Raw genomic sequence first — 72,089 nt, 5'->3', positions numbered from 1 at the left:
AAACATAACAATCTGTAATGATCTGAAGAAACGCCATACTTATGTAACCCCAAATTTTTTGAAAACTTAGGATAGCGTGGGAAATTTGTATATCAATAATGTGTAAAAAATTCAGAATTTTATCATACAGTGAATTATGAAAATTGCAGTACTGGGCACAAAAGTTTCTGTTTTTTCACAAAATCAAGTCAACTATCAACCAAATCCTCCCAAAGGCTTTACATTTCACAAACACTAATTAAAACATAAAAACACAATCATAACAGTAGCATAATTGTGTCAACACACCGAAAAGAGAAAATAAAAAGTCAAATTAAAGATAACTATTGGGTTGCCTCCCAACAAGCACTATTATTTTACGCCCCTAGCTAGGCGTAATGCATTGTTTCAAGTATTGTCATTCTTCAAATTAATTCCATAGGTGGACCTCATAATAGATTCATATGGTGGTTTAATTCTCTTCCTAGGGAAGTGTTCCATCCCTTTATTCAGTAAAATTAGAACCTTATATTTCCTTCTTCCATATCAATAATAGCACCTATGGTTCGTAGGAAAGGACTACCAAGTATTATAGGACAAGACAAATTGTATTCAATATCAAGCACAATGAAACCCATGGGCACATAATTTCTATTAGAAAGAATAAGCACATCATTTATTCTACCCAATGGTTTCTTAATAGTGGAATCCGCTAAATGCAAATTAAGGGAACATTCATCCATATCGGTGAGGTCTAGCACATCACATAAAGATTTTGGTATAATGGAAATGCTAGCACCTAGATCACATAAAGCATTACATTCATAATCTTTAATTTTTACTTTAATAGTAGGTTCCCGTTCATCATGCAATTTTCTAGGTATTGAAACCTCCAACTCTAGCTTTTCTTCATGAGCTTTTATCATAGCTTCTACAATATGTTTAGTGAAAGTTTTATTTCGTTAAGCATTTGGTGAATGTATCATGGATTGAAACAAGGAAGTACATTCAACTAAAGAGCAGTTATCATAACTAAAGTCCTTGTAATCCAAAGTAGTGGGCACATCACTATTTAAAGTCTTCACCTCTCCAAACCCACTTTTGTCATTTTTATCATTAAGATCATCACCCTACGAACAATTGGAACACCTTCTACCTAAAGTTAACTCATCTCCAGTACCTTTTTCATTAAGTTTTATATTACTAAATAAAGATTCAACAGGTGAAACACCAATCATTTTAATATCTTCATCATGATTATGATGAAACCGTGTGGAATAGCTTTTTATAGGAATTCTTGCTTAGCTCTCAACCTAGTGGTTCTTTCTTTACTTTCATTAATGGAGACATGAATAGCTTTAGTAGACTCATTAATATCATGCGTAGTTGGAATTTTTTATTTTTAAGAGTATCTACATCATGAGCAATTCTATCCATGTTCCTAGCCATATCATCAACTTTATTCAATTTTTCTTCTACATGGCATTAAAAATCTTTTGAGAACTAATAAATTATTTAATGTTGTTCCCAAGATCAGAAGGTATCCTATTATTATTATTATTATTATTTATTATTATTATTATTATAAGAATTTCTATAGGAATTACCATAATTATTAGAGGAATTTCTGGGATATGATCTAGGATTAAAATTACCTCTATAAACATTGTCGTTGAAATTATTTCTAGAGACAAAATTCACATCAATATAATCCTTATTTTGCTCAATCAAAGTAGATACTGACACACATTTGGATGAGCATGAGAATTTTACTAGCAACCATTTTCATAAAAGCATCCATTTGATCACTCAAAGTATTAAATTCTTCGATAGAATTTACCTTCTTACTTGTTGGAGCTCATTAGGTGTGCCATTGAGAGTAATTTGCCATGATATTATCAAGGAGTTTTGTAGCTTTTCCTAATGTAATTTCCATAAAAGTACCACCTGCAGCAGAGTATAGAAGATTTCTAGAAACAAAGTTTAGTCCCGCATAGAATTTTTTTATAATCATCCATAAGCTTAAACCATGAGTGGGACATCTAATCATTAATGTCATTCTCTCCCAAGATTTTGCAACATGTTCATGCTCATGTTGCTTAAAATACATAATTTTATTTCTAAGAGAAATAATTTTAGCGGGAGGAAAATACTTGGCAATAAAAGCATCCTTACACTTATCCCTAGAATTAATACTGTTTCGAGGCAAGGATGAAAACCAAGTTTTAGCACGATCTCTTAGCGAGAACGGAAATAATTTCAACTTAACAATATCGTTATCCACATCTTTTTTCTTTTGCATATCACATAATTCAACGAAAGTATTAAGATGGAATGCAACATCTTCATTAGGACTTCCATAAAATTGTTCTATCATAACAAGATTTAGCAAAGCGGCATTAATAACACATGACTCCGCACTAGTGGCGGGAGGAGCAATTGGATTACTAATAAAATCATTAGTTTAGTATTGGAAAAGTCACACAACTTGGTGTTTTCTTGAAAAATAGCGACAAAGCAAGCAAACGAGGAAACAATTTTTTTGTGTTTTTTTATTTTTTATGAGATGTGGGGGAGAAGAAAATGAGAGGCAAAGTCAAATAAAAAGTAGACCAAGTAGATGATAGTTTGTGCGAAGGTACTTGATAGGTTTTAATGATGTCTCCCTGGCAACGGTGCCAAAAATTCTTCCTACTACTTGTGAGCTGCGTTGGGATTTTCCTCAAAGAGGAGGGAAGATGTAGTATAGTAGAGATAAGTATTTACCTCAGTGAGAACCAAGGTTTATCAAACCAATAGGAGAATCATGCAAAGCCTCATGACTAGCACCTGCACACACAAAAGCAAATACTTGCACCCAACACGGGCAAGAGGGTTGTTAATCCCCTTGAACTCGTTAATTGCATGGATCAAATCTCTTAGTGGTAGATAAATAAATTACGAAAGAAAAAATTGCAGCAAAGGAATTTTAGTTTTTGTAATATGATAAAGGTAGACCCGGGGGGGCATAGTTTTCACTAGAGGATTCTCTCTCGAACACATAGCATATGGCCGGTGAACAAATTACTATTGGGCAATTGATAGAAAAGCGCATAGTTATGAAGATATTCAAGGGAATGATCATGTATATAGGCATCATGTCTGAGACAAGTTGATCGACTCCTGCCTGCATCTACTACTATTACTCTACCAATCAACCGCTATCCAGCATGCTTCTATGGTATTAAGTATGAAAACAGAGTAATGCCTTAAGCAAGATGACATGATGTAGACAAAGTAAACTCAGTCAATATAAATAAACCCCATCATTTTACCCTTAATGGCAACAATACAAATACATGTCTTGTCCCTTTCTGTCACTGGGATATAGAGCACCGCAAGATTGAACCCATCACAAAGCACCTCTCCTACTCTAGTTGGCCAAACCAAACGGATAGATCGAAGAGAAAAACAGAGCTATAACAATCATGCATAATAAAGGTCAGAAAAGTCTCAATTACTTCTCATGAATATTTAGATCATAAACCCACAATTCATCGGATTCCAACAAACACACAGCAAAAGAAGATTACATCGGATAGAACTCCAAGAACACCGAGGAGGACATTGTATTGAAGATCAAAGAGAGAGAAGAAGCCATCTATAGCTACTAGCTATGTACCCGTAGGTCTGTAGTGAACTACTCATGCATCATCCAAAGGTAGCAACGATGATTTAGAAGCCCTCCGTGATCGATTCGTCCTCTGGCAGAGTACCGAAAAAGGCCTCCAGATGGGATCGCGGAAGAACAGAAGCTTGCGGCGGCGGAAAAAGTGTTTCGGATGGCTCTCTCTTGGTTTGGGAATATTTTTGAATTTATAAAGTGGAATTAGGTTAAACGGAGTTGCGTGGGGCCCAGAAGCTCGGGGGCGCGCCCCTCAAGCTTGTGGCTCTCCCATATCTCGTCTGGTCTTCTCCCGAAGCTTCTAGGGTCCCTTCTAGTCTAGAAAAAAAATCCATTTTTTCGTTTGGACTTCGTTTGATATTGATTTTCTGAAAAGCCAAAAACAAGCAAAAACAGCAATTGGCACTGGGCACTAGGTTAATAGGTTAGTCCCAAAAATTGATATAAAATAGCATATAAAACATCCAAGATTGGTAATATAATAGCATTGAACAACCGAAAATTATAGATACGTTGGAGACGTAGCACGCCTCCACCATCAGCTAGAGTGAGAAATACTCCTGTAGCGTTGACGCGTTGATGTGCACCCCAACATCAGAAGCCCATGCCCTGTTTATCACTTCCTAACGGGCCATTCTTTCCTTGCGCAGCCAACCCAGTACTCTGTCATACGGAAGGGGTGCAATCTCCTGGATTTGTAACCATGGAGCCACCGATCTTCCCAAAATAAGGTTGATTGGCCGTCCCCAATATCTATATGTACAGTAGCTCTGAAGGTAGACATGGAAGCCTCCGGCACATTGATATGGAACTCATGCCAAGTTCGATTCGGATATGTCCTTTATAGCCATGCTCCCTCTACCTATATATTTGTGCCCCTCCCCGAAATTTCGCACAGTCCAAACCCTAGCCTTGCTCCTCTCGCCGCCGGACATGTCCATCCCGAGCCGGACGTGTTCGCGCCGCCGCGCCCGGCGAATCACGCGCCGCCACGTCGCCTGCCCCACTCCCTCTGCCGCGCGGCCCGTTGCGGCCCATCGCGGGCCCTCCCCGACCCGGGACGCCGCCGCCGCTCCCCGTGGGTGCCCGGCCCCCGCGCCCGAAGCGCCTACCGCCGCGTCGCCCCGCGCCGGTCACCGCGCGCCTCCCGCTGGCGCCGACCTCCGTCGCCGCCGAGCACGCCGTCGTTCGCCCCCGCGCCGCTGGCCTCCGGATCCGGCAAGCCCGCGGCTGGATCCCGCCGTCTCGTCCTCGTCCATCGCCGGACCCGCCCCCGCACCTCGCCGGCGAGCTCTTCCGCGACTCCGGCCGCCGTCTCCTCCAACTCCGGTGTGCACTCCGGCAAGATCCCGGAGGGTGGACGAGATCCACCACTCCCTCCATCCAAACGCCACCCCTCCGTCTTGGAACGCTCCGTCCAGTTTTCTGGACTGGTATATTTTCTCCAAGTCCCGAAAATCTTGCATTATGTTAGCATGTTCATCATGTCATATTTCTTTGCATACTGCTCCGTTTTGCGTGCATAATATATCAAAATGTTCATAATGAGTTTCTCTTCATTTTGTTCCATCGTGCCATGCTTGTTTGAGTTCATCGTGATGCCCTAATCATTGTTGCAAGAGTGCTATATGATGTTAACTGCTGTCTGCTATCAGAACTTGGTGATTTGTCTTTTTCATTGCATTTTGTGTGTGCATCCTATGAGCATGAGATCTGCATGGGTTTTGATCTACATCATGTCATATTTACAGGGGTGCTTGTCTTGTATTTGTGTGATGTATGTGGTGACTAGCACAAGCATGCAAAGTAGCCTCCGTGATGTTGCTGATTTCTGTGACTTGGTCATTCCTGCTAAGTCTGTAGCTGTAACATTGTGATGCCATGTAAACCTGCTGTCACCATGAGTTCTATGCATAATCTTGAGATGTTCACTAAGGATGTTTTGTTATACGTGTTATGATATATAAAACCATGCCCTTGGGTGTATTTATAACATGTGGTAGCTTGTTGCAAACTTGCTCTCAAATTGCTAAATAATGTTGCTGTCAGCCTGTTAACATGAAGTTCAGTTTTGACATGTGTTTTGCTAGTGATCCATGCACCCTATGAACTTTATCTTGCCATTCTTAACTTCATAATTATGTCATCTTACTGTTGGTCACCTTGTCATGCCATGTATTGGTATGTGGTGAGTTGTACAAGCTCACCAACATGCCTACTTATCGTTATTTCTGCCATGTACTGTTATTTTCACTGTCTGAATCTTTCATATCACTTGCTATGTTTACATGGGTGCCATCATATCTTCTGTACCTTTTTGGCTCGTTATCATTAAAGGACTTTTGTTCTATGCAATTACTATATTCATGCCATGCCTTTGTTTGCTATGATATGTTCCTGTAGCATGTTGTTTGATAGATATAAACTTTGCAACCTGATGTTATTTCTGCCATGCATAGTGATTTCTGCTAAGTCTGTGAAACTGTTATTATTTGCAAACTTGTCATGTCCTTTTGTGCATGTTCTAGTGATTTCTGGAGATATCTCAGTGTTCATGTTTTGTCATGCTTTACCTGTACATCATGTCCATGCCTTTTTTCATGTTGAGGTGCTGTAGCATATTGTTTTGATGCTTGCTAGATGCCTAGTTGCTGTTTTGGACAGATTGTTGCTATATCTTGTTTGGAGTGTATGTGTTGCACCGTTGCTCCGTTTTGAGCATGCTCTAGATGTAACTTGCTTAGAATTGCATGTAGTTTCATATTATCATGTTGCATCCTTATTTTGGAGTGTGTGCTTGATGTTTGCATGTATTTTGCATCAATGCCATATTTAACTTGTTTTGCTCATATCTTCTAGGCCGTAGCTCCGAACTAAATGAACTTTATACGTAACTTGACTAGAATTTCGTGTAGATCATTTTGGTGCATCTTAACTTGCTTTTTAACAACTTGAACATAAGGTTTATTCAGATCTGGGCCAATTTCGAAATTTGCATATGAGGACTTACCGGAATTGTCATATGTTGTTTCCGGCCTCATTTAAACTTGCTTTGATGTGTTGCTCTTGTATGCATCATCTCTTGCCATGAGTAGCTTCATGTAGCTTTGTCATGCATCCGGCTTGGTTGTGCATCATGTCTTGTTATGTGTTGTGTGTTTACCTTGTTGTTTGCTTCTTTCCGGTTGTGCTTCTTCTCGATAGTTCTTGTTTCATTGCGATTGTGAGGATTCGTTCGTCTACGCTTGGTTCATCTTCGTGGCTTCATCTTCTTCATGGACTCGTTCTTCTTCCTAGCGGGATTCCAGGCAAGATGACTGTCACCTTGGATCTCATTACTATCATTGCCATGCTAGTTGCTTCGTTCTATCGCTATGCTACGCTACCTATCACTTGCTCCTCAAGCCTCCCAAAATGCCATGAACCTCTAACCTTTTTCACCCTTCCTAGCAAACCGTTGTTTGGCTATGTTACCGCTTTGCTCAGCCCCTCTTATAGCGTTGGTAGTTGCAGGTGAAGATGAAGATTGCTCCATGTTGGATTGTGTTTATGTTGGGATATCACAATATCTCTTATTTAATTAACGCATCTATATACTTGGTAAAGGGTGGAAGGCTCGGCCTTATGCCTGGTGTTTTGTTCCACTCTTGCCGCCCTAGTTTCCATCATACCGGTGTTATGTTCCTTGATTTTGCGTCCCTTACGCGATTGGGTGATTTATGGGACCCCCTTGACAGTCGCTTTGAATAAAACTCCTCCAGCAAGGCCCAACCTTGGTTTCACATTTGCCTCACCTAGCCTTTTTCCCTTGGGAGTCGCGCATCCCGAGGGTCATCTTTATTTTAACCCCCCGGGCCAGTGCTTCTCCAAGTGCTGGTCCAAACCAAGCGATGTCCGGCGCCCCCTGGGCAACCAGGGTCTATGCCAACCCGACGTCTTGCTCATCCGGTATGCCCTGAGAACGAGATATGTGCAGCTCCTATCGGGATTTGTCGGCACATCGGGCGGCTTTGCTGGTCTTGTTTTACCATTGTCGAAATGTCTTGTAAATCGGGATTCCGAGACTGATCGGGTCTTCCCGGGAGAAGGAATATCCTTCGTTGACCGTGAGAGCTTATAATGGGCTAAGTTGGGATACCCCTGCAGGGTATTATCTTTCAAAAGTCGTGCCCGCGGTTATGTGGCAGATGGGAATTTGTTAATGTCCGGTTGTAGAGAACTTGACACTTGACTTAACTAAAACGCATCAACCGCGTGTGTAGCCGTGATGGTCTCTTCTCGGCGGAGTCCGGGAAGTGAACACGGTTTCTGGGTTATGTTTGACGTAAGTAGGAGTTCAGGATCACTTCTTGATCATTGCTAGCTTCACGACCGTTCCGTTGCTTCTCTTCTCGCTCTTATTTGCGTATGTTAGCAACCATACTTGCTTAGTCGCTGCTGCAACCTCACCACTTTACCCCTTCCTTACCCATTAAGCTTTGCTAGTCTTGATACCCATGGTAATGGGATTGCTGAGTCCTCGTGGCTCATAGATTACTACAACACCAGTTGCAGGTACAGGTTTTGCGATGATCATGACGCGAGAGCGATGTTACTTGTTTTGGAGTTCTTCTTCTTCTGCTTCTTCTTCGATCAGGGGATAGGTTCCAGGTCAGCAGCCTGGGCTAGCAGGGTGGATGTCGTTTGAGCTTCTGTTTGTGTTTCATCTGTAGTCGGATGTTGATCTTATGTATGATGTATTGATGTATTCTTGCGGCATTTGTATGCCTTGTATGTATCCCCATATATTATGTAATGTTGATGTAATGATATCCACCTTGCAAAAGCGTTTCAATATGCGGGTCTATCCTTGGTGGGACCTTCGAGTTCCTCTCGGATAGGGTCGCATATTTGGCGTGACAAGTTGGTATCAGAGCCTCGACCGACCCTAGGAGCCCCCCTTGATTGATCGTGTAGTTTGGCCGTTGTTGAGTCTAGAAGAAAAACTTTTTCGGAGTCTAGTTATATCGGAGAGTAGGAATTCTTTTTACTCCTCAGCCCTTCGTCGCTCTGGTAAGGAATCTTGACGTAGGTGTTTTGAACTACTCCTTTTCCCCTTCAAATTTTTCTTTAGGATCATGCAGTTAGTTTTCGTTCGTTGCCCATCCTCTTTTCAATCCGGCGCATTTTTCTTCGAGTGGTTTTGCTCCTCGCCATCTTTTGCAAGATCAGTCCTCAGTGCTTTCTCAACCGACGTTGTTTCCCCATCCGAAGTTGTCCTTGTTTTTTCCACCCGCCCACCCTTCTTCTTCTCGGAGCCAGATTCCGTAATCGAGTATCCATCCTACTCGTGCGAAGTCTTTGCATTCTTTCCTCAATGATTTCAACCGGCGTTTTCTCTTCAAAGCTGGTCATCAATTTCCCTCGAACTCTTGATCCAGCAGAGGGTCGAGGGAGAGTTCCGTCAGCACGACGGCGTGGTGACGGTGATGACGATGTGATCCGCGCAGGGCTTCGCCTAAGCACTACGACGCTATGACCGGAGGAGTAAACTGTGGAGGGGGCACCACACACGGCTAAGAGACAACTAATGTACTTTGGGGTGCCCCCCTGCCCCCGTATATAAAGGAGGAGAGGGAGGAGGCCGGCCAAGGGGCGCGCCATGGGGGGAGGAAACCGACTTGAACTCCATGTCCAATTCGGCCTCCCCTTTCCTTCTTCCGGAGGGGGAAAGAGGGAAGGAGAGGGAGTAGGAGAAGGAAAGGGGGCGCCGCCCCCTTCCCTAATCCAATTCAGCCTCCTCCCTTGTGGGGGGCGTGCCAGCACCTTGTGGGCTGGTTAGCCTCCCTCCTATGGCCCATATGACCCATATCTTTCCCCGGGGGGTTCCGGTAACCCCTCCGGCACTCCGGTATGTACCAGATACACTTCGGAACCCTTCCGGTGTCCGAATACTACATTCCAATATATCAATATTTACCTCTCGACCATTTTGAGACTCCTCGTCATGTCCGTGATCTCATCCGGGACTCCAACCAATCTTCGGTCACCAAAAACACATAACTCATAATACAAATCATCATCGAACGTTAAGCGTGCGGACCCTACGGGTTCGAGAACTATGTAGACATGACCGAGACACATCTCTGGTCAATAACCAATAGCTAAACCTGGATACTCATATTGGTTCCTACATATTCTACGAAGATCTTTATCGGTTAAACCGTAATAACAACATAAGTTATTCCCTTTGTCATCGATATGTTACTTGCCCGAGATTCGATCGTCGGTATCATCATACCTAGTTCAATCTCGTTACCGGCAAGTCTCTTTACTCGTTCTGTAATGCATCATTCCGCAACTAACTTATTAGTCACATTGCTTGCCAGGCTTATAGTGATGTGCGTTACCGAGAGGGCCCAGAGATACCTCTCCGATACTCGGAGTGACAAATCCTAATCTTGATCTATGCCAACCCAACAAACACCTTCGGAGACACCTGTAGAGCATCTTTATAATCACCCATTTACGTTGTGACGTTTGATAGCACACAAGGTGTTCCTCCAGTATTCGGGAGTTGCATAATCTCATAGTCAGAGGAATATGTATAAGTCATGAAGAAAGCAATGGCAATAAAACTTAACGATCATTATGCTAAGCTAACATATGGGTCTTGTCCATCACATCATTCTCCTAATGATGTGATCCCGTTCATGTAATGACAACACATGTCTATGGTTAGGAAACTTTAACCATCTTTGATTAACGAGCTAGTCTAGTAGAGGCTTATCAGGGACACGGTGTTTTGTCTATGTATCCACACATGTATCAAGTTCCGGTTAATACAATTCTGGCATGAATAATAAACATTTATCATGGTATAAGGAAATATAAAATAACAACTTTATTAGTGCCTCTAGGGTATATTTCCTTCAGTCTCCCACTTGCACTAGAGTCAATAACTAGTTCACATCGCCATGTGATTTAACACCCATAGTTCACATCGTCATGTGACCAACACCCAAATGGTTTACTAGAGTCAATAATCTAGTTCACATCATCAGTACTAAGGTGTGATCATGTTTTGCTTGTGAGAGAAGTTTAGTCAACGGGTGTGCCACATTCAGATCCGTATGTATTTTGCAAATTTCTATGTCTACAATGCTCTGCATGGAGCTACTCTAGCTAATTGCTCTCACTTTCAATATGTATCCAGATTGAGACTCAGAGTCATCTAGATCGGTGTTAAAGCTTGCATCAATGTAACTCTTTAGGATGAACTCTTTATCACCTCCATAACTGAGAAATATTTCCTTAGTCCTCTAAGGATAATTTTGACCGCTATCCGGTGATCCACTCCTGGATCACTATTGTACCCCTTTGCCAAACTCATAGCAAGGTACACAATAGGTCTGGTATACAGCATGGCATACTTTATAGAACCTATGGCTGAGGCATAGGGAATGACTTTCATTCTCTCTCTATCTTCTGTCGTGGTCGGGTTTTGAGTCTTACTCAACTTCATACCTTACAACTCAGGCACGAACTCCTTCTTTGGCTGATCCATTTTGAACTCCTTCAAAATCTTATCACGTTATGTACTCATCGAAAGTCTTATCAAGCGTCTTGTTCTATCTTTATAGATCTTGATCCCCAATATGTAAGTAGCTTCACCAAGGTCTTTCTTTGAAAAACTCCTTTCAAAACACTCCTTTATGCTTTCCAGAAAATTCTACATCATTTCCGAACAATATGTCATTCACATATACTTATCAGAAAGGCTGTAGTGCTCCCACTCACTTTCTTGTAAATACAAGCTTCACCTCAAGTCTGTGTAAAACTATATGCTTTGATCAACTCATCAATGCGTATATTCCAACTCTGAGATGCTTGCACCAGTCCATAGATGGATCGTTGGAGCTTGCACACTTTTTTAGCATCTTTAGGATTGCGAAAACCTTCTGGTTGCATCATATACAACTCTTCTTTAATAAATCCATTAAGGAATGTAGTTTGGACATCCATTTGCCAGATTTCGTAAAATGCAGCAATTGCTAACATGATTCGGACAGACTTTAAGCATCGATACGAGTGAGAAAATCTCATCGTAGTCAACACCTTGAACTTGTCGAAAACCTTTTGCGAAAATTCGAGCTTTGTAGATAGTAACACTACTATCAACGGCTGTCTTCCTCTTGAAGATCCATTTATTCTCAATGGCTCGCCGATCATCGGGCAAGTCAATCAAAGTCCATACTTTGTTCTCATACATAGATCCCATCTCAGATTTCATGGCCTCAAGCCATTTCGCGGAATCTGGGCTCATCATCGCTTCCTCATAGTTTGTAGGTTCTGATAACCCACAAGTATAGGGGATCACAATAGTTTTCGAGGGTAGAGTATTCAACCCAAATTTATTGATTCGACACAAGGGGAGCCAAAGAATATTCTCAAGTATTAGCAGATGAGTTGTCAATTCAACCACACCTGAAAGACTTAATATCTGCAGCAAAATATTTAGTAGCAAAGTAGTATGGAAGTAACGGTAACGGTGGCAAAAGTAACAGTAGCAGTTTTTGTAGTAATCGTAACAGTGGCGATGGAAAAGTAACTAAGCAAAGATCAATATGTGAAAAGCTCGTAGGCAACGGATCGATGATGGATAGTTATGTCGGATGCGATTCCTCATGCAACAGTTATAACATAGGGTGACACAGAACTAGCTCCAGTTCATCAATGTAATGTAGGCATGTATTCCGAATATAGTCATACGTGCTTATGGAAAAGAACTTGCATGACATCTTTTGTCCTACCCTCCCGTGGCAGCGGGGTCCTATTGGAAACTAAGGGATATTAAGGCCTCCTTTTAATAGAGTACCGGACCAAAGCATTAACACTTAGTGAATACATGAACTCCTCAAACTACGGTCATCACCAGGAGTGGTCCCGATTATTGTCACTTCAGGGTTGCCGGATCATAACACATAGTAGGTGACTATTGACTTGCAAGATAGGATCAAGAACTCACATATATTCATGAAAACATAATAGGTTCAGATCTGAAATCATGGCACTCGGGCCCTAGTGACAAGCATTAAGCATAGCAAAGTCATAGCAACATCAATCTTAGATCATAATGGATACTACGGATCAAACCCTAACAAAACTAACTCGATTACATGGTAAATCTCGGCCAACCCATCACCGTCTAGCAAGCCTACGATGGGATTACTCACGCACGGTGGTGAGCATCATGAAATTGGTGATGGAGGAAGGTTGATGATGACGACGGCGACGGATTCCCCTCTCCGGAGCCCTGAACGGACTCCAGATCAGCCCTCCTGAGAGAGATTAGGGCTTGGCGGCGGCTCCGTATCGTAAAACGCAATGAATCCTTCTCTCTGATTTTTTCTCTCCCCGAATGTGAATATGTGGAGTTGGGGTTGAGGTCGGTGGAGTCCCAGGGGGCCCACGAGGCAGGGGCGCGCCCCAGGGGGTGCGCCCTGCACCCTCGTGGACAGGGCGTGGGCCCCCTGATGCTGATTCTTTCGCCAATATTTTCATTAATTCCAAAACGTGTCTCCGTGGATTTTCAGGTCATTCCGAGAACTTTTATTTCTGCACAAAAATAACACCATGGCAGTTCTGCTGAAAACAGCGTCAGTCCGGCTTAGTTCCATTCAAATCATGCAAATTAGAGTCCAACACAAGGGCGAAAGTGTTTGGAAAAGTAGATACGTTGGAAATGTATCAACTCCCCCAAGCTTACACCTTTGCTTGTCCTCAAGCAATTCAGTTGACAAACTTAAAGTGATAAAGAAAAACTTTTACAAACTCTGTTTGATCTTGTTGTTGCAAATATGTAAAGCCAGCATTCCAGTTTTCAGCAAAGATTATGAACTAACATATTCATAATAACATTTAGTTCTCATGTTTACTCATCTCAATGGCATAATCAACTAGCGAGCAATAATAATAAATCTCGGATGACAACACTTTCTCAAAACAATCATAACATAATATAACAAGATGGTATCTCGCTAGCCCTTTCTGAGACCGGAAAACATAAATTCAGAGCACCCCTGAAGATCAAGGACTGACTAGACATTGTAATTCATGGTAAAAGAGATCCAGTCACAGTCATACTCAATGTAAATTAATAGCAATGCATGCGCATGACAGCGGTGCTCTCCAACTGGTGCTTTTTAATAAGAGGATGGTGACTCAACATAAAAGTAAATAGATAGGCCCTTCGTAGTGGGAAGCAGGGATTTGTAGAGGTGCCAGAGCTCGAGTTTTGAAACAGAGATTGAATAATATTTTGAGTGGCATGCTTTCATTGTCAAGATAACAACCAAGAGATCTTGATATCTTCCATGCCACACACATTATAGGCGGTTCCCAAACAGAATGGTAAAGTTTATACTCCCCCACCACTAACAAGCATCAATCCATGGCTTGCCCATAACAACGGGTGCCTCCAACTAGCAACAATCCTGCCGGAGTTTTGCTTGCAATTATTTTGATTTGAGCATGGGACTAGGCATCCCAGTTACCGGCAATTTTCTCGTGAGTGATGATCGGAGTCCACTCATCGTGAGAATAACCCGCCTAGCATGGAAGATATAGACAGCCCTAGTCGATACATGGGCTATTCGAGCATACAAAACAGAATTTCATTTGAAGGTTTAGAGTGTGGCACATACAAATCTACTTGGAACGGCAGGTAAATACCGCATATAGGAAGGTATGATGGACTCATATGGAATAACTTTGGGGTTTATGGAAGTGGATGCACAAGCAGTATTCCCGCTTAGTACAAGTGAAGGCTAGAAAGAGACTGGGAAGCGACCAACTAGAGAGCGACAACAGTCATGAACATGCATTAAGATTAATCAACAATGAGTGCAAGCATGAGTATGATATAAATCACCATGAACATAAATATCGTGGAGGCTATGTCGATTCTGTTTCAACTACATGCGTGAACATGTGCCAGTCAAGCCACTCGAATCGTTCAAAGGAGGATACCACCCTATCATACCACATCACAACCATTTTAATAGCATGTTGGCACGCAAGGTAAACCATTATAAACTCCTAGCTAATTAAGCATGGCATGAGCAACTATAATCTCTAATTGTCATTGCAAACATGTTTCATTCATAATAGGCTAAATCAGGAACGATGAACTAATCATATTTAGAAAAACAAGATAGGTCGAGTTCATACCAGCTTCTCTCATCTCAATCAGTCCATCATATATCCTGGGGACTATGCACACAACCAGGAGCAAGAGAATTAAACCATGTTTTAGCATCACCCTTTAATAAGAACGAAAATAACTTAAGGATATAATACTAACAAATTTTTTCCTCATGAGTGAATAGCGTGGCTATATCATTCAATTTAGTAAGATGCACCACAACAGTTTTAGATTCATAGCCATAGAAAGGATCAAATTCAACCAAAGTAATTAACTCAGGATCGACAGAGAAATCATAATCCTTATCAGAAATACAGATAGGTGAAGTAGCAAAAGCAGGGTCATATTTCATTCTAGCATTCAAAGACTTTTCTTGGAGCTTAGCTAACAGTTTCTTAAGATCATATCTATCTTTGCAAGCAAAAAGTCTCTAGCAGTTTCTTCATCCATAACATAACCCTCAGGAACATCATACAATTCATATCTAGGGGGAGAATCTTCATCATCACTTTCATCAATATTATCAGTTTCAATAGTTTCATTCTCTCTAACCCTAGCAAGTTGTTCATCGAGAAATTCACCTAATGGCACAGTATTAGCAAGCATAGAAGTAGTTTCATCATAAGTATCTTGCAAAGCAGAAGTGGCATCATCAATAACATGCGACATATCAGAATCAATAACAGGAGTAGGTGTCGCAAGTTTACTCAAAATAGAAGGTGAATCAAGTGCAGAGCTAGATGGCAGTTCCTTACCTCCCCTCGTAGTTGAGGGATAAATCTTGGTTCTTTCATCTTTCAAGTTCCTCATAGTGATCAACAGATATAATTCCCAAGTAACTCAAAGAATAGAGCTATGCTCCCCGGCAACGGAGCCAGAAAATAGTCTTGATAACCCACAAGTATAGGGATCGCAATAGTTTTCGAGGGTAGAGTATTCAACCCAAATTTATTGATTCGGCACAAGGGGAGCCAAAGAATATTCTCAAGTATTAGCAGCCGAGTTTTCAATTCAACCACACCTGAAAGACTTAATATCTGCAGCAAAATATTTAGTAGCAAAGTAGTATGGAAGTAACGGTAACGGTGGCAAAAGTAACAGTAGCAGTTTTTGAAGTAATCGTAACAGTGGCGATGGAAAATTAACTAAGCAAAGATCAATATGTGAAAAGCTCGTAGGCAACGGATCGATGATGGATAGTTATGTCGGATGCGATTCCTCATGCAACAGTTATAACATAGGGTGACACAGAACTAGCTCCAGTTCATCAATGTAATGTAGGCATGTATTCCGAATATAGTCATACGTGCTTATGGAAAAGAACTTGCATGACATCTTTTGTCCTACCCTCCCGTGGCAGCGGGGTCCTATTGGAAACTAAGGGATATTAAGGCCTCCTTTTAATAGAGTACCGGACCAAAGCATTAACACTTAGTGAATACATGAACTCCTCAAACTACGGTCATCACCAGGAGTGGTCCCGATTATTGTCACTTCAGGGTTGCCGGATCATAACACATAGTAGGTGACTATTGACTTGCAAGATAGGATCAAGAACTCACATATATTCATGAAAACATAATAGGTTCAGATCTGAAATCATGGCACTCGGGCCCTAGTGACAAGCATTAAGCATAGCAAAGTCATAGCAACATCAATCTTAGATCATAATGGATACTACGGATCAAACCCTAACAAAACTAACTCGATTACATGGTAAATCTCGTCCAACCCATCACCGTCTAGCAAGCCTACGATGGGATTACTCACGCACGGTGGTGAGCATCATGAAATTGGTCATGGAGGAAGGTTGATGATGACCATGGAGACGGATTTCCCTCTCCGGAGCCCTGAACGGACTCCAGATCAGCCCTCCCGAGAGAGATTAGGGCTTGGCAGCGGCTCCGTATCGTAAAACGCGATGAATCCTTCTCTTTGATTTTTTTTCTCCCCGAACGTGAATATATGGAGTTGGGGTTGAGGTCGGTGGAGTCACGGGGGGCCCACGAGGCAGGGGGCGCGCCCTTCACCCTCGTGGACAAGGTGTGGCCCCCCTGATGCTGATTCTTTCGCCAGTATTTTTCATTAATTCCAAAATGTGTCTCCATGGATTTTCATGTCATTCCGAGAACTTTTATTTCTGCACAAAAATCACACCATGGCAGTTCTGCTGAAAATAGCGTCAGTCCGGGTTAGTTCCATTCAAAGCATGCAAGTTAGACTCCAAAACAAGGGCAAAAGTGTTTGGAAAAGTAGATACGTTGGAGACGTATCAACTCCCCCAACCTTAAACCTTTGGTTGTTGTAACATCCCAATTTTCAATGACATAGGTCATCATATGCATATCGTATTTTATTTGCATTCTCGTTTGTGATCCTAGAAATCCTAAGCAACTCAAGGACCCACGGAGAGAGTTGGGGATTTCATTTATTTTCATATTTGAATTTTTCTCAAATTTGAAAAAAGGATCATTTTGGTTTTAATAATTTTCTCTCCGAAATATTTCCAATATAAAATAAAAGAGAGGAGATAAAAGGACTTCTCCAAAATAAAAGAAACATTCGAGCAAAAATGTTAAAATCAAATAAATATTTTATTTGGATTTTATTCGAGATTTTATTTGAATTAGAAAAATATGCATTTTTTTTAAAAAAAATATTCATTTTTAGGCCAGAAAAATGTTCACTTTGTTCTAAATATTTTATTTAGACGGTGATTTTTTTTTGGCATTTTTAGCATTTTTTATTTATTTAGGATTTTCTTCGGCGGAATTTATTAAAAAATCGCGAACCGACCTAGGAGCCGGCTCGGGCCGGGACTCCTAGGCGGCCTCGCCTTCATAAGGCGAGGCCCAAGGCCGCCAGCCCCAAGCCGCCACCAGCCCAAGCCGCGCCACGCGAAACCCTAGCCACCGCTGCCGCTCCGCCGCCACGCCATCGCCGCCCCGCGTCGCGCTGTCGCCGGAACCCGACCCCGCCGTGGCCGAACGGTTTTTTTTGGGTTTTCGTCGGTTTTTCCGGTAAACCCTAGATCTACTCCATTTTTTTAGATCGGTTTTTCTCGTTTTTTTCCGGTTCAGATCTATTTTGCGAACGTTCGTTCGTTTAGTTCTGTTAACGAACGAATTCGTTCGTTTGTCACTATTAGCGGGCGTTCATCCGATAGATTTTTATTTTTCTGTTTTTTTGCCAGGGACCTATCCGTGATTATTTTTATCATAGGTTAGCCCCTGATCTTCAAACCCTCACAACTTTTTAACTGTTCGTCCAAATCCAGTGAAACCAACGCCAAAATTTTTGTCTCGAACCCCTCTTCCAGTTAATCAACTAGAACATGATTTTGACAACTTAAAATTTGGTTTCAATAAGATTTGTTTTCGAACTTCTTTTGATCGTAGTTGGAGTTTCGTAGCTCCGATTTGATTGATTCTTTTTGCAAATCGAAGCTCTTCAGTTGAATTTTCAGTTTGATCTTTCTCATCTGAGTTTTACCCTTGCATATATGCTTGAGTGCTTATGTATGCTATTGTTTGTTTGCGATAGAATTTTCGGAGTGCGAAGCGTGCTACTACGAGTCTCTAGGGTTTGCACATCGTCAGCAAGGCAAATAACACTTTGATCATACCTCTTTATTACCCAGTTTTTATGCATTAGTTCCAATCCTCAAATATTGCATGACTAGGATCTGTTTAACATGTGGGTTTGGGAAGTAGATGATGAGGTAGAACCTATTACCCTTTATATCAAACCATGGGAGTTACTTCTACGTTATGCTTATACTGCTATGCTATGCTCGTAGACGTGGTTTGGTTTGAGTGATCCATGACAGATGTGAGAGATGTTAATTAATGGTTAACTTAAGGTGGCTACTTTAATACACATCTGGGTGGATTGGTTGTCTGGGGACCTGGAGAATCCAGTGTTCTCCTAGGATATCCCGGAGTACCCGTGTGATCATCCTATGGTTCGCCACCTAGGCTCAAAGGGATCATAAGATTATTCATGCTAGAAACTTCCGTGTGCAGCCACAAGCCATTATGGGCTCTGGCATAGTTGAGTATGTTGCGTGACCTCTTTCAGTGGTAGGCTAGCAGATGTAGGGGAAAGTAGGTGTAACTGCCTACCTAGAGTAAAGAGTTAATGCTTCTGAAAGACTGTGTCTCGGTCATCCGTTTCTCAACCACCATGTAGTGCGAGAAATCACACGGAGGAGATCGAGTCTTGTGGGTAAAAGTGCGCAAACCACTGCAGAGTGTACAAACTAATCATGGTTAGCCGTGTCCCCGGTTATGGACATCTTGAGTATCTGGTTCTTGAATTATCATGTTGATCTGATCACTCTTAATCTAATTGGTTGGGTTATTAATACTGTTTAATTGGGATTGAGTTGGAGGAACCTTCTCAATGTTTATCAACTACCATGATAGTTAAATAAAATATATTCCTTTATTGTAGGGAAAATTTGGCTTTTCGCAAAAACATGATAACCGTAGAGCCTCCACCAGCCATATGTGCATGTAGTGTTAGCATTTACCTTGTTCTTTGCTCTACAGTGTTATTTTGCCAGCATATTCCATGTGCTGACCCATTTCGGGCTGCAACGTATTATGTTGCAGACTTTTCAGACAAAGAGTAAGGTGCGCTAGGTCGTTGTCGTGCACTCGGCTATGCCGTTGGAGTTGATGGACTCATTTACCTTCGATGCTTCCGCGGTTATCTTATTTAGATGGCCTTAAGCCATATTATTGTAATAAGTTCTATTTTGAGACATTCGATGTAATAAGTGTGTTATTGCACTCTGTTATAAATCCTTCAAGTATTGTGTGTGTGAGCATTACCGATCCAGGGATGACACTTATACACAGAGATTTGACCATCTGAGGTCGGATCGCTACACTTGTCCTCAAGCAATTCAGTTGACAAACTGAAAGTGATAAAGAAAAACTTTTACAAACTCTGTTTGATCTTGTTGTTGCAAATATGTAAAGCCAGCATTCAAGTTTTCAGCAAAGATTATGAACTAACCATATTCAATTTAACATTTAGGTCTCATGTTTACTCATATCAATGGCATAATCAACTAGCAAGCAATAACAATAAATCTCGGATGACAACACTTCCTCAAAACAATCATAACATAATATAACAAGATGGTATCTTGCTAGCCCTTTCTGAGACCGCAAAACATAAATGCAGAGCACCCCTGAAGATCAAGGACTGACTAGACATTGTAATTCATGGTAAAAGAGATCCAGTCACAGTCATACTCAATGTAAATTAATAGCAATGCATGCGCATGACAGCGGTGCTCTCCAACTGGTGCTTTTTAATAAGAGGATGGTGACTCAACATAAAAGTAAATAGACAGGCCCTTCGCAGAGGGAAGCAGGGATTTGTAGAGGTGCCAGAGCTCGAGTTTTGAAGAGGTTGAATAATATTTTGAGTGGCATACATTCATTGTCAACATAACAACCAAGAGATCTCGATATCTTCCATGCCACACACATTATAGGCGGTTCCCAAACAGAATGGTAAAGTTTATACCCCCCCCCCACCACCACTAACAAGCATCAATCCATGGCTTGCCCATAACAACGGGTGCCTCCAACTAGCAACAATCCTGCCGGAGTTTTGTTTGCAATTATTTTGATTTGAGAATGGGACTAGGCATCCCAGTTACTGGCCATTTTCTCGTGAGTGATGAGCGGAGTCCACTCATCGTGAGAATAACCCACCTAGCATGGAAGATATAGACATCCCTAGTTGATACATGAGCTATTCGAGCATACAAAAAAGAATTTCATTTGAAGGTTTAGAGTGTGGCACATACAAATCTACTTGGAACGGCAGGTAAATACCGCATATAGGAAGGTATGATGGACTCATATGGAATAACTTTGGGGTTTATGGAAGTGGATGCACAAGCAGTATTCCCGCTTAGCATAAGTGAAGGCTAGAAAGAGACTGGGAAGCGACCAACTAGAGAGCGACAACATTCATGAACATGCATTAAGATTAATCAACAATGAGTGCAAGCATGAGTATGATATAAATCACCATGAACATAAATATCGTGGAGGCTATGTTGATTCTGTTTCAACTACATGCGTCAACATGTGCCAAGTCAAGCCACTCGAATCGTTCAAAGGAGGATACCACCCTATCATACCACATCACAACCATTTTAATAGCATGTTGGCACGCAAGGTAAATGATTATAAACTCCTAGCTAATTAAGCATGACATGAGCAAGTATAATCTCTAATTGTCATTGCAAACATGTTTCATTCATAATAGGCTGAATCAGGAACGATGAACTAATCATATTTACAAAAACAAGATAGGTCAAGTTCATACCAGCTTCTCTCATCTCAATCAGTCCATCATATATCGTCATTATTGCCTTTCACTCGCACGACCGAACAGTGTGGATAATAATAATAGTGCATGTGCATTGGACTAAGCTGGAAAGTGCAAGCATTTAATACAAGGGAGAAGACAAGGTAATATGGGCTCTTGGTTAAATCAACAATAATGCATATGAGAGCCACTCAACATTTTCATGAAGGTCTTCTCCTCTCGACTCCCAAAAAAAGAAAAGAAATAAAACTATTTACACGGGAATGCTCCCAACAAGCAAAATAAGAATGAGAAATCTTTTTGTGTTTTCTTTTAATTACTACTACAGGCATGAAAAGTAAACTAGCTAAAAGCTACAACTAGTTTTTTTCGGTTTTTCTTAAGGTTTTTCAGACACACAAGAAGAAAGCTTAGAAAAGAAAATAAACTAGCATGGATAATACAATGAAAAAGTATGAGCACCGACAACTAGAATGAGTGTGTGAACATGAATGTAATGTCAGTGAGAAATACGTACTCCTGCAAGCTTAGGCTTTTGGCCTAAGTTGGTCTATGCCCACGGATCGAAGCTACTCTCTCCGGTGTACTGAGGAGGGTCCTCAGGGTGCCACTGGTTGGCGATCTCCACCGGATACCACTGATAAACGGACTGTCGATAAGGGTCAAGTGGTGGCTCAGGCTCTGGCTCTGGGACTTGTGTCAGCCTCCAGTATGCATAAATGGCCTCGGGCAAGATGAGGTACGTGCTGTTTGCGCTGGTCGTGGAGGAAGTCGGTGAGGCCTCCGTAGTGTGAGGAAGATTGTATTTGGGCTTTTTATTCTCCTTATTCTGCTTATGCTTTGAGCTTCGGCTCGAGGAGCCCCTCAACAATCTCTTCATCATTTTCTTTCTCTGAAAAATTTCTGAAATTTTTAGTGACTCAAAATAAAAGTGAACCAAACTCAACAAGATTGATAGCAACTACTCCTACAAGTCCCTAGAGGCTATATCATGCATTAGAACTACTTTGGACCATATAAATTTGACATGCAAGCTCAAGAACAGGGTCACCTAAGCAGCAAAAATTTGTAATAAATAAAGCAGAACAAAAACTAATTGGATCAACGGAGGAGTTACATACCGAAGAACAATCTCCCCAAACAGTTTTGTGAATGGAGCTTTGAGCAAAGAGATTGAAAATGGTAGTAGGATGAGCTAGAACACGGGTTTGAGCTATGGGAGGATTTTTTCTGGAGGAAGACGAAGTGAGTGGGTGCTGGAATAAGTGGAGGGGGTCCACGTGGGGCCCACGAGGCAGGGGCGCGCCCTAGGGGGTGGGCGTGTCCTGTTCCCTCGTGGCCAAATGGTGGGCCCCCTGATGTGTTCTCAGTGCCATAAATTCTTAAATATTCTACAAAAAATCACATTTCATTTTCACGACGTTTGTAGAACTTTTATTTTCGGGGTATTTTTTGTTGTAAGGATAATTCAGAAAACAGGTAGAAAATACTATTATCGATTTATTTAATCTAAATAACAGAGAGTAAAAGGAGGGTACAGAGAGTTGTGCTTTCTAACTTCATCCATCTCGTGCTCATCAAAAGGAATCCACTAACAAGGTTGATCAAGTCTTGTTAACAAACTCTTTCCGCATAACATGAAACCGGAGAATTTTCGAATAACACTAGGTTACCTCAACGGGGATATGCATGTCCCCAACAATAAGAAGATCATATTTCTTCTTGACGGTAGGAAGAGGGAATTCAAAACCTCCAATAGTAATCGTTGAAATTTTTCCAGTAGAATTGATACTGTGGACTTGAGGTTGTTTCCTCGGAAAATGTACCGTATGCCCATTACCATTAACATGAAAAGTGGCATTGCCTTTGTTGCAATCAATAACAGCCCCGCAGTATTCAAAAAGGGTCTACCAAGGATAATTGACATAGGATCGTCCTCGGGAATATCAAGAATAACAAAGTCCGTTAAAATAGTAACGTTTGCAACCACAACAGGCACATCCTCACAAATACCGACAGGTATAGCAGTTGATTTCTCGGCCATTTGCAAAGATATTTCAGTAGGTGTCAACTTATTCAAATCAAGTCTACGATATAAAGAGAGAGGCATAACACTAACACCGGCTCCGAGATCACATAAACAGTTTTAAAATAATTTCTTTTAATGGAGCATGGTATAGTTGGTACTCCTGGATCTTCTAGTTTCTTAGGTATTTCACCTTTAAAAGTATAATTGGCAAGCATGGTGGAAATTTCAGCTTCCGGTATCTTTCTTTTATTTGTAACAATATCTTTCATATACTTAGCATAAGGATTCATTTTAAGCATATCAGTCAAACGCATATGCAAAAAGATAGGTCTAATCATTTCAGCAAAGCGCTCAAAATCCTCATCATCCTTTTTCTGGATGGTTTAGGAGGAAAAGGCATGGGTTTCTGAACCCATGGTTCTCTTTCTTTACTGTGCTTCCTAGCAACGAAGTCTCTCTTATCATAACATTGATTCTTCGATTGTGGGTTATCAAGATCAACAGCGGGTTCAATCTCTACATCATTGTTATTGCTAGGTTAAGCATCAACATGAACATCATCATTAACATTATCACTAGGTTCATGTTCATTACTAGATTGTGTTTCAGTATTAGAAATAGAAATATCATTGGGATTCTCAGTCGTATCAACAACAGGTTCACTAGAAGCATGCAAAGTCCTATCATTTTTCTTTTTCTTCTTCTTAGAAGGACTAGGTGTATCAACATTAGTTCTCTGAGAGTCTTGCTCAACTCTCTTAGGGTGGCCCTCAGGATACAAAGGTTCCTGAGTCATTTTACCCCCTCTAGTCATAACTCTAACAGCATTATCATTTTTCTTATTATTTAATTCATTGAGCAAATCATCTTGAGCCTTAAGCAAATCACCTGAGTGGTAACCATAGAAGCATGTTTACTAATAAGTTTAAGGTCAACTTTAACTCTAGGCATATAATCACTCAAGTGTTCAACAATATAAGCATTACATTTCAATTGTCTACCAACATAAGCATTGAAGTTTTCTTGTTTAACAATAAAATTATCAAACTCATCCAAGCATTGGCTAGTAGACTTATTATGAGGAATATCACCTTCATCAAATCTATAGAGAGAATTTACCTTTACTACCTATGTCGGGTTATTAAGACCATGTATTTCTTCAATAGGTGGTAAATTCTTAACATCTTCAGCTTTAATACCCTTTTCTTTCATAGATTTCTTTGCCTCTTGCATATCTTCAGGACTGAGAAATAGAATATCCCTTTTCTTCAGAGTTGGCTTAGGAGTTGGTTCAGGAAGTGTCCAATCATTATCATTACTCAATATATTATTCAATAGCAATTCAGCTTGCTCAACAGTTCTTTCCCTGAAAACACAACCAGCACAACTGTCCAGGTGGTCTCTGGAAGCATCGGTTAGTCCATTATAAAATATACCAAGTATTTCATTTTTCTTGAGAGGATGATCGGGCAAAGCATTACGTAATCTGAGAAGCCTCCCCTAAGCTTGTGGGAGACTCACTTCTTCAATTTGCACAAAATTATATATTTCCCTTAAGGCAGCTTGTTTCTTATGAACGGGGAAATATTTAGCAGAGAAGTAATAAATCATATCCTGGGGACTACGCACACAACCAGGAGCAAGAGAATTAAACCATGTTTTAGCATCACCCTTTAGTGAGAACGGAAATAACTTGAGGATATAGTAGTAATGAATTTTTTTCCTCATGAGTGAGTAGGGTGGCTATATCATTCAATTTATTAAGATGCACCACAACACTTTCAGATTCATAGCCATAGAAAGGATCAGATTCAACCAAAGTAATTAACTCAGGATCGACAGAGAAATCATAATCCTTATCAGAAATACAGATAGGTGAAGTAGCAAAAGCAGGGTCAAATTTTTAATTCTAGCATTCAAAGACTTTTCTTTCAGCTTAGCTAACAGCTACTTAAGATCATATCTATCTTTGCAAGCAAAAAGGTCTCTAGAAGTTTCTTCATCCATAACATAACCCTCAGGCACATCAGGCAATTCATATCTACGGGAGAATCATCATCATCACTTTCATCAATATTATCAGTTTCAATAATTTCATTCTCTCTAACATTTGTTCATCAAGAAATTCACCTAATGGCACAGTATTATCAAGCATAGAAGTAGTTTCATCATAAGTATCATGCAAAGCAGAAGTGGCATCATCAATAACATGCGACATATCAGAATCAATAACAGGAGTAGGTGTCGCAAGTTTACTCAAAACAGAAGGTGAATCAGTGCAGAGCTAGATGGCAGTTCCTTACCTCCCCTCGTAATTGAGGGATAAATCTTGGTTCTTTCATCTTTCAAGTTCCTCATAGTGATCAACAGATATAAATCCCAAGTAACTCAAAGAATAGAGCTATGCTCCCCGGCAACAGCGCCAGAAAATAGTCTTGATAACCCACAAGTATAGGGGATCGCAACGGTTTTGAGGGTAGAGTATTCAACCCAAATTTATTGATTCGACACAAGGGGAGCCAAAGAATATTCTCAAGTATTAGCAGATGAGTTGTCAATTCAACCACACCTGAAAGACTTAATATCTGCAGCAAAATACTTAGTAGCAAAGTAATATGGAAGTAATGGTAACGGTGGCAAAAGTAACAGTAGCAGTTTTTGTAGTAATCGTAACAGCGGCAACGGAAAAGTAACTAAGCAAAGATCAATATGTGAAAGCTCGTAGGCAACGGATCAATGATGGATAATTATGTCGGATGCGATTCCTCATGCAACAGTTATAACATAGGGTGACACAGAACTAGCTCCAGTTCATCAATGTAATGTAGGCATGTATTCCGAATATAGTCATGCGTGCTTATGGAAAAGAACTTGCATGACATCTTTTGTCCTACCCTCCCGTGGCAGCGGGGTCCTATTGGACACTAAGGGATATTAAGGCCTCCTTTTAATAGAGTGCCGGACCAAAGCATTAACACTTAGTGAATACATTAACTCCTCGAACTACGGTGATCACCAGGAGTGGTCCCGATTATTGTCACTTCGGGGTTGCCGGATCATAACACATAGTAGGTGACTATTGACTTGCAAGATAGGATCAAGAACTCACATATATTCATGAAAACATAATAGGTTCAGATCTGAAATCATGGCACTTGGGCCCTAGTGACAAGCATTAAGCATAGCAAAGTCATAGCAACATCAATCTTAGAATATAATGGATACTAGGGATCAAACCCTAACAACACTAACTCGGTTACATGGTAAATCTTATCCAACCCATCACCGTCCAGCAAGCCTATGATGGGATTACTCACGCACAGTGGTGAGCATCATGAAATTGGTGATGGAGGAAGGTTGATGATGATGACGGCGACGGATTCCCCTCTCCGGAGCCCCGAAAGGACTCCGGATCAGCCCTCCCGAGAGAAATTAGGGATTGGCAGCGGCTCCGTATCGTAAAACATGATGAATCCTTCTCTTTGATTTTTTTTTCTCCCCGAACGTGAATATATGGAGTTGGGGTTGAGGTCGGTGGAGTCCCAGGGGCCCACGAGGCAGGGGGCGCGCCCCGGGGGGCTGAAAGTGCGTTAAGTCGACTAGAGGGGGGGAATAGGCGATTTTTATGAATTCTTCTTGAGGTTTCAGGGTGAGGAAATTCCTTAGCGAAGAACTACTTGCAGTGGAATAAGTGCTGCAATCACAACAGAACATAAGCACAGTCGTCACGATGAAATGAAACGAGCACAGAGTACAGAAAGCATAAACAAAGGATAAACAGGATGAAGACAAACAGACTGAAGAAATTGAACTGAGGAAATTGAGAAAGTCTTCAGTCAAAGGCTTCGAACAGATATGAACAAGCACACAACACAGTAATGAGGAAATGGAAGGGTTGAGGAAATAGAACCAATAGGCTTGGTGAAGATAGTGATTTGGTAGACAGTTCCAACTGTTGTGACAGTTGTACGTCTGGTTGGAGTGGTTGTGTATTTAAACCTGAGGACACACAGTCCTCACCGTATTCTCCTTGAGCAAAGGTCACACAGACCTCACCCAATCACTCATGGTAAGTCTTCAGGTGACTTCCAAACCTTCACAAACTCGGTCACTCGGCGATCCACAATTTCCTATTGGATGCTCTAGACCATGACGCCTAACCATCTGGAAGATGCACAGTCTTCAAAGGTAACAAGCGTCGGATCCACACAGGAACAATTTCTTCGGTGATGCTCAATCACTTTGGGTTTGTAGGTGTTTGGGTTTGGGTTTTCCTCACTTGATGATTTTTGCTCAAAGTCCTCGGATGATGGGATGCTCTCAATGACAAGTGTCAGTATCTCTAGAAGCAGCCAACCAGGTAGTGGTTGTACGGGCGGCTATTTATAGCCTAGGGAGCAGCCCGACATGATAAGACATAAATGCCCTTCAATGATATGACCGTTAGGTGGGTAGATATTTTGGGACAGTTGGCACATAGCACAGCAACGGTCCGAAATTTGAGGTTGAAATTCCTCAGGGCTATCATGTTCCTCACTTGTAGGCAATCCGCACTGGCGAATTCCTAACTCCTCAATCAGAACTAATTCCTCAGAGACCAGAAGAACTCCGTCTCTGTCAATGAAGAAATTGATTGAACTGTATGAGATTTCCAATGGCTTCACTCGAAAGGATTGGTAGGTGTAGGATTTTGAGATGAGCATCACTTGGAAACTTTTCCTTAGTTTTTCCTCGACCCCCTTTAACAGTACGGTGTTTCCTATGACTCAAGAAAGAGAATATGAAACTACGAACACAAAAGTCTTCACGCTTCACGTTCCTCGCAAAAATATCAAGTCTTCACGATCACACCAATTTCTTCACTTTCAAAGTCTTCAGAAATCCATAAGTCTTCAGTTGAAGACATTCATTTTTAAGGGTCGAATTTCTCTATAAATATCAAACTCCTCACAGACTTATAGACCTGTGTACACTTACAAATGCATTAGTCCCTTAACCTATAAGTCTTCAATACAACAAAATCACTAAGGGGCACTATATGCACTTACAATCTCCCCCTTTTTGGTGATTGATGACAATATAGGTTAAGTTTTCAACGGGGATAAACATATGAAGTGTAAAAACAGATAATGAGGAAATTGATTGCAAGATATAGAAGAACTCCCCCTGAAGATGTGCATAATGAGGAATTTGCTTTTGAAGCAATGCACATGTGAAGAGTAGAATCATGGAGATCTCCCCCTATATCTTGTAATTCATACATGCATTTATCATATGATATGAAGAATTTGAAATGCATGATGAAATATGGTGACTGATGTAATTCAGCATGCATGCAATAACATATATGAGGAAATAGCATGCAGAAGAACATAGCAAAAGTATCAGACCACCATCGGGTTTAAGTTTACAACTCGATCCAATGAAGTCTTCAGAAGAACGAGAGTTGTAACTTAGAAAAAAACGCCCATATATAAAGACCTGTTTGAAGACTAACTCAAATTTCTCCCCCTTTGTCACCAAATGACCAAAAGGGACGAAAAGTGAGGACTAACGCCCCTGAAAAATATCACGAAGTCGATGGAGGAGCGCCAGTGTTGTTGGGGTCGGTTGTTGAGGTAGGGCATGCCGCATTGTGGTCCAAATCTTCATGCTCATCAGTCTCACGTGATGAAGAATATGAGCTGGATACCAAGGAAGGAACTTTGACTTTCTTCAATTTCTTCGACTGTGGCTGGGACCAGTCAAAGTCCTGCTTTAAGCCCATCTGCTTCAAATCTTCTTCACCATAAAGATGCGACAGAACAGCCCAGGTGCGATTGAATACTTCATGGAGGTAGTAGTGGTTCTTCTTCACTGAATTGTGTGTAGCAGTCATGTTGTGAAGAATTGAACCAAACTGACGCTTAACCCATTTGTGGTTGCGATCGACCTTCTGGTGAAGACTGAGGAGAAGCTCATGATCAGTCATCACCATTGGAGCTGTGCCTTGAGGATTTTGCTTGGTGGCATTGGCGGCAGAGTCATGAGTGGCAGAGTCATCATTGGTGGAGTAAGATGTAGCTTTGCGGAACTGACCATCCAATGGACGAATGCCTTCATCAATAACAGCAGTAGCCTTGCCCTTTTCATCAGCTGAGGAAAATGTCCGCTTGAGGACTTCAATGGGGGGCAAGTAGCTGCCATGGTTGAGAGTGTCAGCCTTGTAATTGATTGAAGACCTTGATCTGAGGAATCTCATAATCCAGGGAGCGTAAGGCTTCAATTCAAAAGGAGACAATGCAACATTGGCCAGAATCCTCATGAAGAAATCATAGTAGTTGACAGGAATGCCATGGATGATATTGAACAGCAGATTCTTCATGATGCCAACGACCTCTTCTTCATTAGAGTCGTGGCCTTTGATTGGACTCAATGTCTTGGTCAGAATGTGATAGACAGTCCGTGGCACATACAACAATTCCTTCATGAGGAATTTGGTCCTTGGGGCTTGACCGGGCTTTAGCGGCTTCATCAACACTTGCATATAGTGATCATTGAGTTCAGGTTCATGATAGATACAATGTGCACCTTCAAGGGGAGGACTGACAGGCAAGGCATGAAGCAATTCAGAGGCTGGTGCTTTGAAGTGAGTGTTTTCTGTCATCCAGTCCAACCCAAGAGTTCACATCATCAGCATTTCCTGTGATGTGCAGCGTCGCATAGAACTGAAGAATTAGCTCTTCATTCCAATCACATATGTCGGTGCAGAAGTTGAGCAGTCTAGCGTCATGAAGAACACTGAGGACTAGTGTCAAGCAAGGCAGTGATTCCATGTCCACATGAGGAATATGCTCATGGTCAAAGACATTGGCCTTATCAAAAAGCAATGAAGAATAGAAGTTTGCTTGGCTGGCGGTCTAGAAATGCTTCCTTCGTAGACGAGCAGAGTCATATGGGTTGAAATATGTTAAGAACACATGCTCGTGGAAGAAGTCATCAGCCTTGAAGTTTTGCTTCTTCGAGAAGGGATTCTTCGGCTTGGGCTGACGAGTATCAATCAAAGTCATCAAAGGCTCAGGAATCACATTCTCAGGCACCACAGGCTGAGGAATTTCAGTTTCTGCTTCAGTTGCAGCCTGGGTCTTCAATTCTTCATCAGCATTTACATCAGCACTAGTGGCTGGAATTTCTTCATGAATGGAAGGAGTGGCTTGATGTTCATCAGAGCCCATTTGAACTTCAGTGTGTACTGAGGACTGAGGAATCTGTTGCAGTGGCGTGAACATGGGGGAGTTGGGGTGCTGACTTTCCCAAAAGTCATCATTCATCACTGGAGTGGTGCTCCCAATGTCCACGTTTTCATCTTCTTCACTCAATTCTTCAACGCATGCCTCTTCAGCTGTGAACTGAGGCATTGGCGATGAGACAACTCGGGTTGAAGGGATATTGTCCACTTCAATTTCTTCGTCCAACTGCTCTGAAGAAGCAGCAGAAGGAACGTCTTCATCAGATCCGCTTGGGATCTCATAATTTTCACCAAAGGAATGATTTCCTTTGATGGCATGCTTGAGACGGGAACAACATCAATGGGATTCTCAAAAGAGCTTGTCAATATCTTCATCTTCTTCGATACTGAAGAATTTGATGAAGCAGAGGCTTTCCTCTTCTTCACTGCCGCTCGCTCCGCAGCCTTTGTTTTCTTCGCTTCTGATGCAGAAGGAAGAACTGGACTTGGTGTTGGTGCGGAAGGAGCAGAGGAAATCGGTTCATTTACCTCAGGCACAACTGATGCAGTTGGCCTGATTTGCTCAGTTTCTTCAGGCTCAGCGGTGGATGCCTTAGCTGGCCTGGCTTGTTCTTCAGGCGCAACACTAGTGGTTGCCGTGGCAATTTCATCAGCGGCTGGAATATCTTCATCAGCCATGGTACTGGCAGTTTCATCAGTTGCCTGATCTTCATCAGCGGTGCTGGCATGTTCTTCAGTTGGTTGAGCAGATGCTTCACTCTGAGGAATTTCAATGTGCGTTGGAGCAACATTTGAAGAAAATCCTTTCGCCAATTTGACAAATCTGACTTTGGCTCCTAGCCAGTCTGCATGGTAGGTGTCAAATTCATCACTGAGGTTTTTAATCTCAGTTTGAGCAGCAATAAGTTCATCAGTGGTCATTTTCACAATGTTCTTTTCCAGAAGTCGCTCCTTCTTGTACTGAGCTTTCTTCAGCTGCCTGGCCTTCTCAAACTTCCATTTTTCTTCGCCAATGAAGGCGGTCGGCATGTGACTTTGGCCAGGAGTCAGCTAGAAGTCAGGCATAGGAGTGTTGGGGTCCTTGTGCCAGAGACCAATGTACTCAAGGATCAACTTTGGATCCAGCAGGAGAGGAACTTCACTTCCTTTGGCACTAGTGGCCCTCTGTTGTCTATCTCTGATGATTTTGGCAAGTTCCTCATCATCAGCTTCGTCTTCATCGGACGGTACATGAAAGGCAACCTGCTTCTTGTGAGGACTTGGTCTAGCGCCTCGTCCAGTAGTGGCCTTGGTCTTCAGCAGAGTGGGGCCTGTTGAGGATTGCAGAGGTGCTGAAGAACTTGCAGAGGCTCCTGGGGCAATTGATTTTCCTGTGGTCCTTTGACACGAGGCGAGATGCACAGGTGCTGAAGACTTTGCCGGAGGAGCTGAGGGAATTGGAGGAGCTGGGGCAGCACGAGGAATTTGCTGTGAGGGCTTTGCTGAGCTGGGCCGTGAGGGCATTGCTGAGGTGCTTGGCCGTGAGGGCATTGCAGTAGAAGCACTGGGCTTGTGTGCGGGCTTCTTGGGCATAGCTTCTTAGGCTGGCTTGCAGATGCCTCAGAAGTGGCAGTAGCGGAATCTTCATTGAATTTCTTCACTGCCTCCTTTGCCATTTTGGCCAGCTTAGCTTGACGCTTGGCCCACTCCTTGGGGAAATCCTCACCTCTTCTGATGCTAGAGGGACCAGCAACTTGGCCAGGTGCCAGTGGAGGTCTTGGGCATGGAGGGTGTACTGCGAATTTCTTCATGTACTTGGGAGTCACATATCTGTACTCCCTCCATTCTCTGGCCCATCTCCTCTCAATCCTCTGAATGCGCACTTTGCGCTCATTCTTCATTTCATGAGGAGGAGTGCAGTACCCTGCATAGATGTCTTCAGGTATCTCAAAAGCATTGTTGACTTCCAACTTCTTCCCTCCCACTACTCGAATCCACTTATTTGCCGTCTGCCACCTCTTTGCCGTCTGCTGACTGACGGCAAAGAAGGTCTTTGCCGTCAGCCACAAGAAAACAAACGGCAAAGATGTGGCTGATGGCAAACGAAGTCTTTGCCATCAGCCAGTTCTTTGCCGTCCGCTGACTGACGGCAAAGAATCTTTGCCGTCCGCTAGCAGACGGCAAAGAGGTGGGTGGGTCCAGTTATTGTTTAACCAACTCAAGCCCACCGGCCCCACCTCTTTGCCGTCCGCAAGCGGACGGCAAAGAAACTTTGTCGACCATTGGCAGACGGCAAAGAGGCGGCTACGTTAACGGTCGTCCCGCCCCGTCTCTTCTCCCCACTCTCTCATTCGTCCCCACCCACACCCGCGCTGCCGCCGCCGACCCCGTCTGCCGCAGCCGGCCGCCCTGCCGCCCCACACCCCTCCCCTGTGGCGCCCCGACCTCCACCGCACCCTCGCCGCCTCTTCCACATCGCCCCGCCCACACCAGCCCGTGCCGCCGCCGCCGACCCCGTCCGGCGTAGCCGGCCTCCCCGCCGCCCCGCACCCCTCCCCAACCTCCATCGCGGCGCGGCCGCTCCTTCCACGTCGGCCAGCCGCGCCGCGGCCGTCCAGGCCCCGTACCGCCGTGCCCGTCCCCGCCCCCGACCCCCGACCAACCGCCGCTGCCGCTGCAGCCGCGGGTCGACCGCCCCCGAGGAGCGCCGCCCATCGCTGCCCCTCCCCTCCCCATCGCTGCGCCGCCTCGCTGCCGCCCCCTCCCCGACCCGTCGCCGCCCCCCACGGTGAGCCCCTGCCGCCCCCTGTGTACTATTTTCTTTTCTGTTTTTTTGTTTTTCTTTTCTGTTTAGATAAGGTTTTTTAGTTTAAGTTTTTTCAGTTTAGAATTTATTAGTTTAGGTTATTTAGTTTAATTAGTTTAGGTTTAATTAGTTTAAATAGTTTAGTTTTAATTAGTTTAGGTTTTTAGTTTAGGTTATATAGTTAGCTAGATTAGATTAATTAGATTGGATTATATTAGACTAGTGTTAGGTTTTAGTTAAATAGTCATAATTAAAGGAAGTGAAAAAAGATGAAAAAAGAAGACGAAAAGTAGAATAAGTAGAAGGGGGAAGAAGAAGAAGAAGAAGAAGAAGAAGAAGAGGAGGAGGAGGAGGAGGAGTTGGAGGAGGAGAAAGAAGAAGAAGAAGAAGAAGAAGAAGAAGAAGAAGAAGAAGAAGAAGAAGAAGAAGAAGACGGGGGATGAGAAGAAGTAGAAGAATGAGAAGAAGTAGAAGTAGTAGAAGAATGAGAAGACCCCCTGACCCCCCAACCCCGACACCACACCCCGACACCCGACCCCAACTCCACCCCGACACCCGACCCCCTAACCCCCTGACCCCGACACGACACCCCGACCCCCCGACCCCGAAACAGCACCCCGACACCGACACAACACCCCGACCCCCGACACAACACCCCGACCCCCGACACGACACCCCCGACACCCCGACCACGACCCCGACCCCGACCCCGACACCCCGACCCCGAGCCTGACCCGACACCCTGACCCCGACACCGACACGGCACCCCGACCCCGACCCGGCACCCCGACCCGACACCCCGACCCCGAGACCCCGACCCCGACACGGCACCCCAACACCGACACGACACCCCGACCCCCGACACCTCCCGAAAAGGTGTTCTTTGGCCTTCCAGAGGCCGATGGGGTCATATATTTGTGAATTATTAGTTAGGTCATATATTTTTCGATTTTGTTATGAAAAACATCATATATAATTGTGTTGATCGGTAGTTTTAAATGTGCAGTTGTTTCATCGCTGCGAGGTTTGGTGTTCGATGACCTCGCCGTGCGTTTGACGAGCTCTGCCCCTTCGTTCGTGGGTGAGCACAAATGACATGTCCTCCTCCCCCATTAATTATTTGATCTATTCCGATGAAACTTGATAGCTAGCTATATATGTGTCTTGAATCATTAGTATGCGTAACCAATATGTGTCTCCCGTTCGAAAGCGTCATAGTTATAAATATGCATGCATTTGCATATTTATAACCTTGATTCTTTCGAATTGTCCAACTCTATCCATGGACAGCCCGAGTATGTTTAGATTGGGTTCGTTTTCCCATATGCTTTGCTCCGGATCCGACGCATAAATTTCGTCAGTGCCTCCCCTGTTGTTCTCCGGGTACACATCCTCTCTGTTTATTGCAGAGACGTGTATCAGGAGAACAGCGGGGAGGCGCTGCCGAAATTTTGCGTAGGATCCGGAGCATAGCATGGGAAAATGAACCCAATCTAAACATACTCGGGTGGGATTAGGACCTATCATTACCTATTAGAGTGTAGGTTGCATGGACGTAATAAAATTGACAAAGTAGATCAACTGATGAATATATACATGGTGAATTTTATATATATATATATATTTGTTGTGTGTCTAGTAGCTCTGAAAGTCAAGATGAGTGATCGTGCGTGGATGTACACCGGTCACACTGGTCAGAACAAATGGAGCACTGAATGGTTCACAAAAACCAAGGGGTTTGTGCGAGCCGCATTTGCAAATGGCCAGAGGAAAACCTGGTGCCCCTGTTTACGGTGCGGCAATTGGGAAAAGAGGACAGAGGCTGAAATGGGCAAACACCTGCAGAAGAGTGGTTTTACGCCTGATTATACGGTGTGGACATTTCATGGTGAGTCTGCCCAACGTGACCGAGCTGAGGTGGATCGTCGTCGCACCGACGAGCATGGTACCGGGATGGAAAACATGGTGCAAGACTTCGATGATGCTCGGGATTCGTACGAGGAGATGGAGGAATCTGCAAAGGCCTTCAATGAAATGTTGGAGTCTTCAAAACGCCCGCTCCATGAGCACACTGAGCTTTGTCAGTTGGATGCCATCTCACAAGTAATGGCTCTGAAGGCTCAGTTCAACTTGGGCAGAGAATGCTACGATGCAATGATGACAGTATTTGGACGCTTTCTACCCAAAGGCCATGTAATGCCTGCAAACCTGTACCAGTCGGACAAAATCCTCCGTGCACTGAAGATGCCCTATGATAAGATACATGCCTGTGAGAAAGGATGTGTCTTGTTTAGGCTTGACTATGCGGACTTGAACTATTGTCCCATTTGCAAGTCTTCCAGGTATGTTGTGGTAGACAACGGTATGGGTGAGAAGACACAGACCAAAATCCCCGTTAGTGTTCTTCGGTATATGCCAATCGTACCAAGACTTCAACGTCTTTTCATGGTCGAAGAGACGGCCAGACAGATGACATGGCACAAAACAGGCAAAAGAACCGAACTAGATGCAGATGGGAATCTGATGATTGTACACACATCGGATGGTGTTGCGTGGAAAAAGTTTGATGAATTACATGGTGACAAAGCGGCAGATCCGAGGCATCCTCGAGTCGGCATCAGCACGGATGGGTTCAGTGTGTTTGGTATGACGGCAGCCCAATACAGTTGTTGGCCCGTATTTGTCTTTCCACTCAATCTCCCCCCCCCCCCCCCCGGACAGATTATGCAAAGAAAGAACATTTTCCTGACGTTGATAATTCCAGGGCCCAACTATCCGGGGAAAAATATGAATGTGTACATGCAACCGCTTAAGGACGAATTGCAAGAAGCCTGGGATAATGGGTTCAAGACATACGACGCCTATAGCAAACGGAACTTCATAATGCGTGTCTGGTACATGTACTCGACGCATGACTTGCCGGCGTATGCGCTACTCGTTGGCTGGTGTGTGCATGGAAGGTTCCCGTGCCCCACATGCAAGGGAGCTCTTGAGTTTCGTTGGCTTCAGGCCGGTCGCAAGTTTTCTTGCTTCGACATGCATAGACAGTTCCTGAATCCTCGCCATAAGTTCAGGAAAGACAAGAACTTCATCAGAGGTAGAGTTGTCAAAAACTCTGCACCACCTGCATTGACAGGCCAACAGACCCTGGATCAGTTAAACGCTCTCGAGCCAGATCCAGAGTGTCCAGGGTACTTCAAGGGGTATAATTCTAAGCACGCCTGGACTCACAAAACATGCTTATGGGATCTGCCTTACTTCAAAGACCTCCTTTGCCCACACAACATCGACGTGATGCACACTGAGAAGAATATCGCCGAGGCACTTTTTGGTACATTGTTTGGCATAGATGGGAAGTCAAAGGATAATACTAAGGCTAGAGTCGATTTGGAGGCGCTATGTGATAGGCCGTTACAAAACATGAAAGAACCGAAAGGAAAGCAGAACTGGACGAAGCCAAAGGCATGGTTCAATCTTGGAAGGCCAGCTATGAGGGAAATTATCTTGTGGGTGAAAATGCAGTTGATGTTCCCCGATGGGTATGCAGCGAATCTACAGAGGGGAGCCAGTCTTGATAAATTGAAGATATTTGGTCTCAAGAGTCATGATTGGCACATATGGATTGAGCGGTGATCCAAAAGGATTCTGTCGAAGAGTATGAGCTTCTCGCAAAGCAAGGAGGCGGCTATCCCGGTTTCATCTCTTGGTTCAAACAAACGGTAATTTCTATTAGACTTGTAGGCTAATTTGTAGGCGGCTATCCCGGTTTCATTCGCTAATTTGTGCGTAATGCAACAATCCTTTCATATTAAACTTGTAGGCTAATTCAGAGTCTATGGACGCCGAATTGAGACAAGTCGCTAATGGTTTTGACTATAAGGTCCGTTCATTTGACAAATACGACATCAACGGGTATCGCTTTCGTACCTATGGCAAAGAGCTATCTATGGCCGACCGAAAGTCTACAAATTGTTGTGTATCTGCTATCGGCGAAGGAGGTACCGAGTATTATGGGAGAGTTGAAGCAATTTATGAACTTCTATTCTATGGTGAAAACCCACCGAATGTCGTAGTCTTCAAATGTTATTGGTTTCAGCCGAAGGAGACTAGAAGGACTCATGAACATATAGGGCTAGTTGAAATCAACCAAAGCACCCATTTAGATGTTCCTGATGTCTATATTACGGCTCAACAGGCGACCCAAGTATTCTATCTACCGTGGGCCTGCCAAACTAATCCAAATCTGAAAGGTTGGGATGTCGTTTATGGAGTGCCGCCACGTGCTAGACTATCTCCCCCAAAGGAAGAGGATTATGAACCTCACATTAACCCAGACACATATGAAGGAGAATTCTTCCAAGAGACACGTCTTTCCAAAAAGCGTTTCAAGAACCGCTATACTTCACCCCAAAACATTGAAGTAGACAGCGACAGTGAATCCGACATCACCCCAGAGGAGGAACAAGAAGAGCCGGAACAAGAAGAGGTTACTGGTGCGGATGACCTGTCATTGCTTGACCGATTATGTCAAGGTGGCCTTGCACATGTTGATGCCACTGAACCCTATGAGCTCGTCATTGATTATAGTGATGATGATGATTATGCATTTATTGATGATACTGATCGAGATTATTAGTAGTGTCAGGTATTAAATTTTTTAATGTTGTACTTGATGATGATACACTTAAGTGATACACATATTATTATTCATGTCGGTCTTTTTTTTATGTTGTACTAATTTCGTTTACTGTTTGTCATGGCAGGTGTTGAAAGATGGTGGGCGCTGGTCGGGAGCGCGCCAAGGCCCCTTCTTCGTCGGCGCGTGGTCTGAGGTCTTCCATTCCAGACGCACCTCTCCGCCGAGCGTTGCTGGACAGTATGGCCACACCGCCGGGCCCTTCTTCGTCGACCGCGGTGCCCAGCAGGGGACGAGGTAGGAAGAGAGGAGGTGGGGCACGTGGTCGCGGGAGAGGAGGTAGGGTGACTGCTACGGCGCCTTCCTCGCCGCCACCCCCAGCTGTTTCACCCGAGCACGTGACTGCTAGGGTGGACTCGTCCGAGGAGGAGGCTACACGGACTCCGGTCCACGAGCCTCCGGTCCACGGGTCTTGGGCCCACGAGCCTCGGGTCGACTGGCCTTCGGCTCACGAGAGTTCGGCCCACGAGACCCCGGAGGAGCACACGTCCGGATGGGGTACCTGGCCGGATCAGCCCGAGGAGCCGAGTGGCCATGCTGATGATGGCGGGGAGCCGACTGATCTTGAGGAGGAGGGGGGCATCGTCTACCAGCGTGGTGCTACACGGCTCCCGTCCGTGCCGGCGACCCGCGAGCAGAGGTGGTTGATTTTCCCTGATGGGGAGAGGTACGTAAGTGCATTTAATATTTTTGTACCTTCTGCATTCACGTTTCTTCAAATAACTAATGCGTTGGCCTTGTCATGCTGCAGGGGTTGGGACCACCATCATAGTGTCCGCCGGCCCAACTCCGTCCTTGGAGTTCTTTGCCGGCAAAACTTCCCGGGGTTTGTCACGTTGCCTGGTGAGGGTAGGCTTCCAGAGCTTGGATTGAGCTGGGAGCACTACGTGGCTGCCCCAGCCCCGCCGGATGAGATTATCGACGGTGTCGTGTGCGACACGAGGGCAGACATGGTGATCAGAAAGTTCTGGGTAATTTCTCCTTTACACATTTAAAAATCTTCAACTAGCTAGTTATTAATTGTACTAATCAATATTGTCTCATTTGATTGCAGACATTCTACAGGTGTGAGGAGGGATACGAGGAGGACGCGGCACATGTTATCGAGAACGTCTGCAAGCGCCTACTCCAGAACTTACGGCACGAGGCTCGGGTGCAGGCTGTTCGAGACTACTACGCCTTGCGTGGTATCAAGAAGACCAAGCCGGCGTGCCGCGATAAGTGCCTAAGTAAGGAGCAGTACATGAAGGTAATTCTTAAGGCCTTCTACTTAAGTTCCTTCATTTAGTAATTCTTAGCTAACTTAGGTTTCTATTTGCTAACTTAGGCGCCTCCGAGATGGTGTGCGGATCGGATGGATTGTTGGGAGGTTTTGGTCGATGAGTGGTGCTCAAAAGAATGGCTAGCCCTCCACAACGAGGCCAAGGACAAACGTGCCCAAATGGAAGGTGTGCCACACCATCAAGGCAGCTCCAACTTATATCAGTTCGGGCGCAACTGTGTATGTGGTTTGCTTCATGATTCATGCAATTCATTCATCATGCTAGCTTGAGCCCTTTAATTACTAATTTTCATTGTTTCTCTCTTTTAGGCACGCCACAATAAGGTGGATAAGATGCCAGAGGTGTACGACCTGTATGCCATGGCCGACACTGCCTCTTTCAAGAAAGTCAAGGCTTTCTCTCAGTCTGACCTCGATGATGCAAACAACTTCACCAACATCTCCTCCCACAACAAGCTCGTGAGATATAGAGATGAGGGGAAGGCGAGGAAAGGGGAGGACTTTAACCCGAGCCAGGGTCCCATTGATCCAGAGCTGGTGATGATATCTGGTGGCGGGAGGTCCCATGGCTCCATAGCCATTGGAGATGGACTTATCCGTTGTCCTAGCACTCTCCCGGAGATCAAGGCGCGCCAGTCGAGCTCCGCTCCTGAGATAAGGCCTCGTGAACGGCCAGTGCAACTCGCCATCAAGGTTAGTGATACGTACTCAGTTATCTTTCTCCATTACATTGTGTGCGCTTCCATCAATGATTACAAATGGTCATGTGAGTGGTGTTGTAGGCTGCTATACAGAGTGAGAGAGATAGAACGGAGAAACTTCTGGCGGAGGCGGCGGAGAGGCAGCGGGAGTTGGAGGAGAGGACGACAAAGATGATGGAGGAGGAGAGGGCACGGAATGACATGCAGGCAAGGGCCATGTACGAGCTCCTTGTGATAAGTTTCTTCTGCAGATTAGCCAAAACATTCATGTAGTGTTTGTCTCATTACTAACTAGTATGACTGAGTCGTCAAAACCAAATGTGCAGTCTGTGTGCGAGAAGACAGGTCAGACCGCTCCGCCGATGCTAGTGATTGCTCCTGGGACCACGGTGAGTTTTATTTGAATGGACATTACTTGCTAGTCTTAACATTTGAGTGTCATCATGCTAACAAGACATTGGAAATGATCTTTGGTGCAGCGTAACTCCAGACAAGCATCGCACGATCCTTCTCCAGCTACCGACACGAGCCACCCCGCTCCTACACCTCCTGGATCTTGGTAAGTTTATCTAGTGTTTTGCTTAACACATGCATAAAGACCTAGACTTAGCTTTATTTCCTCCAATGCTTACCATAATGACCTAGACTTAGCTTCTTCTCCTCCAAAATGACTTAATAAGCTTACTGACCTCCAAAACCATCCATTTTACCTAAGTTAGCTCTAAAACGATCTGTACTTAGCTTACTTATGTCAAAAATTGCATAATTAGCTTAGTTAGCTCATAGACGATCCATTTTACCTAAGTTAGCTCTAAAATGACCCATTTTACCTAGGTTAGCTTATAAATGATCCAGTTCATCCAAGTTAGCTCAAAAATGACCCATTTTACCTAGATTAGCTCCTAATTGATCCATTTTACCTACATTAGCTTTAAAATGACCCATTTCACCTAGGTTAACTCCAAAATGACCCATCTTACCTAGGTTATCTCATAAACGATCCATTTCAACTAATTTAGCTCATAAACGATCCATTTCACCTAGTTAGCTAAAAAACGATCCATTTCACCTAAATTAGCTCTTAAATGATCCATTTCACCTAAGTTAGCTCAAAAAGATCCATTTCAACTAAATTAGCTCATAAATGATCCATTTCACCTAAGTTAGCTCAAAAACGATCCATTTCAACTAAGTTAGCTCATAAATGATCCATTTCACCTAAGTTAGCTAAAAAACGATCCATTTCACCTTAGTTACCTCAAAAACGATCCATTTGACCTTAGTTAGCTCATAAACGACCCATTTCAACTAAGTTAGCTGATAAATGATCCATTTCACCTTAGCTAGCTCATAAAGGACCCATTTCAACTTAGTTAGCTCATATATGGTCCATTTCACGTAAGTTAGCTCATAAATGACATACTCTTCTTGTTCTAGTCTTCTTCTTGTTCTACTCTTCTTGTTATAGTCTTCTTCTTGTTCTACTCTTCTTCTTGTTCTACTCTTCTTGTTCTAACTTTCTTATTTTTCATTTTGCAGATTTCATTCACTTGACGAAAGCTTGCATAGATGGAGTGCTCCTTATCCCTTTCTCTGTTTCTTTTGTATCGTTGAACTATGCATGTATCGTTGGATGAAACTATTGTAATATATATGGTTGGATGCCTCTATGTTGAACTTGTTATGTATGATGGAACTATGCATGTATATATATGGTTGGATGATGAAGTTATGTGTTGGATATCTTATATGTTTGCTCTGTAATGGCCTTTTGAAATATATCTATATATGTCATATATATTTGTGATGAAAATTGTTGGATTTAATAAAAAACAGATAAAAGAGCCAATATGCAGGCTCTTTGCCGTCTGCCGCGGACGGCAAAGAAGACACGTGGCATCCAGCTGTGCTTCCTGGGAGCTGACCCATTTGGTCAGTTTGCCTACAGTGGCAGACGGCAAAGACTTTGCCATCAGTGGCAGACGGCAAAGAACCTGCACTTTGCCATCAGTGGCAGACGGCAAAGAACCTGCCATGTAGTGACGTGTAGATGACATCATACGGCGGACGGCAAAGACACTAGAAATTTTGCCGTCGGCGGCGGACGGCAAAGGCCTGCCGTTAGGCACTTAACGGACTGACAGCGCAATTATTGCCATCCGCTCTCTTTGCCGTCCGCTGCAGACGGCAAAGGGCCTTTGCCGTCAGCCGCCAGGAAGCAGACGGCAAAGTAGCTGTTTACCGTAGCCTACTTTGCCGGAGCCTTTTGCCGTCCGCCGTGGCAGACGGCAAAATAGCTGATTCCTGTAGTGTCCCTTCTGAGGTTTCTTGCCGCCAGCCATATTCTTCAGCTGAGGATTTTGAACGATTGAGTTCTCTGACAAGGTATGCAACTTTTCTTCGAGGAACGCTGCAAATGAGTTAAGTTGATGAGAACCTAGTGATTCAGTAGCGGACATGTTTACCTGTGAACAGAGTATAGGTGCAAAGAATTTGGAGAGGTCATATGCGTTCTCAAAAGTTTTTGCAAAAAGAACAAGTTTGAGGAATTTGACCAGATGTGTCTTGAGGAATTTCACTAGGCGTTCCTTGACTTAGGTTCCACAGTTGTATAGATTGGTAATCCACACAATTTAGGAATCTTGAAGAAAAATGTTGCTTAGGGAAACAGATCAAGAACAGATGTGTGTGTGAGGTGTTTAGAGTGTGAAGATTGAAGAATAAACACCTTTTTGAAGATTAGAAATCACTAGAATCAACAAGGGAAGTAAAAGCAACTTTTAATTACCCTTGACGAAGAACACGACAAACTAAGAATAGTATATTTGAAGTTCGTCTGTCCAGATCTTCCACGTCCTAACTTGGTATAGGAAGACAGCTATGGCGGCGGAGTGAAGAAATCCGCGGCCGGCGCGAGTATGATGGCGATGAGGTCGAGGCAGCGAAGCTCTTCCTCACCGGCGATGATGGAAGTAGCGGCGGCGCTAGGTTTTGAGAGCTCGAGCAAGGGAGTGAGGTCGAGCGGAGTAAAAATAGTCTGAGAAGGGTGAGGGGTATTTATAGCCGAGGTGAAAAACTGCTCGCCCGAGGAAAATGGACGAACGTGCCCCTGACCCTTCTCATTCGTGTGACATGTGTCACCCACGTACAGAGAGGTGGAGATCGTGTGAGATCGTGGGTGAATAGATAATCATATTGTGGAATGTGGAACGGTTTGAGCGGCAAAAGCCAAAAATTTAGATAAGGAAAATGGTTTCGTTCGCAATTTCTTCAGCTGACAAGGACACAGTGAAGATTTTGAACGGGTTTCAAATAGAACGCACATGAAGAATTTGTGAACAGATTGGGTTGAGTTTAGCATAGAGGGGGAAGGGTCCGATCACATTCACTTAGCAGAAATAGCAACTTGAAGAAATAGCAATAAGTGAATGTTGTAGAGGACATAAACTCATATATATATATATAGACAATGAAGAACAACGACGGAAACAGTGAAGATAATGCAAAGTTGAAGAAATTGAACAACTGAGGAATTTCAAAAACGAAGAAAAACTCAAATTGAAGATTTTCAACTTTTGTTGGTGGCGTGACCCACTGTATAAGAATGATGATTTCAGACGCCGTGTACAATTGTCGTAGGGCTCTGAGAATCAAATTCTTCGTTAATTTCTTCACACTTAGAGCGTTAGTCTTCATTGATTGAAGAAAACAGTTACTTCGTGTGTTGCACATCTAAGTCATCAATTTAGCATAAGTGTTAGGATGTGTGTCCTTTTCAAAGGACATTCAACGATTTTAAGATATTTAGCTCACATCGCAACTTGCTAAATCTCTTCTCATCCAAGGGCTTTGTGAAGATATCGGCTAGCTGTTCTTCAGTCTTCACGTGCTCGATGGCGATGTCGCCCTTCAACACATGATCACGAAGAAAATGATGGCGAATCTAAATGTGCTTTGCCTTCGAGTGTGAACTGGGTTATGAGCAATCTTGATGGCACTCTCATTGTCACAGTAGAGAGGCACATTCTTCATGTTGATGCCGTAGTCCTTGAGGGTTTGCTTCATCCATAGCAACTGAGCACAGCGCGAACCAGCAGCAATGTACTCAGCTTCAGCAGTAGACAGTGATACGCAGTTCTGTTTCTTCGAGGACTAACAGACCAAGGATCGTCCGAGGAAATGACATGTGCCTGATGTTGACTTGCGGTCCACACGATCACCAGCATAGTCAGAGTCTGAATATCCAATGAGGTCAAAAGCCGAGCCCTTGGGATACCATAATCCAAGTGTTGGAGTGTGAGCTAGATATCGAAGAATATGCTTCACAGCCTTATGGTGTGATTCCTTCGGTGTAGCTTGAAAGCGGGCACACATGCAAACACTAAGCATAATATCTGTCCTAGATGCACATAAGTACAATAAAGAACCAATCATGGAACGGTATACCTTTTGATCGAATTCAATACCATTTTCATCGGTGCAAAGATGGCCATTTGTGGGCATAGGGATTTTGACGCCTTTGCAATCTTGCATGCCAAATTTCCTCAACACATCCTTGAGGTATTTCTCCTAAGGTATGAATATGCCATTGCGTTGTTGACGAATTTGAAGACCTAAGAAGAATTTCAATTCTCCCATCATAGACATATCATATTCCTCCCTCATCATATAACCAAATTCGTCAGTGTAACGTTGGTCAGTACAGCCAAAAATAATATCATCAACATATATTTGGCACACAAACAATTCATCATCATAGGTTTTGGTGAAAAGAGTTGGGTCAAGTGAACCGGGTTTGAAGCCTTTCTTCATGAGGAATTCCTTCAAAGTATCATACCATGCCCGAGGGGCCTGCTTGAGGCCATAGAGGGCCTTATTGAGTCTGTAGACTTGGTCAGGATGCTTTGGATCTTGAAAACCTAGGGGTTGAGCAACATATACTTCTTCCTCAAGCTTACCATTGAGGAATGCACTTTTCACATCCATTTGATATAAGATGATTCCATGATGGTTAGCATAAGCAAGTAATATGCGAATAGCCTCAAGTCTAGCAACAGGTGCAAAAGTTTCATTGAAATCAATTCCTTCAACCTGTGTGTAGCCTTGAGCTACAAGCCATGCCTTGTTCCTCACCACAAGGCCATTTTCATCTTGCTTGTTGCGGTAGATCCACTTTGTGCCGATGATATTGTGCTTGCGAGGGTCTGGTCGCTTGACAAGTTCCCAGACGTTGTTGAGCTCAAACTAATGTAATTCCTCTTGCATAGCTTGAATCCACTCAGGCTCCAGAAATGCTTCATCTACCTTAGTGGGCTCTGTGGTAGAGACGAAAGCAAGGTGCCCACAAAAGTTAGATAAATGTGAAGCTTTTGAGCGTGTGAGAGGACCTGGTGCGTTGATGTCGCTGATGTTTCTCAACCTGCACTTCGTTTGCAACGCGAGGATGAGCGGGTTGGCGACAAGGAATTGGATCAACATTTTCTTGAGAGCCATTTTCCTCAGGTGCACCAGCATGATGTTCTTCACGATCTGGAATGACTTCTTTAGCAGATTCTTTGGTAGGAATGACATCCTCAGTAGCCTTGAACTTGATGGTTTCCTCAGGTGACTGTTCATCTAGCACAGGACGTAGGTGCTCTCTTTGCGAGCCATTAGTTTCATCGAACCGCACATCTACAGTTTCAACAACCTTGTGGTGAACATTGTTGAAGACTCTGTAGGTGTGCGAGTCCTTTCCGTAACCAAGCATAAAACATTCATGTGCTTTCGGTGCAAATTTAGAATTGTGATGAGGATCTCTAATCCAACATTTAGCACCGAAGACTTTGAAATAACTCACATTGGGTTTCTTGTCAGTGAGGAGTTCATATGCAGTCTTCTTGAAGAATTTGTGAAGATATACCTTGTTGATGATGTGGCATGCAGTATCAATTGCCTCAATCCAGAAATGACGAGGCGTCTTGTATTCATCAAGCATAGTGCGAGCCATCTCAACAAGAGTCATGTTCTTGCGCTCCACGATGCCATTCTGCTGAGGAGTATAAGGAGCAGATAACTCATGAGTAATACCAAGTTCATCAAGATAGTCATCAAGACCAGTATTCTTGAACTCAGTTCCATTGTCACTTCTGATGTGCTTGATCTTCACACCAAAGTTGGTTGAAGCCCTCAAGGAAAATCGTTTGAAGACTTCCTGCGCTTCACGTTTGTAAGTGACAATATGCACCCATGTGTAACAAGAGTAATCATCAACAATAACAAAGCCATATAGAGATGCTTCATTGGTGAATGCAAAATAGTGATTAGGACCAAAGAGATCCATGTGAAGCAATTCAAATGGTCGAGTGGTAGTCATGATAGTCTTTGCTGGATGCTTGGCCTTGGTCATCTTTCCAGCTTCACAGGCTCCGCACAAGTGATCCTTGAGGAATTTTACATTCTCAATGCCAATGACATGCTTTTTCTTCGCGAGCGTGTGCAAGTTCCTCATGCCAGCATGACTGAGTCGTCGATGCCATAGCCAGCCTTCTGAAGCTTTTGCAAGTAGACATATGGCAGGTTGTGGTCCCGTAGAGAAATCAACAACAGATCTCCTCTCCTAAAGCCTTCGAAGACTTTGGAACGGTCAGCTTCCATGATCACAACACAACGATACTTGCCAAAGATAACAACCATATCAAGATCACAAAGCATTGAGACTGACAGGAGGTTGAATCCTAAGGACTCGACAAGCATGACTTTCTCCATGTGTCGATCCTTTGAGATCACAACCTTACCTAGACCCAATACCTTGCTTTTTCCTTTGTCAGTGTAGGTGCTATGCTTTAGATGTGATGGAGATAAGGGAGCGTCCATCAATAGATTCTTGTCACCAGTCATGTGATTTGTACATCCACTATCGAGGACCCACACTCAGTGGCTTTGGTTTGATCATCCTGCAGATGAATTAGTGCAGCTTACGAACTCATATATTTCATCAGTGAAGAATATGACTTCAAATTCATCAGATCAACTTCATCAAGCAATAGAACAGATATAGCAATATGAGGACGTGAGAAATTCTAATTCATTTCTTCATGATTAGCTTGCGTCCTTTCAAGCATTTTCAGGTCTCCAGCAAATTCTTCAGACATTTAAGTACGTCTGGAGACCTGACCCTACATAAGAGATTAGTTCTTTTTCTTCACCACCCACATCTGAAGGGGTGGCAAAGAGTTCATCATTCTGCGAGCTCCATAAGAGAAAGGTAGCATAGAAGCCAGTCCACTTCATTTCACATAAGAGGAGTTAGGGTAAGCATATGAATAAGCAGAGAAATTGTTCGAGGACTTATGAACATAATGGTTAAAAGAATAATGCTCATATTCATAGCCCTTAGATCTTCCCTGCGAAATAGACGTGTTAGCACGATAATGTTCATATGAGGAATTTGATCCATGTGAGGAATTCGGTCCGTATGAGGACTTGGATCCATATGAAGAATTTGGTCCATATGAAGAATTTGATCTAGGGTTCCTATTCTTCACAGGTGGTGTCATGATGACATTCACCTGAAGACTTTCAAGGCACCTTTTGGGAACCCAGATTTTCTTCATAGGGGAACCATTCCTGCAGTTAGTGCCAACATATCTAGCAAATACTTCACCATTCTGATTTTTTAACAGCTTATAGTTAGAGTCAAATGACTCAACAGAAGAATGAGGAGATTCACATGTAAAGCCAGATAAAGTAGATGGATCTACTGGAGGTCCCTTCGCAGCGACCCATGAGGTTTTGGGATACTGCTCAGGCTTCCAATATGTTCCATCAGCATTGAGTTTCCTCTCAAAGGCAATACCCTCTTTCCTAGGGTTCCTGTTGAGGATCTGCTTTTTAAGCACATCACAAAGAGCCTGATGCCCTTTAAGGCTTTTGTACATGCCTGTCATATACAATTCCTTCAGCCCTGCATTGTCAGTGATACTAGCAATATCCTCAGATGAGGAATTAGTGATAGCAGAGACAGGTGAAGAATTTGTAGCAATAGAAGCATTTGAACATTCGGGTGAAGAATTAGCAGATTCACGTTCAATGCACTTCAAACATGGAGGAATAAATTCTTCCTGAGCAGCGCTGATTTGTTGAGCTAGTAATGAATCACGCTCCTTCTGAAGATCTTCATAACTCTCCCTTAGCTTCTCAAGATCTTGCTTTCTTTGAGGAAATTCATAAGAAAGCTTCTCATGATCAGATAAGAGAGTGTTATGATGACTTTGAAGATTATTAAACTTGGACTGAAGTCTCTGAAGATTTTCATTCAAAGTTTTGGTGGGATCGATTTCTTCACCCAACATATCATTGCTCTCATTAAGCATATTTTGAACCTTTTCCAAAGCTCTTTGTTGTTTAGTGGCAAGGGAAGCAAGTTTGGTGTAGTTGGGTCCAAATTCATCACCAGATTCATCATCACTTGACTCAGACAGGTAGCATTCGGTTACCTTGGCACTTTTTGCCATAAGGCATGGTGCAGAGGATGATGATTCTTACTCGAAATTCATAGCCTTGGGCGATACCATAAATCCTCAAACCAGGGATCACGGTCAGATCTATGACCTTCATAGACCTCAGAGAGTCGGTCCCAGATAAGCTTCGCATGCCTGAGATGCATAATGTTCCTGAACTGATTTGGAGACAAACAAGAGCAGATGATGTCCTTCGCCGTGAGGTTGAGAAGAGTGTACTTGCGAATGTCATCAGCCTCCGCCATCTTGCACACATCGGTAAGACCAATCTCAGTGACGGTCCACAGCTTGTTGTTCATCGCCATGAGTCGCTTCTTCATCATGGCCTTCCACTTGGGATGATCATGACCGTCAAAGATGGGGCATGACACAGTCTTCATTCCTGCGGTCGATATAACTAAAACTCCAGGCGGTTAAACCAAAATCACACAGAACAAGGGAGTACCTTGCTCTGATACCAATTGAAAGTGCGTTAAGTCGACTAGAGGGGGGTGAATAGGCGATTTTTATGAATTCTTTAATGAGGAATTTCAGGGTGAGGAAATTCCTTGGCGAAGAAGTACTTGCAGCAGAATAAGTGCTTAGATGCAATCACAACAGAACATAAGCACAGTCATCACGATGAAATGAAACAAGCACAGAGTACAGAAAGCGTTAACACGGGATAAACAGGATGAAGACAAACAGGCTGAAGAAATTGAACTGAGGAAATTGAGAAAGTCTTCAGTCAAAGCCTTTAAACAGATATGAACAAACACACAACACAGTAATGAGGAAATGTAAGGGTTGAGGAAATAGAACCAGTAGGCTTGGTGAAGACAGTGATTTGGTATACCAGTTCCAACTGTTGTGACAATTGTACGTCTGGTTGGAGCGGCTGGGTATTTAAACCTGAGGACACACAGTCCTCACCGTATTCTCCTTGAGCTAAGGTCACACAGACCTCGCCCAATCACTCGTGGTAAGTCTTCAGGTGACCTCCAAACCTTCACAAACTCTGTCACTCGGCGATCCACAATTTCCTCTTGGATGCTCTAGACCATGACGCCTAACCGTCTGGAAGATGCACAGTCTTCAAAGGTAACAAGCGTCGGATCCACACAGGAACAATTTCTTCAGTGATGCTCAATCACTTTGGGTTTGTAGGTGTTTGGGTTTGGGTTTTCCTCACTTAATGATTTTCGCTCAGAGTCCTCGGAGGATGGGATGCTCTCAATGACAAGTGTCAGTTTCTCTCGAAGCAACCAACCAGCTAGTGGTTGTAGGGGGAGGCTATTTATAGCCTAGGGAGCAGCCCGACATGATAAGACCTAAATGCCCTTCAATGATATGACCATTAGGTGGGTAAATATTTTGGGACAGCTGGCACATAGCACAGCAGCAGTCAGAAATTTGAGGCTCAAATTCCTCAGGGCTATCATGTTCCTCACTTGTAGGCAATCCGCACTGGCGAATTCCTAACTCCTCAGTCAAAACAAATTCCTCAGAGACCAGAAGAACTTCATCTCTGTTACTGAAGAAATTGATTGAACTGTATGAGATTTCCAATGGCTTCACTCGAAAGGATTGGGAGGTGTTGGATTTTGAGATGAGCATTGATACGTCCATTTTGCATCATGCTTTTATATCGATATTTATTGCATTATGGGCTGTTATTACACATTATGTCACAATACTTATGCCTATTCTCTCTTATTTTACAAGGTTTACATGAAGAGGGAGAATGCCGGCAGCTGGAACTCTGGGCTGGAAAAGGAGAAAATATTAGAGACCTATTCCGCACAGCTCCAAAAGTCCTGAAACTTCACGGAGGCACGTTTTGGAATTAATAAAAAATACTCGCAAAATAATTAACCAGAGGGGGCCCACACCCTGGCCACGAGGGTGGGGGCGAGCCCTACCCCCCTGGGCGCGCCCCTGCCTCGTGGGCTCCCTGGCAGGCCTCCGGTGCCCATCTTCTGCTATATGAAGTCTTTCACCCTGGAAAAAATCAGGAGGAAGCTTTCGGGATGAAACACCACCGCCACGAGGCGGAACCTTGGCGGAACCAATCTAGGGCTCCGGCGGAGCTGTTCTGCAGGGGAAACATCCCTCCGGGAGGGGGAAATCATCACCATCGTCATCACCATCGATCCTCTCAGCTGGAGGGGGTTAATCTCCATCAATATCTTCACCAGCACCATCTCATCTCAAACCCTAGTTCATCTCTTGTATCCAATCTTTGTCTCAAAACCTCAGATTGGTACCTGTGGGTTGCTAGTAGTGTTGATTACTCCTTTTAGTTGATGCTAGTTGGTTTATTTGGTGGAAGATCATATGTTCAGATCCTTTATGCATATTAATACCCCTCTGATTATGAACATGAATATGATTTGTGAGTAGTTACGTTTGTTCCTGAGGACATGGGAGAAGTCTTGCTATAAGTAGTCACGCGAATTTGGTGTTCGTTCGATATTTTGATGAGATGTATGTTGTCTTTCCTCTAGTGGTGTTATGTGAACGTCGACTACATGACACTTCACCTTTGTTCGGGCCTAGAGGAAGGCATTGGGAAGTAATAAGTAGATTATGGGTTGCTAGACTGACAGGAGCTTAAGCCCTAGTTTATGCATTGCTTCGTAAGGGGCTGATTTGGATCCATATGTTTCATGCTATGGTTAGGTTTACCTTAATACTTCTTTTGTAGTTGCGGATGCTTGCAATAGGGGTTAATCATAAGTGGGATGCTTTTCCAAGGAAGGGCAGCACCCAAGCACCGGTCCACCCACATATCAAATTATCAAAGTAACGAACGTGAATCATATGAGCGTGATGAAAACTAGCTTGACAATAATTCCCATGTGTCCTCGGGAGCGTTTTCCTTCATATAAGAGTTTGTCCGGGCTTGTCCTTTGCTACAAAAAGGATTGGGCCATCTTGCTGCACCTTATTTACTTTCATTACTTGTTGCCCGTTACAAATTACCTTACCACAAAACTATCTGTTACCGATAATTTCAGTGCTTGCAGAGAATACCTTACTGAAAACTGCTTGTCATTTCCTTCTGCTCCTCGTTGGGTTCGACACTCTTACTTATCGAAAGAGGCTACAATTGATCCCCTATACTTGTGGGTTATCAAGACCTTTTTCTGGCGCCGTTGCCGGGGAGTGAAGCGCCTTTGGTAGGTGGAATTTCGTAAGGAAAAATTTATATAGTGTGCTGAAATTTACTGTCACTTGTTACTGTGGAAAGTAATCCTTTGAGGGGCTTGTTCGAGGTATCTTCACCCCGACCAGTAGAGCAAAGAGTTGCTCCTCAACCTACTGAAATTTTTTACTTTGAAATTCCTTCGGGTATGATAGAGAAACTGCTAGCTAATCCTTTCACAGGTGATGGAACATTGCATCCCGATTTGCACCTAATCTATGTGGATGAAGTTTGTGGATTATTTAAGCTTGTAGGTATGCCCGAGGATGTTATCAAGAAGAAGGTCTTCCCTTTATCTTTGAAGGGAAAGGCATTGACATGGTTTAGGCTATGTGATGATATGGGATCATGGAACTACAACCGATTGAAATTGGAATTTCATCAGAAGTTTTATCCTATGCGTCTTGTTCATCGTGATCGCAATTATATATATATAATTTTTGGCCTCGCGAAGGAGAAAGCATCGCTCAAGCTTGGGGAGGCTTAAGTCAATGTTATATTCATGCCCCAATCATGATCTCTCAAGAGAAATTATTATTCAAAAAATTTATGCTCGGCTTTCTCTTAATAATCGCTCCATGCTTGATACTTCTTGTACTGGTTCTTTTATGATGAAGACTATTGAATTCAAATGGGATTTATTGGAAAGAATTAAACGCAACTCTCAAGATTGGGACCTCGATGAAGGTAAGGAGTCAGGTATAACACCTAAGTTTGATTGTGTTAAATCTTTTATGGATACCGATGTTTTCCGTGAATTTAGCACTAAATACGGACTTGACTCTGAGATAGTAGCTTCTTTCTGTGAATCATTTCCTACTCATGTTGATCTCCCTAAGGAGAAGTGGTTTAAATATAACCCTCCCATTGAAGTAAAAGTAGTTGCACCTATTAAAGTTGAAGAAAAGACTATCACTTATAATGATCCTATTGTTCCTACTGCTTATATTGAGAAACCACCTTTCCTTGTTAGAATAAAGGATCATGCTAAAGCTTCGACTGTGGTTCGTAAGAGTAATACTAGAACACCTTCACCCCCTAAGCAAATTAAAGTTGAACCTAGTATTGCTGTGGTTAAAGATCTCTTGGCCGATAATATTGTTGGGCATGTTATTTACTTCTGTGATGAAGCTGCTAGAATTGCTAGACCTGATACTAAAAATAAACATAGACCTGTTGTAGGCATGCCTATTATTTATGTTAAAATAGGAGATCATTGCTATCATGGCTTATGTGATATGGGTGCTAGTGCAAGTGCAATACCCCATTCCTTATACAAAGAAATTATGCATGATATTGCACCTGCTGAGATGGAAGAAATTGATGTTACAATTAAGCTTGCCAATAGAGATACTATTTCACCAGTTGGGATTGTTAGAGATGTTGAAGTCTTGTGTGGTAAAGTTAAGTATCCTGCTGATTTTCTTGTTCTTGCTTCCCCACAAGATAACTTTTGTCCCATTATATTTGGTAGACCCTTCTTGAATACTGTTAATGCTAGGATAGATTGAAAAAAGGATGTTGTTACTATTGGTCTAGGGGATATGTCTCATGAGTTTAATTTTGCTAAGTTTCGTAGACAACCCCATGAGGAAGAATTGCCTAGTAAAGATGAAATTATTGGTCTTGCTTCCATTGTCGTGCCTCCTAATGATCCTTTAGAACAATATTTGCTAGACCATGAAAATGATATGTTTATGGATGAAAGAAGGGAAATAGATGAAGTATTCTTTAAACAGGGACCCATTTTGAAACACAACTTTCCTATTGAAATCCTAGGGGATCCTCCTCCACCCAAGGGTGATCCCGTGTTTGAGCTTAAACCATTACCTGATACTCTTGAATATGATTATCTTGATGGAAAGAAGATATATCATGTTATTATTAGTGCTAACCTTTCAGAGCATGAAGAAAAGAAATTATTGAAAACTCTGAAGAAGCACCATGCTGCTATTGGATATACTCTTGATGATCTTATGGGCATTAGTCCCACTCTATGCTAGCACAAAATAAAATTGGAGAAAGATGCTAAACCGGTTATTGATCACCAACGGCGGTTAAATCCTAAGATGAAAGAAGTGGTAAGAAAAGAAATACTAAAGCTTCTAGAGGCAGGTATAATCTATCCCATTCCTGATAGTCAGTGGGTAAGTCCTGTCCATTGTGTCTCTAAGAAGGGAGGTATTACTGTTGTTCCTAATGATAAAGATGAACTTATCCCACAAAGAATTGTTACAGGTTATAGGATGGTAATTGATTTCCGCAAATTAAATAAAGCTACTAAAAAGGATCATTACCCTTTACCTTTTATTGATCAAATGCTAGAAAGATTATCCAAACATACACATTTTTGCTTTCTAGATGGTTATTCTGGTTTCTCTCAAATACCTGTGTCAAAATAGGATCAATAAAAGACTACTTTTACTTGCCCTTTCGGTACCTTTGCTTATAGACATATGCCTTTTGGTTTATGCAATGCACCTGCTACTTTTCAAAGATGCATGATGGCTATATTCTGTAATTTTTGTAAAAAGATTGTTGAGGTTTTCATGGATGATTTCTCAGTATATGGAACTTCTTTTGATGATTGCTTGAGCAACCTTGATCGAGTTTTGCAGAGATGTGAAGAAACTAATCTTGTCTTGAATTGGGAGAAGTGCCACTTTATGGTTAATGAAGGCATTGTCTTGGGGCATAAAATTTCTGAAAGAGGTATTGAAGTTGACAAAGCTAAAGTTGATGCTATTGAAAAGATGCCATGTCCTTAGGACATTAAAGGTATAAAAAGTTTCCTTGGTCATGCCGGCTTTTATAGGAGGTTCATTAAGGACTTCTCAAAAATTTCTAGGCCTCTGACTAATCTCTTACAAAAAGATGTTCCTTTTGTCTTTGATGATGATTGTGAAGAAGCATTTGAAATACTTAAGAAAGCCTTGATTACTGCACCTATTGTTTAGCCACCTGATTGGAATTTACCCTTTGAAATTATGTGTGATGCTAGCGATTATGCTATAGGTGTTGTTCTAGGACAAAGAGTTGATAAGAAATTAAATGTTATCCAATATGCTAGTAAAACTCTAGACAGTGCCCAGAGAAATTATGCTACTACTGAAAAAGAATTCTTAGCGGTAGTATTTGCTTGTGATAAGTTCAGACCTTATATTGTTGATTCTAAAATAACTGTTCACACTGATCATGCTGCTATTAAATATCTTATGGAAAAGAAAGATGCTAAACCTACACTTATTAGATGGGTTCTCTTGCTACAAGAATTTGATTTGCATATTATTGATAGAAAGGGAGCTGAGAACCCCATTGCAGACAACTTATCTAGGTTAGAGAATGTTCTTGATGACCCACTACCTATTGATGATAGCTTTCCTGATGAACAATTAATTGTCATAAATGCTTCTCGTACTGCTCCATGGTATGCTGATTATGCTAATTACATTGTTTCTAAATTTATACCACCTAGTTTCACATGCCAGCAAAAGAAAAAGTTTATCTATGATTTAAGACATTACTTCTGGGATGACCCACCTTTATAAAGAAGGGGTAGATGGTGTCATTAGACGTTGTGTACCTGAGCACGAACAGGAACAGATCCTACGCAAGTGTCACTCTGAGGCTTATGGAGGACACCGCGCTGGAGATAGAACTGCACATAAGGTATTGCAATCCAGTTTTTATTGGCCTACTCTCTTCAAGGATGCCCATAGGTTTGTCTTGTCTTGAGATGAATGTCAAAGAATTGGTAATTGTGACGCCCGGATAATTAGGCTACAGTAATCCCATGTTAATGATGCCATGTCACCTCGATTACTGTTGCTAATCTCGCGTTAGTTTGAAACCGGTTCGAATTCAAATTCAAAATCAAGCAAACAATAAAATATTTTCAAATATTAAAACTAAAATGTTGGGGTGTTGCCAAATAATGCAAAGGTAATTATTGTGGAGAAACCACAATTTTATAAAAGGCTTAAGTGCACTAAAATATTTAAAACAGCAGCAAAACATTTAACTAACTACCCTTTTCAAATTGATAAAATATTAAACTATTTTGTTTTAGTTGCGGAGCTAATTGTGGTAGTGGCATAATTATTAATGCTCTTTTAGGTACAACTTTTGTATTCTATAAAAGCTAAAATTAATAAAATAGAAAAGAAAATTAAATAAAAAGAGAAAGACAAAACAAAATAAAAATAGAGAGAAAAGGACACCCCCGGGCCAACTGGGCTAACAGGCCCAGCTGGCCACCCACGCGACCCAGCTGGCCCACCCACGCGGCCCAGCTGGCCACCTACGAGGCCGTGCCCCGTCGCCCTAAGACGTCGTCACCTCAACACCGTCGCCTCGCCTCCTCATCTCCTCCTCGTCGGCCGACCTGAGCCACGCCGACCCCTCCCCTTCAACGATGTGAGCTGCGCTCCCCTCCCCTTCTGCCCCCGTCGTACGTTCGCATGTCGCCGGCGCTCGTCCGTGCTCACCGCCGCCCCGCTTCGTCCTAGCCGTGCGCCATGCTCGCGCGCCCCCTCCCTGCCGCGCGTGCCCTTGCCGCCGCCCGTGCCTCACACCAGCGCGCCCGCGATGAGCGCCTCGTGCGCTCCCTGCTGCAGCCCTGCTGCGCACCCACGCGCGCCCGCCCACGCGGGGCCGCGCTGCCGCCGCTCGCTGCTCCGGTCGGCCCGTGCTGGCCTCGCCCCTCTGCCTCTGCCCTCCGCGCCGTCGCGCCGCACACCGCCCCGCGCCTGGGTCCGGCGCCCACACACACGCCCGCTAAGGCCCCCTCTGGGTCAATGAGCAGTGGGGCCCGCCCCATAAACGAAAAGAAAAGGATGAAAAATATAAATATGATTAATTAAATAACTTAATTAGTTTAGGTTAATTGGCTCAAACCTAATTAATCTGCTAATAAAAACTAACTATTGTTTAGTTAACCTGAGACTATGACGAACGGGTCCCACCTGCCAGGGTTGACCTAGTCAACTTTTGGTCCTGATGACATCATGATGACATCGTAATTACAGTTTCTAACTAATTTAATTCTGTTAATTCTAAAAATGATTAAATCTTTATAAATTAATATAAAATAATCCGTAACTCGGATGGAAATACTTTGTACATGAAAGTTGCTCAGAACGATGAGACGAATCCGGATATGCAACCCGTTCGCCCGCCACACGTCCCTAGCATAGCAAACCTGCAACCTTCCCCCTCCGGTTCATTTGCCCGAAAACGCGAAACACCGAGGATACTTTCCCGGATATTTCCCCCTTCGCTGGTATCACATATCCCTGCGTTACGTCACCCCTAGCACAACGTATTGCCGCGTCTTGCTTTGTGTTACATTTGATTGCTCTGTTATTTATTGTGTTCCCCCTCCGTTACCTCTTTCCGGTAGGCTCCGAGACCGTTGCTGATACCCCTGTGATCGGCTACATCGACGACGACCCCTTCTTCTTGCCAGAGCAACCAGGCAAGCCCCCCCCCTTGATCACCAGATATCGCCTATTCTTCTCTATACTTCTTGCATTAGAGTAGTGTAGCATGTTACTGCTTTCGATTAATCCTATTCTGCTGCATAGCCTGTCATTGTTGCTACAGTTGTTACCCTTACCTGCTATCCTACTGCTTAGTATAGGATGCTAGTGTTCCATCAGTGGCCCTACACTCTTGTCCGTCTGCCATGCTATACTACTGGGTCGTGATCACTCGGGAGGTGATCACGGGCATATGCTATATACTTTATACTGTTACATCACTTATGATACTGTTCGGAGATGGCGGCTGAAGGGGCAGGTGGCTCCATCCCGGTAGAGGTGGGCCTGGGTTCCCGACGGCCCCCGACTGTTACTTTGTGGCGGAGCGATAGGGCAGGTTGAGACCACCTAGGAGAGAGGTGGGCCTGGCCCTGGTCGGCGTTCGCAGATACTTAACACGCTTAACGAGATCTTGGTATTTGATCTGAGTCTGGCCACTGGCCTATACGCACTAACCAACTACGCGGGAACAGTTATGGGCACTCGACATCGTGGTATCAGCCGAAGCCTTCGTGACGTCAGCGACCGAGCGGCGCGCGCCGGATTGGACTGGAACGCCTGCTAGGCTAGGTCTGCTTCCGGCCGTGTACGCAACGTGCAAGTGTGCAATGGGCGGTGGGCCCAGACCCCTGCGCCATAGGATTTAGACCGGCATGCTGACCTCTCTGTTGTGCCTAGGTAGGGCTGCGACGTGTTGATCTTCCGCGGCCGGGCATGAAAAGTGTGTCCGGCCAAATGGGATCGAGCATGTTGGGTTATGTGGTGCACCCCTGCAGGGAAGTTTATCTATTCGAATAGCCGTGCCCCTCGGTAAAATGACGACCCGGAGTTGTACCTTGACCTTATGACAACTAGAACCGGATACTTAATAAAACACATCCTTCCAAGTGCCTGATACAATCCGGTGATCGCTCTCTCACAGGTCGACGAGGAGAGGATCGTCGGGTAGGATTATGCTATGCGATGATACTTGGAGAACTTCAATCTACTCTCTTCTACATGCTGCAAGATGGAGGCTGCCAGAAGCATAGTCTTCGATACGACTAGCTATCCCCCTCTTATTCTGGCATTTTGCAGTTCGGTCCACCGATATTGCCCCTTTACACAGATACCCATTCATATGTAGTGTAGATCCTTGCTTGCGAGTACTTTGGATGACTACTCACGGTTGCTTTTCTCTCTCTTTTCTCCCTTTCCATTCTACCTGGTTGTCGCAACCAGATGCTGGAGCCCAGGAGCTTGACACCACCGTCGACGACGACTCCTACTACACCGGAGGTGCCTACTACTGCGTGCAGGCCGCTGACGACGACCAGGAGTAGTTTAGGAGGATCCCAGGCAGGAGGCCTGCGCCTCTTTCGATCTGTATCCCAGTTTGTGCTAGCCATCTTATGGCATCTTGTTTAACTTATGTCTGTACTCAGATATTGTTGCTTCCGCTGACTCGTCTATGATCGAGCACTTGTATTCGAGCCCTTGAGGCCCCTGGCTTGTATTATGATGCTTGTATGACTTATTTTATTTTTAGAGTTGTGTTGTGATATCTTCCCGTGAGTCCCTGATCTTGATCATACACGTTTGCACACTCCTTGGCCGAAGTCGAGTCTAGACTTTATAAAACTTTTACTAACATGGTTGTGTGCCTTACGGGCCCACGTCGCCATCGGGTGGTATTAGGATCTTTTATTCCTCGTCCATACTCTGGGAATCTGATCTCTCTTCTATTCGGGTTAAATGATTTTGAAAAAAATACTAACTTTAGGTTCTCGAAAATACTTCTCCCGGAGAGCCCCTTCAGTCCAGATGATCGCCTGCTGCACCAGAAAATTTTAAAGATACTCTCCGATGTTTCCCCAAGACCCTTGTGCCCTTCGCCGTTGCAATTCCATACCACCGATAAATCCTTATGGAAAGCTACATACACTTGTCGTCCATAACTTCATTTCCAATTTGATCTTGTGATTACAAGATACCTTGAAATACTTCGGATATTCTGAGGATCCTTTGTGTCTGCTGCCTTGCAGCTCCTTTTCCTCATGAATACACCTGCGAATAATTCCTCACACTTACCGAGTATCCGCTCATTCCCAGTTGTTCATGTGTTTCAGAAAGGTCTTTGAAATACTATTCAACCTTCCGAAAATCCTTAGTAGCTTATTGCTCTTGAAATTTTTGCTTGCTTGCATTATGGATAATCCCATAAGTCTGGTAATCTTATTGACATCCTTTGTCATTATCATCTTGAGTCCGTTGATTGAATATGTTGTGAATGCCAGCAATCCTCAATCAGATCCTAGAATTGATCCTTCCAGCTCAGACGTCATTTTGAACAGGAGCTGGTTCTCGACCAATCAAATTGCCGTCGATTGTACCCCTAAGGCTATTCAACTTATCCATCCCTAATCAGAGCATTGCTTCTGATCCCTTGTCTTGGAATTCATAATTCCTTTGCATTTGAGATTTGAGTTAGTCAGTTGTTTCTATAATCTGATGCACATGCATTCCTTCTTCCTTTGATAGAGTACCGATACTCACATCAGCTCCGTTGTAGACCACCAGACCTCTTGTTGGATTATTATCCGGCAGTGTCCTCCATATTCAAATAACCTTGTGAGCCTTTCCACAGATATATAAAGCCTTTGGTAAATTGTATCCTCTGCTTTCTCAACCGTGCTCTGTTTTCGAGCTGGTGGTATTTACTATTGAAGCTTGTGGTATATGTTTCCACGATACCCTGACGGGTTGAACCTATGCCTTCCTTAATATGTGTGAACTCGAAAGTTTTCGCGAGTCGTACTCTTCTGGTATTTTGCTAGATAAAATTTCAACACTACAACTTCTTCAAAGTGAGAGGTGAATGGAAGGTTATACATCGAAGAAGTGGGAGTCGACCTTGAACTTTGTGTTCATGCCCATGGACACGATGTAGATCCTACCATAGAAGCTTCTTGTATAATAACTATTTCGTTGATATAATATCATCTGGTATCTGTGAATTGATCCTTTGCAATCGTGGTTCCGACCATATGTTCTTCTTAGATCCCATTTCTCGGGCAAGTTTAAGCACTTGTCTTCTGTGGATCAATACACCAGTCCAACCTTTACTTTGATCTTTCGTCGAGTATTACCCCCCTGGTATCTCGAGATTATCTTGGAATTGCATAACTTCTTATGAGTTCTTCATTAAGTACTACGTTCTCACTGATTACAATTTTGCATGGGCTATGAGTTATTAAACACTCAAAGACACCGATAACTGAACCGAGTCCGCACTACGGTTCAACAAATCGTAGTAATCTTATTTAAGTAAGATTTTGTACCCGATCACGCCATTTCTAGCATGATCGGCTATATCATTACCATGTTAAATTTTAACTGTGCTACCTGGTCCTTCTTCCCGGAGCACAATTATTTGACGATGAGCTAAGCTTACGTTGTCCTCATCATATCATTTCGCTTTGGACAACAAGCTTGGTTTGGAGTTTGTGTCGTACCCTTGGATCCATTAACCTTTCGCTCCATCATTCCTTTGACTTGATGTCATCGCCGATCGATTACATCTTCGTGGAGCCTCTCGACAAAATTGTCGTGATCTTCTTTGACAATTGGACTCTTTCCGGGATATCAATCGAATTCATGATGATAAGTACCAACCTCGTCCATTGGTAACCTGAGTTACCATTGACAACATCCTTACCTTCTTTTGTCACAACTTGTTCATGTTATGGATGCAACTTGCTATCCAACTTATATTATGTTCTACCTTGAAGTATTACTGTCTTTTATGTCAAGGATTTTGTGAGGATTGCTCCACCTCTTAAGAATTCTTGGTATAGTGATACTTCTCGCCATCTCCGTTCATTTCCTGGTACCCGTGTTGTTTTTAATCGAAGTACCCACAAATGGACTGTGATGTGTAAAATTCAAAACTTCCAGCAACCCTATTGCTTGTAAGTTAATGAACGATAGTTTCATTCCTTGTGTATTGGTTATCGAATCACCATTATAACCTTGATCATGCTACCTAAGCCATATTTCGGGTGCACCCTTCAACCAATGTTTACTCGTGGATGTTCTCCTCGAGCATACATCATTATATCATTTGATCCGACAAATGTTATCTCCTTGTTCACGTAACTGTGGAAATCCATCTTTTTGGAAATCTCGAGGAATTCTCGCTGAGTCCATCAGCCACCCCCATCCTCTCCCTGGTTTAATGATGAACTCTTGTTTGACAACTCGCCTCCATAGTTCATTTCCGAGAATCTAACAATGCCATATCGTCAATTTGTGTTGAACCTTTCCTTCTCAGGCATCCTGAGTCTGAGGTATCCTGCCACCTATCAGAACTGAATCTCGGTCTGATATGATGGTTGGAACATATTTCCAAGAGTCATAACGATGGTCTCTATATGACCCGGTAAGGTGGTGTCATACCTAGCCCACCTGGCCGGAGGCCCTATTGTTATAGTTCCCTTTAGCAATGTTATCCATTCTTCCATGAGGAAACTGTAAGACTTATTCTATAAGTTGTTCCTGATGAATCCTTCGTGTATCCAAAGTACGACCTTTGCTTGAAGACCATGTCAATGCTATCTCGAAGCATGTCTATGGTACTCCGATTTTCAACAAGAACATTTGAAGCCCAATGCTAAATGTTTCCTGCTCAATTATCCAAACACCGTTGTATGGGTAATGTCATGAAATTTCTCTCCCCTACCTAAAAAGTTTTCTACATTATATCCTGTCATGGATATCATGCTCTGCTTGTCCTTGGGAAGGGTATACCCCTGGTATATGTGTCAAACACATTTTCCTTTCCATTGTTCTGTTTGATCTGATGATCACATTTTCCTTCCATTGATTTGTTTAACCTTCCTTGTGATCTATATGATCTAAGCAGTAATATTCTCTGCTTATGTAAACACCTTGGTGTACAACTGTGTCAGTAAGACTGTGTTACTAATGTTGATGACATTTCGGTAACCACCGATGGACGAGAACTTTGCCTATTGGTCCGCCTCGTTTCAACGAGCAGGAAAATAGTTCTCTTCGTCCCTCGCCCTTGGTACAGCGATGTTGCCAACATAACTGGTCGGTTATTCTCTGACATGCCTTGCTTACATGATCGTGCAAGACGTCACCCCTCTTCCTACTTTTAACCCACATGGTGGGCCCATAACCCACAGTTCCACAGGATCGAAACCTGACTCTCCTGTACACCCCCTGTTCCCAAGGTTGTTCCTCGCGCGTGTCCTCGTATGTAATTCACGGGCCACCTTCCTAGTGATCTATTTTCATAACAGACGCAATACTTAATCTCGTTACTCTGGACCCCTTTCGCACTTAGTTTCAGACATCGAACCATTACCTATCCATTTGAAACTTCTCAGGGTACCTTCTTACTTTGCTCTCGATATCTTCTTAAGTTTCAATTCGAGAGATACTTATGCTTCTTCCCCCGAGTTAACCGTCTGATGCTCAATCCTGTTAGAATCCGTCCTTATAGAGTTTTCCCCTCTTAACCTTTCGTAAGTACGGTGAAGATCCTAAAGGAAGGACGGCAACTTCATCATGATGACCTGGAGAAGAGGAATGAAGGCATCAACTTAATGGATCGACCTCTTCGAGAAGAGTAACCAAGGCCGAGAAGATCCGTTAGAATTTCGTAACTAAACCTTCCCACCCCCTTTCACTACCTCTTAAATCTCGGGATGAGATTTCTTGTAGTGGAGGAGAATTGTGACGCCCGGATAATTAGGCTATAGTAATCCCACGTTAATGATGCCACATCACCTCGATTACTGTTGCTAATCTCGCGTTAGTTCGAAACTGGTTCGAATACAAATTCAAAATCAAGCAAACAATAAAATATTTTCAAATATTAAAACTAAAATGTTGGGGTGTTGCCAAAGAATGCATAGGTAATTATTGTGGAGAAACCACAATTTTATAAAAGGTTTAAGTGCACTAAAATATTTAAAACAGCAGCAAAACATTTAACTAACTACCCTTTTCAAATTGATAAAATATTAAACTATTTTGTTTTAGTTGCGGAGCTAATTGTGGTCGTGGCATAATTATTAATGCTCTTTTAGGTACAACTTTTGTATTCTATAAAAGCTAAAATTTAATAAAATAGAAAAGAAAATTAAATAAAAAGAGAAAGACAAAACAAAATAAAAATAGAAAGAAAAGGACACCCCCGGGCCAACAGGCCCAGCTGGCCACCCACGCGACCCAGCTGGCCACCTACGAGGCCGTGCCCCGTCGCCCTAAGCCGTCGTCACCTCAACACCGTCGCCTCGCCTCCTCATCTCCTCCTCGTCGGCCGACTTGAGCCACGCCGACCCCTCCCCTTCAACGCTGTGAGCTGCGCTCCCCTCCCCTTCTGCCCCCGTCGTACGTTCGCATCTCGCCGGCGCTCGTCCGCGCTCACCGCCGCCCCGCTTCGTCCTAGCCGTGCGCCATGCTTGCGCGCCCCCTCCCTGCCGCGCGTGCCCTTGCCGCCGCCCGCGCCTCACACCAGCGCGCCCGCGATGAGCGCCTCGTGCGCTCCCTGCTGCAGCCCTGCTGCGCACCCACGCGCGCCCGCCCACGCGGGGCCGCGCTGCCGCCGCTCGCTGCTCCGGTCGGCCCGTGCTGGCCTCGCCCCGCTGCCTCTGCCCTGCGCGCCGTCGCGCCGCACACCGCCCCGCGCCCGGGTCCGGCGCCCACACACACGCCCGCTAAGGCCCCCTCTGGGTCAATGAGCAGTGGGGCCCGCCCCATAAACAAAAAGAAAAGGATGAAAAATATAAATATGATTAATTAAATAACTTAATTAGTTTAGGTTAATTGGCTCAAACCTAATTAATCTGCTAATAAAAACTAACTATTGTTTAGGTAACCTGAGACTATGACGAACGGGTCCCACCTGCCAGGGTTGACCTAGTCAACTTTTGGTCCTGATGACATCATGATGACATCGTAATTACAGTTTCTAATTAATTTAATTCCGTTAATTCTAAAAATGATTAAATCTTTATAAATTAATATAAAATAATCCGTAACTCGGATGGAAATACTTTGTACATGAAAGTTGCTCAGAACGATGAGAAGAATCCGGATATGCAACCCGTTCGCCCGCCACACGTCCCTAGCATAGCAAACCTGCAACCTTCCCCCTCCGGTTCATCTGCCCGAAAACGTGAAACACCAGGGATACTTTCCCGGATGTTTCCCCTTCGCTGGTATCACATATCCCTGCGTTACGTCACCCCTAGCACAACATATTGCCGCGTCTTTCTTTGTGTTACAATTGATTGCTCTGTTATTTATTGTGTTCCCCCTCCATTACCTCTTTCCGGTAGGCTCCGAGACCGTTGCCGATACCCCTGTGATCGGCGACATCGACAACGACCCCTTCTTCTTGCCAGAGCAACCAGGCAAGCCCCCCTTGATCACCAGATATCGCCTATTCTTCTCTATACTCTTGCATTAGAGTAGTGTAGCATGTTACTGCTTTCGGTTAATCCTATTCTGCTGCATAGCCTGTCATTGTTGCTACAGTTGTTACCCTTACCTGCTATCCTACTGCTTAGTATAGGATGCTAGTGTTCCATCAGTGGCCCTACACTCTTGTCCGTCTGCCATGCTATACTACTGGGTCGTGATCACTCGGGAGGTGATCACGGGCATATGCTATATACTTTATACTGTTACATCACTTATGATACTGTTCGGAGATGGGGGCTGAAGGGGCAGGTGGCCCCATCCCGGTAGAGGTGGGCCTGGGTTCCCGACGGCCCCCGACTGTTACTTTGTGGTGGAGCAACAGGGCAGGTTGAGACCACCTAGGAGAGAGGTGGGCATGGCCCTGGTCGGCGTTCGCGGATACTTAACACGCTTAACGAGATCTTGGTATTTTATCTGAGTCTGGCCACTGGCCTATACGAACTAACCAACTACGCGGGAACAGTTATGGGCACTCGACGTCGTGGTATCAGCCGAAACCTTTGTGACGTCAGCGACTGAGCGGCGTGCGCCGGATTGGACTGGAACGCCTGCTAGCCTAGGTCTGCTTCCGGCCGCGTACGCAACGTGCATGTGTGCAATGGGCGATGGGCCCAGACCCCTGCGCCATAGGATTTAGACCAGCGTGCTGACCTCTCTGTTGTGCCTAGGTAGGGTTGCAACGTGTTGATCTTCCGCGGCCGGGCATGACCCAGAAAAGTGTGTCCGGCCAAATGGGATCGAGCGTGTTGGGTTATGTGGTGCACCCCTGCAGGGAAGTTTATCTATTCGAATAGCCATGTCCCTCGGTAAAATGACGACCCGGAGTTGTACCTTGACCTTATGACATCTAGAACCGGGTACTTAATAAAACACATCCTTCCAAGCGCCAGATACAACCCGGTGATCGCTCTCTCACAGGTCGACGAGGAGAGGATCGTCGGGTAGGATTATGCTATGCTATGATACTTGGAGAACTTCAATCTACTCTCTTCTACATGCTGCAAGATGGAGGCTGCCAGAAGCGTAGTCTTTGATAGGACTAGCTATCCCCCTCTTATTCCGGCATTCTGCAATTCAGTCCACCGATATTGCCCCTTTACACAGATACCCATGCGTTTGTAGTATAGATCCTTGCTTGCGAGTACTTTGGATGAGTACTCACGGTTGCTTTTCTCCCTCTTTTCTCCCTTTCCATTCTACCTGGTTGTCGCAACCAGATGCTGGAGCCCAGGAGCTTGACGCCGCCGTCGATGATGACTCCTACTACACCGGAGGTGCGTACTACTGCGTGCAGGCCACTGACGACGACCAGGAGTAGTTTAGGAGGATCCCAGGCAGGAGGCCTGTGCCTCTTTCGATCTGTATCCCAGTTTGTGCTAGCCATCTTATGGCATCTTGTTTAACTTATGTCTGTACTCAGATATTGTTGCTTCCGCTGACTCGTCTATGATCGAGCACTTGTATTCGAGCCCTCGAGGCCCCTGGCTTGTATTATGATGCTTGTATGACTTATTTTATTTTTAGAGTTGTGTTGTGATATCTTCCCGTGAGTCCCTGATCTTGATCGTACACGTTTGCGTGTATGATTTGTGTACGATTGAACCGGGGGTGTCACAGTAATATTAGTAGATGTCAAGAAATGCCTATGAATTATTCACTTGTTATTGAACCATTTGATGTTTGGGGCTTTGACTATATGGGACCGTTTCCTTCCTCTAATGGCTATACACATATTTTAGTTGCTGTTGATTATGTTACTAAGTGGGTAGAAGCTATTCCAACTAGTAATGTTGATCATAACACCTCTATTAAGATGCTTAAAGAAGTTATTTTTCTGAGATTTGGAGTCCCTAGATATTTAGTGACTGATGGTGGTTCACATTTTATTCATGGTGCCTTTCGTATAATGCTTGCTAAGTATGACGTTAATCATAGAATTGCATCTCCTTACCACCCACAATCTAGTGGCCAGGTAGAATTGAGTAATAGAGAGCTCAAATTAATTTTGCAAAAGAATGTTAATAGATCTAGAAAGAATTGGTCCAAGAAACTTGATGATGCATTATGGGCCTATAGAACTGCATATAAGAATCCTATGAGTATGTCTCCGTATAAAATGGTTTATGGAAAAGCATGTCACTTACCTCTCGAACTAGAACATAAGGCATATTAGGCCATCAAAGAGCTCAATTATGATTTCAAACTTGCTGGTGAGAAGAGCCTATTTGACATTAGCTCACTTGATGAATGGAGAACCCAGGCCTATGAGAATGCCAAATTGTTTAAAGAAAAAGTTGAAAGATGGCATGACAAAGGATACAAAAGCGTGAGTTTAATGTAGGTGACTATGTTTTGCTATACAACTCTCGTTTGAGATTTTTTGCAGGAAAACTCCTCTCTAAATGGGAAGGTCCTTACGTTATCGAGGAGGTGTATCGTTCTGGTGTCATAAAAATCAACAACTTCGAATGCACAAATACAAAGGTGGTAAACGGTCAAAGAATCAAACATTACATCTCAGGTAATCCCATAAATGTTGAAACCAATGTTATTGAAACTGTAACCCCGAAGGAATACATAAGGGACACTTTCCAGAATGTTTCAGACTCCGAAAAGGAATAGGTATGTGGTACGGTAAGTAAACCGGCTCCAAAACAGTCCCAATGGCAATTTTTCTCCGTTTTGGAATATTTAAGAAAATAGGAAAATAAAAAGTAGTCCGGGAAGGACACGAGGCATCCACGAGGGTGGAGGGCGCGCCCTACCCCCCTGGGCGCGCCCCCTGCCTCGTGGGCACCTCGTGTGCTCTCTAGACTCCGTTTTCTTGCACGATACATTCTTTTGGTCGGTAAAAGTTCATTATATAATCTCCCGGAGGTTTTGACCTTAGTATCACACAAATATCCTCTGTTTTTGTTTCGAGATGTTTTCTGACAGATCTAGATCACCATGATGTCTCCAAGCGCCCCCAAGGACAAGTTCTTCGAGAAGGTCATCAACCCCTACCTCGCGGAAGTGCTGCAACATCCTCAAACCATTGAGATGCGTGAGGGGTTGCTGCATATCCACGATGTTGAGGGACCAAGGAGGACCGGAAGCGTGGAGACAAGGCTTGAAGCAATGGAGCAACAAGTTTTCAAGTGCCAGGAGATGGTGGAACATGGACTCGATGCCAATCACATAATGATCACGAAGTTCACCAGCAACCACAAGCTGGACGCCAAGAACATTGGGGAGGCCATCTTCAAGCTTTATGAGAAAATCGAGCACCTCCAAGCCCAGATCTATGACCTACAAAACCAAAACTGTGAGTATGAATATAGATTCAAGATGATGAGTTTGGCTGCATATTTGAGGATCCCGGAGACTCGATCATCCTTCTATGATGGTGAACCTATGCCTTGGAAGATGGACGACAAGCCTAGATCATCAACAACTCCATCATCACCACCTCCGTGGAAAGGGATATAATCACATGGGTATGGGCACTCCCCTTGGCAACTACCAAGCTTGGGGGAGGTGCCCCGGTATCGTATCACCATCACACTCCTATCTTTACCGTTTTTCTTAGTTCAATACTTTTAGTAATATCTTGATCTAGTAGAATAAAGTTTTAGTATGATTTAGTTTTGAGTTTTGCTTTATGATCCTTCTATGTAATCGAGTCTGTGAGCTATATATAATAAAGATTAGCGTTGAGTCAAGGGCTTGATTATCTTGCTATGATCTTGAGGGAATTAAAGAAAAATAAAGAATAAAAAGAAATAAAGAGATCATATTGATCTTATGGAGAGTAATGACTTCACATATAAAGAGTATGATGAATAAAAGTTGTTGAGAGTTGACAAACATAGTTTTGGTCATCGTTGCAATTAATAGGAAGTAATAAAGAAAGAGAGGTTTTCACATATAAATATACTATCTTGGACATCTTTTATGATTGTGATCACTCATTAAAATATGACATGCTAAAGAGTTGATGTTGGACAAGGAAGACAACGTAATGGGTTATGTTTTCTTATATCCGAAATAAAGTATATTGTCATGGATCGTCCAACATGTTGAGCTTGCCTTTCCCTCTCATGCTAGCCAAATTCTTTGCACCAAGTAGAGGTACTACTTGTGCTTCCAAATATCCTTAAAACCCAGTTTTGCCATGAGAGTCCACCATACCTACCTATGGATTGAGTAAGATCCTTCAAGTAAGTTGTCATTGTTGCATGCAATAAAAATTGCTTTTTAAATATGTATGATTTATTAGTGTCAAGAAAATAAGCTTTATACGATCTTGTGATGTGGAAGAAATAAAAGCGACGGACTGCATAATAAAGGTGCATATCACAAGTGGCAATATAAAGTGACGTTCTTTTGCATTAAGATTTTGTGCATCCAACCATAAAAGCACATGACAACCTCTACTTCCCTCTGCGAAGGGCCTATCTTTAACTTTTATCTTATACCTTATGCAAGAGTCATGGTGATCTTCACCTTTCCTTTTTACATTTTATCCTTTGGCAAGCACCTTGTGTTGGAAAGATCCGGTGCCCATCTTCTGCTATATGAAGTCTTTCACCCTGGAAAAAATCAGGAGGAAGCTTTCGGGATAAAACACCGCCGCCACGAGGCGGAACCAATCTAGGGCTCCGGCGGAGCTGTTCTGCCGGGGAAACATCCCTCCGGGAGGGGGAAATCATCACCATCGTCATCACCATCGATCCTCTCAGCTGGAGGGGGTCAATCTCCATCAACATCTTCACCAGCACCATCTCATCTCAAACCCTAGTTCATCTCTTGTATCCAATCTTTGTCTCAAAACCTCAGATTGGTACCTGTGGGTTGCTAGTAGTGTTGATTACTCCTTTTAGTTGATGCTAGTTGGTTTATTTGGTGGAAGATCATATGTTCAGATCCTTTATGCATATTAATACCCCTCTGATTATGAACATGAATATGATTTGTGAGTAGTTACGTTTGTTCCTGAGGACATGGGAGAAGTCTTGCTATAAGTAGTCATACGAATTTGGTATTCGTTCGATATTTTGATGAGATGTATGTTGTCTTTCCTCTAGTGGTGTTATGTGAATGTCGACTACATGACACTTCACCTTTGTTTGGGCCTAGAGGAAGGCATTGGAAAGTAATAAGTAGATGATGGGTTGCTAGAGTGACAGAAGCTTAAGCCCTAGTTTATGCGTTGCTTCGTAAGGGGCTGATTTGGATCCATATGTTTCATGCTATGGTTAGGTTTACCTTAATACTTCTTTTGTAGTTGCGGATGCTTGCAATATGGGTTAATCATAAGTGGGATGCTTGTCCAAGGAAGGGCAGCACCCAAGCACCGGTCCACCCACATATCAAATTATCAAAGTAACGAACGTGAATCATATGAGCGTGATGAAAACTAGCTTGACGATAATTCCCATGTGTCCTCGAGAGCGTTTTCCTTCATATAAGAGTTTGTCCAGGCTTGTCCTTGCTACAAAAAGGATTGGGCCATCTTGCTGCACCTTATTTACTTTCATTACTTGTTGCCCATTACAAATTACCTTATCACAAAACTATCTGTTACCGATAATTTCAGCGCTTGCAGAGAATACCTTACTGAAAACTGCTTGTCATTTCCTTCTGCTCCTCGTTGGGTTCGATACTCTTACTTATCGAAAGAGGATACAATTGATCCCCTATACTTGTGGGTTATCAAGCATCACTTGGAAACTTTTCCTTAGTTCCTCGACCCCCTTTAACAGTACGGTGTTTCCTCTGACTCAAGAAAGAGAAAATGAGACTACGAAAACAAAAGTCTTCACGCTTCATGTTCCTCGCAAGAATATCAAGTCTTCACGGTCACACCAATTTCTTCACTTTCGAAGTCTTCAGAAATCCATAAGTCTTTAGTGGAAGACATTCATTTTTAGGGGTCAACTTTCTCTGTAAATATCAAACTCCTCATAGACTTATAGACATGTGTACACTCACAAATGCATCAGTCCCTTAACCTATAAGTCTTCAGTACACCAAAATCACTAAGGGGCACTAGATGCACTTACAGGGGCGCGCCCTGCACCCTCGTGGACAGGGTGTGGGCCCCCTGATGCTGATTCTTTCGCCAGTATTTTTCATTAATTACAAAACGTGTCTTCATGGATTTTCATGTCATTCCAATAACTTTTACTTCTGCACAAAAATAACACCATGGCAGTTCTGCTGAAAACAGCGTCAATCCGGGTTAGTTACATTCAAATCATGCAAGTTAGAGTCCAAAACAAGGGCAAAAGTGTTTGGAAAAGTAGATACATTGGAGACGTATCAGTTTTGTCATGGTCTAGTAACATGACTTCCAGAACAGGACTACCGTACCACTCTGGTGCGGAACGTGCTGTGGTTGACCTACGAGGTTTGGTAGTAACTTGATCTGAAGTTTCATGATCACCATCACTAGCTTCCTCACTAATTGGTGTAGGCATCACTGGAACTGATTTCTGTGATGAACTACTTTTCAACTCGAGAGAAGGTACAATTACCTCATCAAGTTCTGCTTTCCTCCCACTCACTTCTTTTGAGAGAAACTCCTTCTCTAGAAAGGATCCATTCTTAGCAACAAATATCTTGCCTTCGGATCTGTGACAGAAGGTGTACCCAACAGTTTCTTTTGGGTATCCTATGAAGACGCACTTCTCCGATTTGGGTTCGAGCTTATCAGGCTGAAGCTTTTTTACGTAAGCATCGCAACCCCAAACTTTAAGAAACGACAGCTTAGGTTTTTTGCCAAACCATAGTTCATACGGTGTCGTCTCAACGGATTTAGATGGTGCCCTATTTAACGTGAATGCAGCTGTCTCTAATGCATAACCCCAAAACGATAGTGGTAAATCGGTAAGAGACATCATAGATCGCACCATATCTAATAAAGTATGGTTACGACGTTCGGACACACCATTACGCTGTGGTGTTCCAGGTGGCGTGAGTTGTGAAACTATTCCACATTGTTTCAAATGAACACCAAACTCGTAACTCAAATATTCGCCTCTACGATCAGATCGTAGAAACTTTATTTTCTTGTTACGGCGATTTTCCACTTCACTCTGAAATTCTTTGAACTTTTCAAATGTTTCACACTTATGTTTCATTAAGTAGATATACCTATATCTGCTCAAATCATCTTGTGAAGGTCAGAAAATAACGATACCCGCCGCGAGCCTCAACACTCATTGGACTGCATACATCGGTATGTATTATTTCCAATAAGTCAGTGGCTCGCTCCATTGTTCCGGAGAACGGAGTCTTAGCCATCTTTCCCATGAGGCATGGTTCGCAAGCATCAAATGATTCATAATCAAGTGAGTCCAAAGTTCCATCTGCATGGAGTTTCTTCATGCGCTTTACACCAATATGACCTAAAATATGTTGCACTATCATTATCAACTTTGCATCTTTTGGCATCAATATTATGAATAT

General features: G+C 43.4%; 1 long non-coding RNA gene across 1 annotated transcript; it reads left to right on the top strand.

Moving 5' to 3' along the window:
• The first annotated feature begins 40,234 nt into the window (after positions 1–40,234).
• On the top strand, positions 40,235–41,728 carry LOC141027188 (uncharacterized). The gene is made up of 3 exons (XR_012189160.1): positions 40,235–40,298; positions 40,389–40,468; positions 41,449–41,728. It is a non-coding gene; the product is annotated as an uncharacterized lncRNA (long non-coding RNA).
• Positions 41,729–72,089: the final 30,361 nt, after the last annotated feature.

Source organism: Aegilops tauschii, chromosome 7 (assembly GCF_002575655.3).
Source record: "Aegilops tauschii subsp. strangulata cultivar AL8/78 chromosome 7, Aet v6.0, whole genome shotgun sequence".
In the NCBI taxonomy this organism is placed as follows: domain Eukaryota; kingdom Viridiplantae; phylum Streptophyta; class Magnoliopsida; order Poales; family Poaceae; genus Aegilops; species Aegilops tauschii.
This window is presented reverse-complemented; position numbering and strand designations above follow the sequence as displayed.